This window comes from Platalea leucorodia, assembly GCF_965183815.1.
Source record: "Platalea leucorodia genome assembly, chromosome: 1".
Taxonomy (NCBI): domain Eukaryota; kingdom Metazoa; phylum Chordata; class Aves; order Pelecaniformes; family Threskiornithidae; genus Platalea; species Platalea leucorodia.
Genome location: NC_138823.1, coordinates 158,932,030 through 158,996,706, shown reverse-complemented (window position 1 = coordinate 158,996,706; position 64,677 = coordinate 158,932,030). Strand labels below are relative to the sequence as shown.

The window sequence follows — 64,677 nt, the reverse complement described above, 5'->3', positions numbered from 1 at the left end:
ATTCATTCTTCTTTGAAGCATATTTCCTACAAACTGGTTACTGATAAACTTGCAGAATCTAGTTTTTCTATTTTCAGTACTGATAAGGTTACAAAGATGTCATTTGTTTGAGATAGATGGTCTTTTGTTTCTAAATCATGTCACTCTGTGAGTAATCAGGGATAGTACAAAGTTAACAAGGTTTCATAGGATACATTTATATTGTTTTGCATCTTGTGTGTTGATACCTCAAAACTTATTTGCTTTTACAGAAACAATATTTTTTATATTGTTGGTTAATTCGCCAAAAGCTAAACACACATTAAAAGCCTACACTAAAAGTCACTATAAGGCACACTGGGAAACCTGGATACAAAGGGGTCACTTCATCCGGAGCAGTAAAAACAGCAAACCATAGGAAATAACTCTGCCGTTTGTGGTCACTGGTAAAGTATTGCACAGGATGTAATTTTCTTTGAAGTACTGGTAATGCTGCATAGCATATGACAGAGTTTTACTATTTATGTAGTCATGTCTGCGCTGAATGCTGTTTCTGTAGCCTGAGAGCCACCTCCCCATACCGCACTCTGTCCTGTTATCATTGTGGGTATCCAAGTGCCATTACTCTGGGCGTACGCTGACCTGATATCGCATTTTTTAAACCCTAGCCCACAGCATGCTTTGGTCCATTTAGAGTCACGTGCTCCCAGAATTAGCATAATTAGAATATAATTTCAGACCTGTTTGCTGTCTCATTGTGTATTAACACCTGGATATCATCAACAAAGTAAGAAAACAACCAGCCTCTCTCAGATGGGTCTTCTCCATGCTTCAACTCTGTTACCAAAGTGACATTTAGTCTTGAATGCATTCAGGCTGCCAGCAAATCTGTGAAGGAAATCATTATTGAACATTGCTCTTGTCCTAAATAACACTATATGCTATGGCATATGTTTGGATTTTCTGTTGTAGTGGCAGAGGTAGCACCTTAAACAGCAGTGAGGTCGTAACCTTTCCAAGTTCTCTTCACCCCACACGCCACAGTAAAACACTAGCAGCACCTTAGTGAGATACAATTTTTCAGTGGCTGAAATGGCAGCCATACTCCCTCCCTTCCTCTGTCTTACATCCCCACCACTGACTCCCGTCTTCAACACCATCACCACGCAGCAGGATCTGCTGGTACATCCTTCTACCCTTTGTATTTTCTGGTCATACCTTGAGTCATGACAGGTTTGAGGGGACAGCAGCTTTCCTGTCAAACAGCTCTGAAGGAAGCCTCAAATCGCTTCTCTGTGGCCTAAAGAACCTTACAGAATAACTGAATTAAAAACTATTTTGTCTGTTTGTGTTATAAAATTTATTATATAATTTGGCACTTGTAAAGTAATCCTACAGCAGACACTGTACAACTCCAAGTTCCCCACATCTAATTGATTTTTAGATTACTGCAGGCTAATAATCTCCATGGAGCTTCTGAAAAACCCAAGTGAGGATTTAATTTTAGCACTTCATAGACGTACCCACACAAGTACCTCTCAGGCTGTAGCACTGATCCTGTCCAGCTTTGTTCTTGTTCAATCTGTTCCCGCTAGCCCTTCAGCAGTATTGACACAGCAATACATGGCCAGACAGACCTGGGGAAAATAACCTAGCAAAAATAAAAAAATTAATCAGAATGAGTTCTCTGAGCCAGTTCATTCTGCGTTTACACAGCAGCAGGAATGATATAACTGAGCAGAGGGAGCTACTCCAGCCACCACTGTTACAGAGAAAAATGCTTGTGAGCTACACTGTACGCTCAAAGCAGTCACAAATACGTTCTTCTGTCTGTCTGATGCCGGTTTTAGTACTGAGAATAATAGAAAATGTGAGAAACTATATTGTCCTTTTGCTCTGCACATGCATGGTCCTCATAAAGGATTCATGAGTCAACAAATAACTAGAGACCATAATTTTCAGATACTTCTTCCTGCCCTATGCTATGGAAATACTTATGCACAATGTCAGCAGGACAGGTTTATTGCATTTTTTTTGGAAGCATTTGTTTAAAGATTCACTTGTACAATAGATTTTAAAGTGTACTTTTTCAAATCATTAGATTAATTTATATATTGTATGCATATTTATACATAATGTGTGTCTGTGTATTTATATATATATATATTTATATGTATGTGTGCTTATTTTTATTTATATTTGAAGTTCTCTGAAATGTAGTTACCCTGTCATAGTATTAAAATAAGCTGGTGTGGAAGACAGCATTGCATAGTGTCCTCTATAGAATTTCCTTACAAGAGCCAAAATATACTAATTTGTATGCTGAGTTAATTTGAATCAAGGTACTGCTATTACCTTTTTGTTTTGACAAAATCAATATCTATTGACTTTTCTGCAAATGGCATTTTCGCCTTTATAAAGAAGCAGCAGCTTATAGAATTCTTTCATATGAGTTTGTGTGAGTATGTATATGAAAGAAAGAAAAATATAGTTTAATTGCTGTTGGAGTGTCTCTTCAGTTTATCATTTTATTATGCAGTTTATATTTTATTTACTTAAGAAGAGCATTGAAGCCTGTGCCCCACATCACAGAATCACAGAATGGTTTGGGTTGGAAGGGACCTTAAAGATCACCTGATTCCAACCCCCCTGCCATGGGCAGGACACCTTCCACCAGACCAGGTTGCTCAAAGCCCCATCCAGCCTGGCCTTGAACACTGCCAGGCATCCACAGGTGCTCTGGGCAACCTGCTCCAGTGCCTCACCATCCTCATAGTGAAGAATTTCTTCCATACATCTAATCTAAATCTACCCTCTTTCAGTCTAAAGCCATTACCCCTCGTCCTTGTAAAGTCCCTCTCCAGCTTTCTTGTAGGCCCCCTTCAGGTACTGGAAGGCTGCTATAAGGTCTTCCTGCAGCCTTCTCTTCTCCAGGCTGAACAAGCCCAACTTTCTCAGCCTGCCTTCACAGGAGAGGTGCTCCAGCCCTCTGATCGTCTTCATGGCCCTCCTTGGGACTCGCTCCAACAGGTCCATGTCCTTCTTATGTTGGGGGCCCCAGAGCTGAACACAATACTCCAGGTGGCGTCTCACAAGACCAGAGCAGAGGGGCAGAATCACCTCCCTCGACCTGCTGGTCACGCTTCTTTTGGTGCAGCCCAGGATATGGCTGGCTTTCTGGGCTGCAAGTGCACATTGCCAGGTCATGTTGAGCTTCTCATCAACCAACACCCCCAAGTCCTTCTCCTCAGGGCTGCTCTCAATCCATTCTCCTCCCAGCCTGTATTTGTGCTTGGGATTGCCCTGACCCATGTGCAGGACCTTGCACTTGGCCTTGTTGAACTTCATGAGGTTTGCATGGGCCCACCTCTCCAGCCTGTCAGGGTCCCTCTGGATGGCACCCCGTCCCTCCAGTGTGTCAACTGCACCACACAGCTTGGTGTTGTCAGCACACTTGCTGAGGGTGCACTCAATCCCATTGTCCATGTCCCCACAAAGATGTTAAACAGCACCGGTCCCAATACCAACCCCTGAGGAACGCCACTCATCACTGGTTTCCACTTGGACATCGAGCCATTGACTGCAGCTCTGTGAGTGCGACCATCCAGCCAATTCCTTATCCGCTGAGTGGTCTATTCCCCAAATCCATGTCTCTCCAATTTAGAGACAAGGATGTTGTGCGGGACAGTGTCAAATGCTTTGCACAAGTCCAGGCAGATGACGTCAGTTGCTCTTCCCTTATCCACCAATGCTATAACCCTGTCGTAGAAGGACACCAAATTTGTCAGGCACGATTTGCCCTTAGTGAAGCCATGTCGGCTGTCACCAATCACCTCCTTATTTTCCATGTGCCTTAGCATAGTTTCCAGGAGGATCTCTCCATGATCTTGCCAGGCACAGAGGTGAGACTGACTGGCCTGTAGTTCCCCGGATCTTCCTTTTTTCCCTTTTTAAAAATGGGGGTTATGTTTCCCCAGTTTTGTTTTCCAGTCAGCAGGAACTTCACCAGACTGCCACAACTTCTCAAATATGATGGAGAGTGGCTCAGCAACTTGATCTGCCAGTTCCCTCAGATGCATCTCATCGGGTCCCATGGACTTGTGCACCTTCAGGTTCCTTAGATGGTCTTGAACCTGATCTTCCCCTACAGTGGGCAGTTCTTCATTCTCCCAGTCCCTGTCTTTGCCTTCTGCAACTTGAGCGGTGTGGCTTGAGCACTTGCCAGTGAAGACTGAGGCAAAAAAGTTGTTGAGTACCTCAGCCTTCTCCATATCCCGGGTAACCAGGTCTCCCATTTCCCTCTGGAGAGGGCCCACATTTTCCCTAGTCTTCCTTTTATCACCAACGTACCTATAGAAGCTTTTCTTGTTGCCCTTGACATCCCTGGTCAGATTTAACTCTATGAGGGCTTTGGCTTTCCTAACCTGATCCCTGGCTGCTAGGACAATTTCTCTGTATTCCTCCCAGGCTACCTGTCCTTGCTTCCACCCTCTGCAGGCTTCCTTTTTGAGTCTGAGTTTGTCCAGAAGCTCCTTGTTCATCCATGCAGGCCTCCTGGCTTTTTTGCCTGACTTCCTCTTTGTTGGGATGCATCACTCCTGAGCTTGGAGGAGGTGATCCTTGAATATTACCCAGCTTTCTTGGGCCCCTCTTCCCTCCAGGGCTCTATCCCATGGTACTCTACCAAGCAGATCTCTGAAGAGGCCAAAGTCTGCTCTCCTGAAGTCCAGGGCAGTGAGCTTGCTGTGCGCCCTCCTTGGTGCCCCAAGGATCTTGAACTCCACCATTTCACGGTCACTGCAGCCAAGGCTGCCCTTGAACTTCACATTCCCCACCAGCCCCTCCTTGTTGGTGAGAACAAGGTCCAGCATAGCACCTCTCCTCGTCGGCTCCTCTATCACATTTTATTTTAAATAAATTTTGAATACACGCTGTATTTTAACATGGAGGAAATATTTAAATGGCTGCTTGAATTAAATAAAAGAATGAATAAGTTTAAGTATTATAAACTGAAAAAATATGGTTATATACAAATCTGAAACACGCATAAACGAAAGCATTATCTTTTTTACCTTTCTCTGTTAGATGCATCACTGCATGCACAAAGCCGTGTACCCCAAATCAATGTCTTCACTGAAGCTACACTCTGGAGAAAAAAATAAATCGGAGTTTTGACTACATGGAAATATAATAAGAACTTCACAATGTGACCTATAGTTTTTACTGAAATAAATTAATGGATGGCATGCAGATGCCAAGATTAAACAGAGTAATAACAAAACATTAGTAAGCACTTTTAATGTAATTAAATTTTTGATGTATTACAATTTTTAGTGTGTAATTATTTTTGAAGGAACCGGAGAGTAGTACTGGATCGCACCCTTATTCAACCTAGTTACTAAAGAATAAAATGTGACAATGTTTTTAAATTCTATTGCAGAATAATAGTGTATTGTCCATCACAGATAATGATGGCAAGATTTTTCTCATCTGATAATCACTCACAGTGATTACCTAATAAAAGGACAAATCCTTAGTACTATAAGAACCTATGGTCAGTCCAGAATGTAAGCAAGCATTGAAATGTGCTATATAAAGCATCTCAGCTTGCAAGTGACCTTGAATCTGTTTCCTTATTGCTGGAGGTTGGGATTGTTCCATGGCTACATTCCCAGTCTGCATCAAGGGGCTGCTGGTAACATCAATCTTAAACACTGGTCTTTAAAACAATTTTTGATGTTGGCCTTGAACAGGTCTAATAATTTCACTTAATCACCTCTGTTTCTACACAAAAACTGGAATCTAGGCTGACTTCTAATTTTTCATTCTTGTGAAATCCAGCCACAGGCTTTTTGTCTGCCATCAAATATCTGGAATCACAATTAGATAAAATATGTCAGATGCCCTGTGACACCCAATCATCTTTATTGTATAGAAGTTCACTTTCAGCTTAGAGTAGAATAAATTCCACTTGACTCAGAGGTCAGTACTTGGGAAGAAAAATGAGAAGTGTGTTCATTTCCATATTCGAGTATGCAAATTGGATGCATCCAATTTGCATTATTTGTCTCCTAATGAGAATGACCTTTTCTGCTGATGGGAAAAAGCAATTGAACTTGGGCATGTGGAAATTATGGAAGAATAAGAAATTCCGAATCTCTAACATAACAGGTCAACTGCTTGCTTCTGTGAATAAAAAAAAATAAGCGAGGTCATACTGGATCCTAAATCCCAGTGCTCTTTCATCTTTAGGGACACCCAGGTTAGCTTCAGTATCTGAATTTTACTGCTCGGATGTATCTCTTATAACACTTCTTGCCTAGCACCCTTCCTCTTCACCATCCTTTACAAAGAACATCTAAACAGTTCTCCCACCACTAATGTGGCTCAGGTTAACACCATAACATTTTTGTAATTATTTTACATAACAAAATTAGAAGCTTCAAAATTCAAAGATTAAGTGACTTGCCCAAGGCTACAAAGAGGATGTTATTGCGTCAGGATTGGAATGCAGTTGCATCTGGTCTTTAGTCCTGTGTTCAAACACATTAGATCAAGCTTCTTTCAATATTGAAACGGAAAGAAGCTGTTATCAATTTACAAAGCAATATTAGGATCACATAGCCTGTGTTGTTCTACTTCTGTGAATGCCAAAGGAGGAAATGAGTCCTGCACATAGGCAGCTCAGCTGTAGACAGGTAACATCATCATTATTGCCATGTATTACTACACATTTAATTATCCTCTCTACTGAAAAAAAAAATATAGTCAAATTGCCGGTATGCTTCTCTGCCTTTCAAACTTACTCTTTCACCTGCAGACCTCAAAACCAGGCAGTAATATCACCACATAGGTAATAGGTCTTAGAACTGGATCCACTCACATGCAGGACTCAGGATTAATTAAAGAGCTAGGAATTCAAACAAACATCTTGGCATAGCTTATAAGCAAGGGCACAGTTATTTATTCTTGTTGTTGTTTCTTTTTCATTATGGTGCTGCAGGAGTCCCCCATCAGGGATCAGAGCCCCACATTGTGAGGATTTATTTAAACATGTAATGAAAATATGGCACCTGCAGTTAAGAATTTACAACTGCAATTATAAGATGAAGAATAAAACTGTCTCTTCAGTTGATTTCTGTAATCGTAATATTCTAAATGATCCTAACACATACCTCATTTTAAGTGTGTGTTTTCCCATGATTATGTACAGGAATGGGCTGCAGTAAGCTTAACACTGCCACTCTGGAAGTGCATCCAGACAAACATGTGTTGTTCTAAAAATAGATATCTTACATTTGCCACCAGTAAGCAAGGAGGAAATTTCAACTGAGAAAAAGAAAATGCAAGCTGTACAGAACCAGCCAGCTCCCTAGGCATACACATACATAGCCAGTTGTGTAGAGCTGTGTTCTTAATGTTACCTTACTTGTTAGTATGCTATTTTTTGCAAAATTATTCAGCAGAGCAAAAAAGACAAACCCTTTCATGGTAAACAATGTAATTACACAAAAAGGGTTTTTGTAATTGTTCCTGTTTTCACCTGTGTTTCAAAACCCATTTCATATTGGGCACAGGTGCAAATGCTTACAGATTGGGCAACAGAAGGACCAGCTGTAGTTGTTAGAGTAATGAATTCTCCTTTAAAGCAGCATGGGAAATAAGTGTCCTACTAGCAGGCTACCCTGACACAGTAATTTTTGTAATCTGCTAATGGTGTACTTTCATAACAGATTTAGGGTGATCTTAATCTGTGCTGCCATTGGAAGGAGCAGTTCTCTTCCCTTTCCCATTGCTAACTACCTCTTTCTGTAGCTGAATCAGAGAATTAATCCAGCCCAATTGAAAGGCTTATTAGTTTCATTTAGATCAAATCTTGGATTTGGTGGATTATGCCGCAAGTCCTGGTGTTAATGTGAAGAAGGATGAGGAAATGCATTACCTGGGCAAATGTGTGGCAGGTTGAGGTTGTCCTAAAGTAGCTGAAAAACTGCAATGTTGGAAGAGATGTTAGCAGGTGTAGGAGTAGGTTAGGGTGGTTTCTAGTGTCAGGTATGTGCCAGACACAAACTGTGGGAACATGAGGTTATTCAAGCTCATGCGCATATGGTTTTGTTTCGCTGCCTTCTCCTTTGCATACGAGTCACCAAGCTATGTATCTACAATGCAGCTGCCTGAATCTAAGCCAGTCATGCAAGGCTCCCTTTTAAATTGGCGGAGATCTAACTATCAGGTTAATGGAGTCTAAGGCACTGTGCATCTCGTCCTGAAGCATAAGTCTAAGATGGATTAGATGAGATATTTCTCTAAAAGTGACTATTTATCTCCATTTGACTATAAACAGAGAACAGGGTGACTGGCTTTGCTGTAGATGTCTGTCTAAACTGAGGGAGAAGAACTCTATTTTGTCTGTCAGGGTTAAATCAGTGTTGCTATTTCAAAGTATGTTGAGAGAATGTTTTTTAACTAGAGATGTGGTATGCACAGTCCACTGCTGCACTCTGCTTATGGTCAGGTAAGTAGAGTTCCTGAACAGGAACTGTACATTAAATTAATACTATATTACAAACAATATCATAATGCATTATAGGAATTGAGATTAGGATGTAGAATGGCAACCAACACATATACATTGATGTCATTGTTACAGTACAAGTTACGAGATCGAAAGTTTGCTGTCATCCCAGAAAGACCTCCAAATTCACTGCATTTGGCTCAGACACATATATTTTGCATGTTTAACAAAGCCTCAGGAACAATGCAGCAAGAGTTTTGTTAATAGCTAGGAGCACCCCACTGAGCTAGAAAAAGCTGCTGGAAATTAATTGTCCCTGAAAACAATTACCTTACGCTGTGTACGAAAAAGACAATGTTAGCAATGGGATGAACAGTAACGCTGCACGCTACTGCTGGTGCAATTGCTCCTGTGTCAGTGGCACCATACTTATTCTTGCCAGTGTTTCCACTTTTATAGATAAACAAACAGGTAAAAGATGATTTTAACTAAGTAACAGTAACTGTTAATTTTAGGGGATTTGTTTGTTGAATTCAAGCATTTGTAGGTGTTTATTCCGGAGTGTCACTCCTACTTCCAAGTATTCTTTTTTTAAAGTTGCCTTGTCAGAATTAAACAAATAGCTAAAAAAATAAAGACTGATCTTCAGGGAATAGAATTACAATTGATATGTTAAAGCTAAGCAATTAACAACAAAGGAGAAAGAACAGAGGGAAAAGGAAATGCCCCTTGCTAAATATTTGCATTTTTTTGATGAAAACTGCCTTATAAATGACAATATAACACAAGTGTTCCTTAGATAAGGTCAGCATTCAGCACTGAGTTAAGTCTCCCATAGAGACTTACATTTCTTGGCACAGAAACTTTGATTATATAAATTTCATATGGGAAATGCAAAGTGCCATAATGTGGGACTTTGATCAATGATGCTATCCTGATTTAAAATTGTTTTTTTTTTAACTGTGATGTGCACAAATCACTAATTTAAAAGCTCATTTTAGTTGCAACCTACCTCTTCCTTTTAATAACAAGAAAGTAATCTGATTACATTTTTTCAGTCATCCTGGTGTCACGTATTAGATAATCTCCTTATAGTTTAAAACTAAAAATGCTAATGGATTGGGGAAATGGGTTTCTGCTTTCACTCAGCATATCTGTCTTTTTTATGCTTGTCTTTTGGATCATTTATCTAAATAATAACCTTTAGTACCTACTCCTTCCTTCCAATGAACTAAAAGATATTAATGATTAAAGTCAGTGAATAGACATCTTCTCCCTACTCTAGTTTTGCCAGCTGAAGTTACTGCTTTCAGCTGCTTCTTTTTTTTTGGGAGGGGGGGAGCTACAGACATTGCCTTGCAGAGCTACTCATATGGTTACTTCCTAATTTGTCTCAATCAAAACAGCCTAAGTTAGCTTAAACTAACTGTAGACCTCTTTTAACGAGTATCACCAGTCAGCACTGACTGAAAGGACATTGATCTCAGTGACTAAAAGAAAGCAATTATATGAAAAACTCAGCAAACAACTTTCAGTCAGCAAATCTGTTGGGGCAGCCCCGGAAAAGAGGTAGTAATAGGTAGTAATAAGTAAGAGGTAGTAATAAGCCCCCTCAAGAGAAGGTGCTGTGGGTGGTAACTTCTTCAGCAGGCAAACCTGGAGATACAGGAGGATATATTTGCATAGCCTTGCTCTCAGAATGAGGGAAGATAACTCATTTTGTACAAAAGCAGCATGGAGAAGAAAAATGACCAGCCCAAGGTCAGGTACAAAGATTGTGGAAACTGTGGGAGTAAGTGCCAGGACAGAGATTTTTCTGGAGTATTTGTGTAGTTCGTTTTCATCATGCCTGACTTAAGCTGTATAAAGACACAGCATTCAGAAATTGCTTAGCACGTACCCTCTGGGGAAAAAAAAAAAACCCACACAAAAAACCCCAAACAACAAGATTCTGAGCAACAGGGATGTATCTTTAAAACACTAAGGAAATCACTTTCCTCACCTACCAATACCTTCTGAAACAGATGGAACTGAAGCACATTTGAAGAGCCAACAACTTTGTACTGCCTTGAGACTTTGGAAAACGTTTTCCAGAGAAAAAGAATCCTTCCACAGACAATCTCTCCCAGCAGACCAAATTTCAGTTCTGCTGATCCCAGTGGTGACAGTACGACATGGGGGGAAACAATACCTCAAGTAGATGGATGCCGTGCTAGAGACTCACAGCAGAGTCTTCAAGTAACTTGCGCTGTTCTGAGGCTCTCGCTGCTTAGAATAAATTCATTCTGGCACAGAGCTTTCAGTCTCCATAGTCAAAAAAGGCTTTGGCTGTAAAGCAATATTCTTACATGAATCAGGCTGTTTTCTCCATTGATAAGAACAACGAATGACCCTATGAGCTCAGTCTGAAAGTCTTTCTGGTGCTGCTCTGATATTTCCTGTGGTGATAAATAGCACAATATTCTCAATAGTTGCAAATTACAAAAGAGCCAGAATCTACCTATGTGTATTATGTAGTCACTGAATCACATTTTCATGGCATGTGGGAGGTGACCAGGAGACAATAGCAGACAGACAGCTAAAGGAATTGTATTCCACTCATTCTGCACAGGGGGGGAAAACAACCCATGAATATAATTTAATAGGAAAGGAAACCTGTTAACAAAGATTATCTCAGCAGGAAGCAAAAATTTACTGAAGCAACAATTCTATATGAACTTTTATTTCCAGTGAATCATGCCATTATGTTCAATCTCATTCTAAATGTGAAACCTGCCCCTGTGGCTTGTTCTCTGCTGTGGGATCACTGTCAAAACAAAGAACAATTACAAAATGTTCCCTCAACTCAGAATTCCTATTTGGTAAGTGACGCGCATATGATGCAGAGATCTAAATATGAAAATCGTAAAATGGAAAGTGGTTTTCTCCCCTTTTCTGGTATTTAGACGACACAGGAAAGTCGGAAGAGTAGTTGACAGGAGTTTCTAATTATTCACTTTTTAGGTTTTAAGAAGGCTGTATTTACCAGGTACTTGAAGCCAAACTGGTAAATGTAAAATAATAAACCACAATATTCTAGGATAGTATCTGAAATATTTGTTGTAATGTATTTATTTAGATATGGCATCGCTAGATTTGAATGCTGAATTAGTCTATTAAGCAGATTGATATTTCAGTCTTACATTTTCTTGATGAGTCTATTTCTATTTTTTCTGAAATATTGCTTTAATTCTTAGAAAGTATTTTTACTTCACAAACAGGTGATAATAATTCTATTTGTATATTTTTTGCAAAAGTAGCATGCCCATTTTTACCCAAATTTGGGATTATGGGGTTCAGCAAAATGCATGCTTTCCACATTTTCCTTTGTGATATGAAGTACTGAAGAAGGCAAATATTGACATTTTCTCTCTTTGAAGATACATGAAATTTCCTATTATTGGAAAGGTCTGTTGCCCTGAATGACAAATTACACAATGAGACAGAAGGAAGATGCAAATCTTGGAGTTTTAAAAGCATCTGGTATTTTCTCAAAATATATTCCGCTGTATTTATCTAGCATTCTGGCATGTTGCTGGATTACTATTATCAGTAAATCTATAAATAGCATGCAAAATGCATGTGAGCTGTCTGTGCATGAATAAAGAGTGGCCCAGCAATAAATTATAGTATAATATATAGTTTAAAATGTAGCAAAAGGAATGCCTTGACAAATCAATGCAACATATTTTGTCACTGAGGGTGAAAGATTCATTATGATCACCCTTGAGAAAGCTGGATTTCTGAAGCATGGGTCATCTAGGACATATGATGTAATGAGAGAATATGGAAACATGTATAGAAAGACAAAAATAATCTTCTGAATAATAAAGCCGTATTAAATTTTCAAGTGAAATATAAGTCCTGTGCAGTACTTCATTGTTCAAGAGAGGTCAGGAGTGCAACGCCAAAGAGCAAAATAATGAAGCCTGACATCCTATGGATTTGGTACCCACAGGAGATTCAAGACCAACCCTTCTTCTGAAACTGGCTCATGTGCGCCGGCTTTCATTTGTGTTTTCTGGTGTCTGCTAAGGTCTAAGCTCACCTTGTAGCACTTTGTTCAGCTGAGAAATTCTTTTGGGTACCCAGCCACCTATTTTGATGAAACTTGGGGAAATTCAGTGTTTCAGGGAACTCCAGGCATCTGCTAGACTTGATGGAAACTGGCACTAGATTTCAGAGTTGGTGGGAGCAGAGGACGCAGACACAGACACAGGGCCAGACGCACAAACCCAGCGGGTTGTGTAAGCCTAGAGCACAGCAGAGACTAAAAATAAGACCAACCAATTGGTTTTCCTGCTGACAGCAGCAAGCTGCCATGGGACATTTAATTCCCTCTGATCACGTAAATGACAGACGAGTTGTCACCTGCTGTGTGCGCCAGGCCAGGCAGAGTGGTGAGCATCCCGTCCCTGCGGCGGCGGCCACCGGTCCCAGCAGCTCCATCACCTTGTCCCGCACACCGCTGTGGATGGAAACGCCCCAAGTTAGCACCGGACAGAGGCCGTGGACGTGGACGTCATCTCTGGCATGGTCAGGAGGAGACACCTGAGCTTGGCAGGGTTGGAAGGAGCTTAAAATGGAGGACTGGGAAGGTGGAGGAGAGGCCAGGGGCGTTGACGTCCCTCAGCTCCTGCGGCCTCGTGAGGCGTCAGGAAGAGCCTCGTACCCAGTGGGCGTTAGGGCCTTGCGACTGCAGCTGTGAGGGATGAATTGTCCCAGTCCCTTCTGTAAGAAGAGGGACAAGCCTTACATTTTCTTAAATATAAAAAAAAGAGGGGATCTTTACGGATTTAGCGGCTTCGGTACGGGTTTCAAGCGAGCTCCAGCCCGCCGCGGACCATCTCCTCAGAGCTGGGGCCGCCCCGCCGCCGGCGCCCAGCAGGGGGCGCTGCTGCCCGAAGTGGCGGCGGCGCGGCGGAAGAGGAAGGTCGGCTCTTCCCCAAGATGGCGGCGCCCAGGCGCGGCGTGGCTGAGGGGAAGATGAAGCGGCCGGCGGCCGCCCGCGCTCGCCGCGGCGGGAAGCTGGACAGGCTGCGGCAGGCGGTGCAGGGCTTCGTGCAGGCAGCCGGCGACCAACCACAGCTGACCTTGCTGAAAGACTCGCAGAGGCAGAACCACAGGAGCCGTCGGGAGGCGAGGAAGGAGAAGCGCAAGCTTAAGCGGAGCCGCCGCCGCCGCCTCCAACGCGGGGAGCCGGTGGAGGTCCCCGCCGCCCCAGCCAAACCGGCCCCAGCCAAGCCGGCCCCAGCCAAGCCGGCCCCAGCCAAGCCGGCTTCTGCCGCCCGCCCCAGAGCCCCGGCCTCGCCCGCCGCCGCCGTGGGAAAGCAGCGGCCGGGGCCGGCACCGACACCCCGCACGCCGCCCTCTGCCGCCGCAACCGCCTCGGCGCGGAAGCGGGCCCTGCTGGAGGCCAACGAGGAGGAGGAGAAGGAGATCCGGCGCCTGGAGCGGCGGCTGGGGCTCGGCAAGCGCCGCAAAAAGCAGGAGGGGGCCGCGGCGGAGAAGGTGCCGCAGAGCTTCCTGCGGGACGGGCTGGGCTACGTGCTGGGCGCCCTGGGCTGCCGGGCCGGCCTCAGCAGCCTGTGCGAGAGCAGCGACGAGGAGGAGGCCGCGGCGCCGCGGGAGGGCCGGCCCGGGCCGCGGGAGCAGGGCGAGGAGGAGCCGGAGCCCTCGGACGCCTCGGAGCCCTCGGACGCCTCGGAGCCCTCCGAGGGGGATGATGTGGAAGGACAGTGGGAGAGCGAGAGCTCGTCCTCGTCCCCCGAGGACGGCGGGGTGCCTGAGGCCAGCGAGACCCCGGGCGAGGAGGAGGAGGAGGAGGTAAGGTGTTCGCCTCAGATAAGGCAAACCTGCTTCTCAATATACATGCCACAACCTGGACATAAAGCAGAGTTTACCTTATCTCTGAAGCACAGGTGTTTGCTGTCTAGTCAGGCCTTGCAGAGCGTTGTGGGTCACAGCGGCGCCGGGCCCAGCAACAGCGGGCTGCCCGGTCCGAGGGGCGGCTGTCAGGCCTGCAGGGCAGAGCTCCCCCAGGTCAGGTAATACCCTAAAGCGCAAGGCATGTGGCCTTGTCTCTATGTACGAGATCAGCGAATAAAAGGAACTGCCCCAGCTTTAGAGTTTAAGGACATGATTAAGCACTTCTGCTAAGAGCAAAGAGAGCTTACGTTAATTATTATCTGTCACAAACTGAAGTGTTACCATTTCTGAATGATCCCAGAGGTTCTGCCTGTGTTAGGTCTTGTAGCACAGGTGGAGGAGAAGCAGCCAAACAGGTCGTTTGGCCCGCATGGCACTAACTTAAACTGGTAGTACATCTGCAGCTAATAAAACCAAGACCTAAGATGTCAGGTTTTAATAACAATAACTTGAAGAAAATGTCCTGTAAAGGGAAGAGGGGGTTTGATGCCATCAAGTCGATTTTAAGCGGTAACTTGTTGCGTGCTTATTTTCTGTATGAAGTTGTTTCTTTGGCCTTAGTTACTAGATGGCAAAATACTTAACTAAAAGTTTGGTATATTAATCTTAAATAATCTTAAATAGCAACGTTTGGTATATTAATCTTAAATAGCAATGTGTATTTGTGTTCAAATATTTAAGATACTAGTCTCATTTGGTATCTTATTTTATTGTTTTCCTGGCAAGAGTCATAATCACAGTGCTACAAAGTACGTTCCCCCTCAAGTAAGGAAAGCTCAAGAGACACTAGATGACAAGAAAAGAGAACAATTGGGAAGACTGAAGAAAATGGTGAATGGTCTCATTAATAGGTAATGTAATAAGGAAAGTCATTAATCTTTCTGGTTCGATGTGACAGTGCTCATCATTCAAAGAAAAGTGGCAAGGATGTGACTTTTCTTTTCACAAACTGATTTTAAGTTGGCAATCATGTCTGCTATCCTTAGCAATAATTATCTTTGTTGACATAAATTCTTCAAAGTTGGTCGTTATAGAAGTTGAAAAATCTAGAAAATAAATTTAAGATTGGGCTGAATTCCACACAGCAGTTGTCTGCAAGTGCTAGGTGTAATTCACAAAGTGTCAGCTGGAGTATGCCTATTAAAAAACCTTGTAGTGTCAGTTATAACTCCCTCCAAAAAGCATTATTTTCTTTTTTTAATTAAATAAAATTTAATTTCTCCAACACAACAACTGAGGAAGAGTAACACTTCATAGCTTAAAGTACTGAAGAACAGAAGAAGTGATTAACACTTTCACGTGTTTTAATTTTAGAGTATTTTTAAAATAAGACATCTATTGACATTTTCTTTTATCTGTTATCTGTAAAATGCAGACTACAGTATGCAGTTTGTTCAGTTGTTTAGAATTTGATATACCTTGTATGTTAGAAAAGCATGAGGTATTTTCATACTTTTCTCCAAAGACTGGGATGTGCCACAGTTACAACTGCTAAGAACAAAGTCTGTTTTCTTAGTAAGTCTGTTCAGTGTGATGGTAAGCACATTGACAGTGCTTTGTAAATACTGCTGCTAATCTGTTTTTACATATAAATATTTTCCCAAAAAACCCCTAGAATTAAACATCTGTTGTATTTTTTTTAGTTTAGTGAACACAGCAAAATACAAAAGGTCCCTTCCAGTCATCTTTTCAATCTTTCTTCTTAAGCCAAGCTGATTTCTCTAAAAAGAATAGGTTGTTTGTTGGGTAAATTGAAAATTGTGAAACCATGTAAAGGGAAGAAAAAGTGAGCATTGGATTTTGTTTCTCAATAGGTTGAGTGAACCGAATTTGTCCTCCATTAGTGGACAGATGGAAGAGCTCTACATGGCCAACAGCAGAAAGGACATGAATGAAACTCTGACAGATATTCTCATGAATGCTTGTGTTACTGCAGTTGCCATGCCTGCAAGATTGATGAGGGAGCATGTCCTTTTGGTCAGCATTCTTCATCATAATGTAGGAATTGAGGTAATTCTTGTGCTTGGAACTAATTTTGTTTAATGATACGTATTGTTGAGTGTTTTCCTTGATATTTTGTTTGAATTGTCTTTTAATTTTTGATTGTGTGTCACTGAAAAGCATCTCTAGTTGAATTTAATCCGTATTTGTAGCTTATTTGCTAGGTGTCCCCAGGTGAAAGGGACCAAGTCTGTTGCTCTATCTGATTAATTTATTTTCTCCATGAGTTACCACTGATCACTTATAAAAAAATAGTTTTTTTCATCAAAATCTTTCTGCCTCGATAAAACTGAATTTTTTAAGCTTCAAGTTTTCTTCTCTTTGACTACACTAATCCATTTCTGTTCTCTTGGGTATATGAGGGTATTGTTCTTGAAAGATGTGTATCCAGGTAAGGAAGGTGCTGCAGTTACAGAAATCCTTTTACATCAGTGGAAAAAGTCCTTTTTTAAGCCAAATCATGCAAATCATCAGTGGAATTAACTAGGTATATCAGTGACTCCAGAATATAAAAAACTTCAAAAAGCATGGCAAACTTTTTGGAGGGTATTTTTGTGGTTTTAAGCCTGATGAATGATTGAGATAAATATCTCTTGCTTACTGTTAAGAAGCAGCTGAAACTGCTGATGTCAAAGGGAAGATTTTAGCTAATTTCAGTGAAATTTGTCTGAGGAAACTGAGGTGTTCCAGCACCATGTTCCCATCGAGTAACACTTTCTTTCTACATTTCAATGCAAAAGATGTATTGATGCAAATTCTTCAGTTTGTCCTATAGTGACCTGAATGCTGTCTCTGAAACAATATTAAATATCAGATGGATGCAATTACAGCAGGTTTCTCCATGCAGCCTTGCCATTAAACTTCTTTTTGTTTCTCTTTGCTGCTGTTTTAAGAAGAGAAACACAATCTTTTTAAAGTTGAAACTTTGCAAAATACCCAGTAATATAGTAAATATAGATATAATACTAGGTATTAGAAATAGATGATATCTAGACTGTCTTCTGTACTATTGACTCTGTTACACAGCATCGTTGAATCTAAGACTGTAGTATTTAGTATACTATAAAGTCCCATTATTTTTTCTGTGAAATAAATGTAGAATATGCATTACACGAAGGTGGTAGCACAGCTGCATTTAAGATTAGTTTGAGCAATGCAGAAGTTGGGATTCCAATAGCTGTGTTTATACATTTGTGCAATATGATCATTGGATAATTAACACCTAAGCTGGTGAAGGCTTGTAATGCAAGTCAGTACTGCTACTGGGACTTCTGGTTTTCATAAGAACAATCAGCAAATATTAGCACTATAATAATGGGGGCGGGCATTGTTTAGCAGTAATGTGTTCGCTACCTACCTGTATTTTGGTATGCTTTCTAATTCCAGTCTTTAGCATCAGTTCTCTCTTCATAAATACAGATTCCAAAATTTCTTTTCCCAACTGTACCACTGACAAATGGCTAAGACTTATCCCCACTTCAAAATCAGCCTAAGCTCATGCTCAGCAACTGTGAAAACTTCGTATGTTGGGGGTTGTTTTACAATATTATTTTTTTACCCTCCCGTTAAGGATATTGTTCTGGAATGCTGAACTCTGTGATGCATTTGGTTTTTGACATGCAGCTTTCACTGGATGGATGACTAGCAGTAACAGCATGCTAGCCTGACAGCTGGGAAGATGCTAATATGTGCCCATGAAAATTATGTAAAGAAATTCTGATGTATGTGTACTCTAAGTTCATAACGCTCGCTTTTCTTGCACAGGCTTTAAAAGGCAACTGGATGGCATATAAGAGGTGTAAATAACATATACTCTAAGAAAATGTCACACCACTTAGATATTTGTATATGTAAATGTAGAACATCCATATTGGTTCAGAGGAGCAACAGTATTTCTTTAAAATTAATAGTGGCAGTGCCCCAAAAATGAATGCATTACAGATGTCTGTAAAATCGACTTACGGTTAACTGCTGGATATTTTTTTTCCCCCCCCTTTAATGGAACTGTTGCCAGGTCGGTGCTCACTTTTTGGAAGCAGTGGTGAAGAAATTTGATGAACTCTGTAAAAGTGATGCTGAAGGGAAAGAATGTGAAAATCTGCTTGCCTTGATTGCTCATCTGTATAACTTCCATGTGGTTCATTCCCTGCTGATCTTTGATATTCTGAAAAAACTTGTTAGCATTTTCACTGAAAAAGAGATTGAGTTGATTTTGTTTCTTCTGAAAAACGTGGGCTTTTCCTTAAGAAAAGATGATGCGTTGGCTTTGAAGGAACTGATCACTGAAGCCCAGAGGAAAGCAAACACAGCAGAGAAGAAACTCCAGGATCAGACTAGGGTATGTGTGTGTGTGTTTTAAAAGATCTTCTGTTCTGAGTAGACTTTAATAAGCACTTGGGTACATGCGTTAATTTACCAAAATGTTTTCTGCTACACTCTATTTAGATTCTAAGTTACCATTAGTGTTCAGTTGTTGCATTCAGTTATTTGTATTCTTCTTCTGTCTTTCTCCATTAGTTCTCAGGACACAGGCACCAAAATGCTTGTAATGGTTGAGACTAGGACTGCAATGGACAGTGCTTCTGTTTCATGATACTTTGTACACCTCAAAAAATGGTCACTGAGGTGTGGTGTTTAGCAGATTAAGCTTTGAATTGATGCTTGAACACGAATATAATAGGAGTTGAAGTAAACATCCTTCTCTGTATTTGTATTCATGTAATCTAAATTTTGATGTATATTGCCAGCTGAGCTGCTTATTCTCACAGAATAGTAATTTCAAAGTACACTCTCTGCTTTAATAAAGAAGCTCACAGCACATAATCCACAGAAATATTTCTTTTCCCAATAGGTTCGTTTTATGCTAGAGACTATGTTGGCACTAAGGAATAATGACATGCGTAAGATTCCCGGTTATGATCCGGAACCAGTTGAAAAACTCCGCAAATTACAAAGAACACTGGTGAGAACTTCTTGACACCTGTAGTATGGCTGTTCTTAAACCAGAAGTAATTATTCATATTGTACGTTGGTTTGATGGGCTATAGTATATTTTAATTCATTTAACAGTCTGAAACTCTTGTGGACTAAAATCACTCCTTAGATCATTAAGTATTATCTCCTGTGTCCAGGTTTAGTCAGCAGTCAACCAGCCTTCTGCAGAACAGTTTGAGACAGGACATAATACTCGGCCAAAGACTTTGCCTCAAAGTCCTATACTTGAAAAAGAGATTGTGGGATGTTTAATGATTGTGCAGAAGAAATGAGTCAAGTTATGACAAGTTCTTCTTTCCATAGATTTTTGGATGCAGGCACCCACTCCTAACTTCACCAGAATTATTGTGGAAGTCTAGCACTTTTGAAAACCTGGATGTTTTTTCTTCTCCCTCCCCCCCCCCCCCCTTTTTTTTTTTTTTGCGGAGAGAGGGCAGTTTGTCTAGAACAACCCAGTATAAGATGCATGAAAGTAATAGTCTCTTTGGATTGAGAACTAATTCATTTTCACAAGACTCAACTCTGGTTTTAAAGTCCCTATATCTCCAACCTGAAAATTACACTACTGGTCTACAACACCTAGAGCATCGTATTTTTCAGAAATTTGTAAGTGCAGGATGTGCACATCAGTGATAATAGGCCAGGCAAAAATAAGCTAGGTAACCTAATCCTGTAGAATTTCCTGTCTTAAGTTTTCGCAGTCCTCTTACTACGCTTCTAGCGTCTTTTGTTGAAAATTCTTATTTTGTTCGAAGAGTTTAAACTTTGTTGTTTGAGTTGTACAAAACTTAAGGCAGTTTGTCATGTCATTTTATTTGATCACAAGTGTTCAAAAGGAAAATCATGACCAAATTGTAAGATGCTGCAACTGATTTTCAATGTCAGCATCAAGTCTGAATTCTAATCAAGTTTTATGTTTGGAAGGTCGTTACTTTTTATTTGATTGTCTCTTCTTTAAAATAAAAAAAAAGGCAAGAGCTTCTAAATGTAGATTGAAGCAACTTCTTCTATTTGAGAAATTGGAGCATATGGGAAAATTGTAAATTCTTTTCAGGCTGCTGACTGAAACTAAAGGTTGTGGGGGGAAATGTGAAGACCTTTATGGGGATTAAGTTATTTGTTTTAAAGTAATTTTAAGTAATTAAAGTATTTGTTGTTTTCTTTTCTTTAAAAAAAAAAGAAAGCTTCCAACAAAAGTTTTTTGGGGTTTTTGTATTTTGTTATTCAAGGTTCACAGCAGTGGTTCTGGAAAAGAAACTCAGCTCCGTGTCTCCCTGGAATCTCTCCTCAGTGCTGATCAGGCTGGTCGCTGGTGGATCGTAGGGTCATCCTGGAGTGGAGCACCAATGATCAATGATACGAACAGCAAGGCACAGCAAAAACCGCATATAGGAAAGGTAAATCCAAGCACTGCTAGTTATAAGTCTAAGTGTTTGTGATCTTTTGAATATTCTTCATACCGGTGAATAAGTTCATTTCAGAGCCCACCAAAAAAACCTTCACAGACTCTTGTAAGACTAAGCTTTTGGACTGTAAATTCTGCTCTGACATTTTTCAAAATGTTGTATGCCTGTGCTTCATAAGAGCTGTTACTACAAATGTTACGGTGTAGCTTGTTTGTCTTATCCTGTGGAATTGTAAAAGTAACTTGTTACGTAAGTGGAAGAAGAGGCTTGCCCTCAAGTAGATTTGCAGGTATGAATTCTGGCAGGTAGTCGTGTCTGTCCATGGATGGCATATATCTAAGCTGATTCTAAAAGTAGTGTGGTAGAGATGGTCATGGTGACTTATGTTAGAGAAGCAGGTCTTAAAAATAATTGGCACAATTAAAATACGTTAAAATATATTTCCCTAGTTGGAAAAGCTCCTGATGATGCCTATGCTTCTGGACAAAAGCTCAGGACCTTTGGATTGATGTTTCGTAGTTTACTGGAGATCTTCATTAATGGTCTTGTTAGAGGCTGCACAGAAATATGCCTCTTAAAGCAAGCATAAATAAAATAGCATTTAATATTTTTTTAGGTGAGTTCAAAGATAATGGAGCTTGCTCGTAAGCAGAGAATGAACACCGATATCCGGAGAAGTATTTTTTGTGTCTTGATGACAAGTGAAGACTTCCTGGATGCCTTTGAGAAGCTTCTCAAGTAAGTACAGACTAGCACGGGAGACAGCCCAGAACTAAAAATATAGCATTAGCTGGATAGGAAAAAATAACATTGCTGGTCTGGGCTTAAGAGCATGTAATTGATAATACAATTAAAGAAGTGCATAGCAAGGGATCCACATAGGGTAAAAGGGTAGGAGAGGGACCAAAACCCTGGTGTAAGGACTAGTAGGGGGCAGGCAGAACTGATTGGCAGTCAGAGGAAAGGAGTGGCCCCTATTATTGTCAGTCATGTCTATAACTGTGATTTACAGCATCTTTTGTCTTAAGAAGCCCGTATCTTTTTGCATTGAAGATGTGCATCCCAGTCTAGCGGATGGAAGTCTGTTGCAGGCTTGCTTCCTTACAGAGGCAGACCAGAAGCCCCTTCAGAGCATCTCTTGGTTTTGTCGCTGGGTTTCCATACTACTGCCACTTCCTTTACTTCTTGCTGTCTCGTTAAGCCATCTTGTAGGTCACTGTCCATACTTGCATGACCTGGTAGTGTCCTAGCACCTCCACTTCCCTCTTGCAGAATTCATTAGCTTTGGATTTGCTCCAGGGTCACATTTCACGTCAAGACCAGTTTCCTTACCACTTGGCAAACAGCTCCTTAGAAGATGTGATCAGGGAAAACCTCAAACTAAGCTATTCTTTGTGTTTGTCAGAATATTAATTGTAAGTCTATAGTAACTGGGAGGGGAGAGATCAGGTCTGAACTTTTCTATTGCAACCTTGTAATTCAAGGGAATTGTCTTACCGGGATGGCATGCAATTATTTAATTTGCTAACCAAACCAAAACAGAGTTTGTAATAAAGTCAACTAATATTTGATTAAATGCCACTTCTGCAAAACACAGCTTGGATTTAAGACTGTGATGGAGTCATTCCAATATCTTAATATGGCCTATTCAATTAAAAGAAATTAGCTGCTGCTGCTGCAGTTCTTGCCAAGACCTGGTAGTTCAATTTGCAAATTGATCCTTGACTCTCATCCATGCTATTTAAACTAGTATACAAATCTGTATACATACAGGCTTGGCAGGAAAACTCTGTCTGCAGATTGCCTGGTATGTGTTGATACTGATTTTTATACAGCAGACTCAGAGAGGAATTCTCAAATCTGCCCACATCTGGCAGAGTATAATGGAAAGTACACAGAATTTTCAGGGAAGGAATTAACTTTAATGTGAACATGCGTTCCAGAGTGTATGGGAATTTATATTCATATGTTTGATGTCAGTCTCATGAGGAAGAGCCTGAGAAATACATAAAGAAATACTTTAACTGTGCTTGTTGATTCATCTCCTGCTAGATCTCTGGCAGAGTTGAGGTGTGGTTAAATGGTTATTTAAATAATTTTAAGTCCATACTGCTATAGTTCTACTTGTCTTTCTTCTCCTTGCATCAAAAGAAAGTAATGAGTTTGAAGCCAGAACAGCTCCTGAAGTGGCTCAGTTTGTGATTGCAGAAGTGTCAGTATAAAGGGAGGACTGGGAACATCACTGGAGACAGAGAGAGTGAGCCTTGATCTGTTTCATCAGCTGAAAGGCCGCACCTCCTTCACGAACCACAGATTCACACGTGAGGGGGAATGAATGCTGCTTAAGTTTGATGAAGAGGCAATTTTTTAAGCTATTTCATAGAGATGAAGAATTTGAGAAACTTTTACATCTCACAAAAATTGAAACTTGTGAAACTCTTAGATATCCTGTTGTAGTGTGGTGTGTAATTTATGATAGCGAGTATGTGACTGTATCTACTAAAATCGTTTGAACTGACTTTTAAAAGGTGGGTTTGAGTATTGCTATTTTTGATCTAAAGGCAATGATAGTCTCGGGCTTCAGCTGATGATAACTAAGCTACTTAGAGGCAGGCTTCTGCTGGTCATAAATATTCTACTTCAGAGGCAGTTATCCCATATACAGAGGGAAATTCTTAAAGTGATCAAGACACACAAGTCCATGGGAATCTTGTAACTCATGAATGATTTAATAAGTGAGGTGGTTGCATATTCTTTTATCTAAGATTATCAGGCTTATGAAATCTGTATGGGTTTATGGTGAAGCTCAGCAGTAAAAGACAATCCTGACTCTTATATTTAGATGTTTAGGAATGCTAGGTCTGAAAAGAGAAAATACTGCTAGGTCTGTGAAGAAGTGAAGGTAAGAACAAATTCGAGCATCAAAGTGCTGATTTGCTTTGTTACAACCATCTGGCAACATGAATATTTCCTAAATAAGCAAGTCGTGATAGAAGTGATGATGAACAAGGAAAAGGAGTGTGTGCCAAATTAGTGATTGCAATGTAACTTCACAAGTCATCTATTAAATGCATGTCCGGTGGCTGAAAACCTGTGTATAAAAAAAAAAAACAAACAACTTTTTGTTGCTCTGTAATAAAATCAGATAGAACTTTAGCTAATGGGAGAACAAGTGAATTATATCACAGACACGCAGTGCTGGTCTCTTTTGGAGAAGCAGACTTCTAAGTTTTCACTGCTCATTAGCAGTCAGCCTAGAAATCATCCCAGATTTTCATATTGTAAAACCTTAAATTCTGGGGGGGGGGGTTGGCTGAAAGACAATATTTTCTCTGTTAATCTGGTATGTGTCTGTGATCAAATGCAATGGCAGATGTCTGGAGGTGTATACAAAGGAGGGATACTAGACTGAAGCAATGACGAGCTATACTCTACAGAATGCAGAGCAAGTTCCAGTGGAGTCAGACTTAGTTAGAAAATACACTTGAGTTATACTAATGCCATATGAAACTTGAGCTTGAAGCAATGAAAAGAATTTTGTTTGACATTTTTCAGATTATAATACGAAGCATTTTTCATTTTAATTGGTTTTAAGGCTGCCAAGCATTTGGCAGCCCTGGAAGCTAAATCATATTATTCACAGAACAGGTGCTTTGCGAGTTAGTTACCATTCCCTGCCCAAGTGTCGCAGCCCTCTTTTAGACCGGTCAGCTGTTCAAGTGGGGAGGCTGTTCAGTCCTTGGCCTTTATGCTGGGGCAGCCAACATAAGTACTCATTGATACTGACTGTTTTCTTCAGGCTTTTTTTCTTTTTCTTTTAAGGTGGTTTGAAGTCACTGACTGCATCCTCTTAGGTTACTGTCAAACAATAATGAATTTCCAGTATTATGTAGCATGGAGTTGACTTAGAGATGAAAAGATTCATATCACCAAGTAGGAAAAACATCTTAACATATTTTCTTATCCCTAGTAAGTACCACAGAAGTGACAGGCCCTGGACGTGTTTCTCTAGATACGCTTATACTGATCCAAAGCCTCCTTTTCCTCCTATGGCCATAGGTACAAGTGTGAGATAACTGCAACAGGGTCCTACAGTTCTTGTTTCGCTATTTAACCTTTGCGTTGGCACACCATGCAGCACTGCTTGCTGCAGTGCTACGTTCAAAGGCACAAGACTCCATGATGACAGGGCCCTCTCCTCTGGTTTTCTTCATGGAGAGCTACAAACATGGAGTGGGCTACCTTTCCTTCCCCAGAGGGTAATTATATGTGTATCATTCCACTTCTGTCTGTTGAGGTCTTGCTTTTTTGCAGCCGCTCTTCTAACACCAATAATACTGTAGCATTTCCATATTGCCATACCAGGATACTGATGTAGCCCGCAATCTTAAGGATTTGAGTCCATTCAGTGTTTTAAAGATGTCGTAAGAGCTTTCTAACAAGTAAACTTTAATCTGGTGTTTGGAGGGGTTTTTTTTAAGTATTACTCTCTTATCTTGACTGTAGCTCTTACTTTGTGGCAGTAATTTTTTCCTTACTAAACTATTCTCATTCTCTTGCTAAATTTTAGGCTTGGACTGAAGGATCAGCAGGAGAGAGAAATTGTTCATGTTATCCTTTACTGCTGCTTACAGGAGAAGACATATAACCCCTTCTATGCATTTTTGGCTAACAAGTTTTGTGAATGTGAAAGACGATTTCAGGTGAAGAAAAATCTGTTTCTACTTTGTTTTAGTGTCATTATTGTGGGTAGGAAGACAGTTATTAAATACCTGAGAATGGATGCATGCCTGTTAAGATCTTGATCCTGAGGAAAAATTCTGCTGATATAGCTAGGCCTTCAGTAAGGCATACTCATGGTCAGATCTGAATAGGAAATAAAATAACTGCTGCAGAAGGTTTGCTTTCCTCTTTTTTATGCATTTTAAAAGAATTGAACAGTCTGATCAAGCATCTCTGTTAATTAACAGAGGGCTCATAAAGAATGGAAGGTCGAAAGGTTTTGTTATGTTGTTACTCATTTAAACAGTCACTTGATTTGTAGGATTTTTTTTTTCCTTTGACACCTAGGTGACGTTTCAGTTTAGTATTTGGGACAAAATCAGAGACTTAGAAAACCTGTCAGCCGCTGCCATCTCCAACTTGGTTTCACTGTTGGCTCACTTATTAAGGACAAAATCATTGCCACTTTCAGTTCTCAAGGTTGGTGTTTTTTCTTTTCAAAACACTTCCGTGTTTTCCTTGCATTTGCTAGTTCTATGGAAAATGTATTTTCTCTGTTACCTAACTGGTACTTCAGCTGTTCGTGGTCATAAGCTAAGACAAAACTTGTTCTAAAATTACCAGATAAATCCCATTGATTACGGTAATGCTATCATTTGGGGAAAAGGGAACCTGTGGTGACCCAGGCATACAGAAAGTCTACGATTCTGTATCTAGAGCAGTTGTAAGATTATTTTCTTTAGAGTATCCAGAGGTGGAACTGAGGCACCTTCATTAACAGGCTTTGTCAGTGGATTCTGTCCTATGCTTTTTAGCTGATGTTGCTTTTTAGTAAGACCAGAAAGAAATCTACTGAGAATGGGGAGTCCATAGAATTTTATTAGAAGAATAATTGAAATAGTTAAACAAGCGATTAGATGGGTTGTCCTAGGCACTTCTGAAGTATTTATCGAATTGAGAAATTAGATCCGGTATTCTGGTACTAGTAGACAGGTTATTCCTTAGAAACTTCTGTGCTTCCTTATTGATTGGCTTTTGGAGGCAGCATTCTCAGATAATTCTTCTGTGCCAGACTTAAGGCTCAGTATATATGGGAGGCCAGTTGGAGTGCTAAAAGCTGTTCACTTAGAAGAGAATCCAGCTGTTTGAATACTTGAATTAATCTAATTCTCCCTCTCCCTCTCTCTCCACTAGGTAATTGAATTCAGCGAACTAGATAAACCCAAAGTCCGTTTCTTGCGACAAGTATTAAGCATGCTGTTAATCAAAACAGATGCTGAAGAACTTAGTGACATTTTTGTGAGGTAAGTGATCAGAGATCTCTCCAGGGAACCCTTGGTGAGTAGTAATTAAGAAGATAAGAAGTTTGCTTATTTTGTTTGGAATTACACAGTGCCTTTTCCAAAGAACAGCCATCCATCCCTTAAAAAGTAAGCTCTTTGGGTAAGTGGGGGGAATCGTATCATTTGTGTGTTAGTACAGGCTCTGATATAGATACAACTGTGAGACATGTTACACGAAATAAGGCTTTCAGGTATTCAGTATATCATTTTGGTCATAGGATTTTCATGAGCAGAGCTCTGTAATTACCTGCTTTCCTTATTGCTTTACCATCTGTGTGCAGTGGGATTCACTCTCCCAGCAGTCTTTGCTAGAAGGTATCTTTAGTGTAAGAAGGAAAAATAAATAAATACTAATGAGGGAAAGGTTTGGCGGATTGGTTTTTAATCAACATTGTCTGGAAAATCTTATTTTTATATATGGGACAGGGTTGCCTGGAGAGGCTGGGAAATCTCCATCCTTGGAGATGCTTAGGACTTGAGTGGATAAGACTCTGAGCAACCTGACCACACCTGGGTGTTGGTCCGGCTTTAAACAGGAGGTCAGACAAGATGACCTGCCAGCATCCTTTCTGACTGGAATTATTCCGTGATGCCATGATTTTGTTGTATGAAACTTGCAGTGTCACATAAAGTTAGCAGAAATTAGGTGATGACGTTTCAACTGTTACACTGCAACACAAGGAAGCTCAAACATGGTGTTTGCCTCATTTGTTGCTGTAATGTAATTGTTCACATAAAGCAAGCCTAAGGCTCCAATATTCCATTTTGTTGCTGAGGATCAATTGTGTGTTGAGTGTGTTTGGGCTGTTTGCCAAACCAACGTAGACTTGCTGGGAATTTGAAAGCCTCTTCAGAAAAGCTCCTTTTGTAGGTTTTCTACGTCTCTATTTGAAGAAGATAAAGAAAAAAAAAATAAGAAACTTCTGATAAATACTATTTTTGATCTGTATCTTTACAGGGTATCTGACAACCCCAAATTGGGAATGCTGCGGGAAGGCTTGAAACTCTTCCTTACCCACTTCTTACTGAAAAATGTAGAAGCCCAAAAAAGTGCTGAAGAAGCTAGCTTATTAAAAGAAAGAGTTGAACTAGCAACCAAGGCTTTGCAAGCAAAAGAATACAAATTGAAGCTATAGTTCTGTTTTTCTAATAAAACATACAGAAAAACTGAGTCTGCATGAAGATGCAAAGCTTTGTTAGTCTTTCAGACCCAAATAATGGAGAATGAGGAGAGCTGTGTTACTCTAAAGGATTGGGTTTTTAATGTAAACAGTTACTTTGCTCTACACACTAGTTCCAGGTTTAATTGAAGGTGATACAAGGCATTGTTGAAGAAAGGGAAAGTGTATTTTTTTGTCACGTCCCTTTTTAGAATGAGTGCTTTGTGGTGATGGGTACTGTCTGGAGCAGAGGATGAATTTCTCTTCTGTTATACTCCCAGTCAGCAGTAGCGTTCTGCATTGCATATTCTAACCTTTCGTTTAAAATTATGGCATAATACTGACCGCTGTATGCTAAAGAAGCAGCCTTAACCAAAGGCTTTTAGTAATTAATCATTGAACTTGCCTGAAGAAGCAGGCCGCTAGATGGCATAAGTACTGGTGAGTCAGTTTTGGAAGAAATCAACTTTTTTCTTAAAGTGTTGAAGTTATCCGCTAATTCTGTGAATTGTTTACCTGACTGTGGGTCAGGAAAAGATCTTCAGTTGGATTCAAAGCTGTAGTAAAACGACTTGAAGATCTGACTTTGCCCAATTATATTGGGTGTAGAAATCACGGCATAGTTTTATTGCTCTTTTAGCCTGTTTTTCACAGCTTTAAAATTGGAGTTGCCTAATCACTTGTGTTAATCAGGTTTTTCTAGGCATAAAGAATAATATCAGTATGAGTCTTTTAATAAGAGAATACCTTCCTTAAGAATTTGCTTGTATTTTTTTTTTAACTATCTGAATGGGAAAAATCATGTATGTTTGTTTCTGTAACACACAGTGTTAATGGTTTGTTTCTTTTGTCACCTTACCACTACACATTAAACTGCAGTTTTTCTAAAGGCTCTGCTGTTTGTGTTAGCTTTACTTTAGCTGGCTTGCCAGGAAGGGAATGCCCTTAAAGTGGGGGGGAACAGGGGAAGCACTTGTTTGTCCGCAATATGCGCTGCGTCTGCATCATCTACCTGTGCTAGGGCTGCCGGCCCTGTTTCTATAACCAGGCTTGCCCTCTGCTCTTCAGTGCTCCACTCGCTTACGGTGCCTCCTGATTGCATTCGGCACCAGCTGATCTGTTCAGCTGCTTTGGCTCTGTCCCTGTTGGGAAGATTTGCTCCCAGTAGGCATCCTCCAGAAAATTTTCAGTTCTGCAGCAAGAGAGGTGGACAAGAATTTTAATTTTTTGTTTGTTTGTTTTTTAATCAAAGAGTTGAATGTAGAATACTCTGCTTGCTCAGTTGTATGAGTAATGTTTTCAGGCGGAGGAGTGCTTCCCCCAGCAGCCAGAGAGCTGGGTTTTTTCAACTTTCCTCTGTTGGAGAGGGCAAGTTGTAGGGAACAAGATGTCCTGGGAGCAGAGAGACCCAATTTCCAAATCCCAGGTTACGGTAGCACAGTAACAACTGACAGAGTAGAAATGAGTATCAAAAGAACAAAGTGAGATGCTTTCTTCAGCCTGTTTCATACCACTGGCAGCTTTTAAGCATACAAAACTGGTGATTTCCCCTCGGTTGTATCTTGCGCGCAACTGACAGAAGAGGAAAAAAGTTTAGTTAAAGTACTTCTAAAATTCATGCCAATTAATAGAAATACAGGCAGCAGAAGAATTGGTGCTGTATTTTGATGGATACAAAAGTCACAACTTTGAAGAGTGCGTGTAAGCAGCTCCCTTGCAAACAACCATGCCAAACCTCCTGTTTTGGAGGCTGGGCTCGGGAGAAAATCTGTGCAAGCCCCTAGAAACCGGCTGCTGTGGAATGCATGGGACCCCGGTGAGTAAAAATTGCTCCCCCTAGACTGCAGCAGCCGCCTAATTAATTACCTTTTTTGCAGGAGTTCAGGTAGGCCCAGCATTTCAATGTGTTTGTGGTTTAATAAGGTGTAAATGGAAACACATTGCTCTAGCTGGGAGGTTGAGGCAACTTTGCTCCTCGAGATGATAAATCTTGAAACATCTTCCTTAAATTAAATGCGACAGCCTGCCAGTTCCTTCTTTGAATGCTTTGCTTGGTGATGGGAGCTGGCCACCCTCTGCTGCCTGTGGAAGGATTGCCTAGTGTTTTATGGGCCCGAGCCTGCTCGCTTGCTGCAGCTGCCCGAGGCAGTGTGATGCAGGTGTCGCTGTGCAATTAGAGGAGATGGTTTTAACCTTGCAGTCTAAAATTACAATTGCTATTTTTTTAAAAACTGAGACTTGCATTAGTTATTATTTATCCCAAACAGCTAGTGTGTTTTCTTCAAACTTACAGTTATTAGCCATTGCTTTGTTTCTGAAGAAAACAGATTTTACCTGCCTGCAGCTTTTACGTTTGTCACATTTACGTATAAACATAAATCTTTCTGAAAAACTGAATTTTCAAGGAAAGCAGCCAAAACACACTGCCAGCGCACAGGGCCGCAGCCAGGTACAAGGCCAGTTGCTGTGGGTGATTCTGCCTAAGTTCTGTCCTCTCGCTGAGACTGTCAAACAGAAATTTGACAGTTCTAAGATAAATGTGAATTCCTCAGTCTTGGATCTCGTCATGTTCAACAGTTTTTTCCGTGGTCCTACTGGCCAATCTGCCACAGCTTGGTGGAGGCGGACGGCCCGTCAGAGCGTGCTACTGATGTACGTACGCACCTGCAAGCTCTCGCTTCTGTGGTCCAGTCGCATCCCAAGGATGTAAGGCACATGTGAAAAGGAAAGCTGAGATGATTTTCTATTTATTTTTATATATTTATATTAAAATGTCTATTATATTTATGCATAATACATTTTCTAGATGTATGTATAAATATATATTATATATAATATATATTTTATATATATAATATTTTTAACCCTGGAGAAAAAACTTGTCACCAGCAAAGCTAGCCCTGCCAAAGCGTCTCCTCCTTGTAGCAGTGTTGGTGGTGCTGTAAGGTCCCTCCATAACAGCAGCAAGTCCCAGTGCTGGCAAGCGGCTCCTCGCAAAACCGCATGCTAAGCACTGGCTGCCAGCAGAGGCTGCTGGAGAAGTTACACCGGCCTGGGACGTGTTTTGCTTTGTCTGAGGCGGAATAAATGTTCGATAACACACACAAAACCCAGAAAGTCAAGATTTCTTGCTGTTGAGTATTAGACTGTTAGCCGACATCAAACCTCCATGAGAAATGTTCCTGGATCATTCCAATAAGAGAGATGCCACTTAAAATGTCCAAAAGTCTTCCATAAAGGAGGTTTGGGGGAATTACTACGTCACAAGCAGAAAATAGCTTTGAACTGGTAAAAACACACTACGCTGGAAAGCCAAGCAGCTATGGTTGCAACACTAATCCATACGCCTGACGAGGCAGTGGAAAATACGGCATGATTTGCTTTAGATGCATTTAACTAAAAGGCAGATGTTTGATTTTTTAGCTGTAGAGCAGAAGATCTCAATTCCCCTTTAAACAGCACTATCCACTCACAGCTATTATCACGGTTTCAATTTTTGTTTTCTTTCAAGCTGGACAGTGATGTTTTAAACTTTCTCTGTTTTCTGTATCAAAATTAACAGGGCAGTAAAGTCTGGTTTTTAGCTTTGGCCAGGGTGTTACGCTGATAAATCATACGCAAGTCCTTTTGGCAGGGTTTTAACACCGCACCTGAATGGGCCAAGTATCTGCAGGGCTTTTTTAACTTGACGTTTTTCCATTGTCCCGCACACCGGGGATGACGGGTTGATATCAGTCGTGCTCCGAAAGCGCAGACGCGAGCAGGTCTGCCCTGCCTCGCGCTAGCGAAGGTGTGCAACCCAATACTGTACTTAAAGCACATCTGGGATCGTTTGATTCGCGTTGTTCGCCGGGTGAACTTTGCAACGTGAAAAGTTACAGCCCGGGAGCAGCACGGTGCCAAATGTGCGTGACAGTGCTTTCGGCTTAATAAATACGCAAGTGGCAACATTAATACTCACGTTTGTTGCATTGAGCGTAATAGCGGCTTAGTGCCTGGCTATGTCCCGTGTGTGCGAGAATCAATACGTGATTTTTTCCTGCAGTAGATGAAGCACTTTTGTTTTCAGGAGACCATTTGATCCGTAGGGTCGCTTTTCCAAAGGCAGGGTGTAAGTTTTACCCAAGACTTTTTGGGTTGGACTGATTTCAGGAAATTGTAGGTAGAGATAAGACTCTTACCATATGCCACTTTTCGGTATTTCATCTCCTGGAGAAGCTTTCCTTCGCTCTCCCGTAAAGATTAGTTCGCCGTGAGGCCTGCAGGCATGGACATCACAGCTGCCCGTATAAGAGCTGTGCTATCCTCAAATTCCAGCGTGACCTGCAGCCTCGCTTTAAAACTAATTACAGTAGCCTTCCACTAATTGAAATGCATGCACAATTCAGAATGGGATATCATGTGGTTTCCCTAATAACGCTTTAAGGAAATGATACGAGCATCAATCAAGAATAAGTATAGGAAGAGCCAGCTGGCACCAAATATTCCTTAAAACTTGTGTCCGAGGACAAAATGGTTCACGCACCAAAACGAGCTCTCTTTGCGCGAATGGAGGACTTCAAAGCGAATACATTAAAAAATGACCAAGCAATGTAACTAGAAAGGGAGGTACACAGCAAGATGACAAATAGAGACCTTTTCTGAATAGTTCCTTTAAAGGCTTTTGTCAGTAACAGCGGAACGGTTGTTTCATGACATTTTCCATTAAAAACTCCATGATGGACCTTTTACCGTTCAGTCGGTAAGAGTACCCTCAAATCTCTCTTGCGTATGCCGGCACACACAGCCCTGGCGTGAAATACCAGGGAATACTGTTAGGAGGCGGTGAAGCCCGCTGCGGGAACAGCCTTCAGTTACAGCCAGGGGACGGAGCAACGCGTTTTTCTAGTATAGAGACAATAAGTCAAGGTAAGCTCAGTGTCACCTCGGGGAAAAATAAGTCATCTTGATTGCATTTTCTAGGCTTGCATCTTATTCACAACATCATCTCTCCTCCTCAGCCAAGGCTGTTAATTCTGGATGGAATTTTTTTTCCTTACTCTGTAATTCAATTCACCCTTAAAACATTGACTAGATGGTGTTTACTTTCCAAATTCCCTACCTAAATGGTTCGTATGAAGATGAAACTAAGCCTGTTGGTCTCTTGAACCAGATTTTTATTACACCAAGGATTAAGGAGGTACTGTGCAGCAGGGATTAAGAAGCAGTGCAGAAAGGCAGGGACGGCAATTGCGAATCATAAGCGTTTCCTACGATGGCAAAAGCTGTCGAGGAGGGCTCTAGGGAGCTCTTCACCAGCGCTTCAGAGCTTGAGCAGCAGGCAGTAGGTCGGCTCCAAAGCTGCTGTGGGTTTTGAATCAGTTTGGTTTTCTTATCTGTGGTCTGAAAGCAATGTGAGAATCAGATCCGGAGACACACTATAGACCCATCGATATTTCTTGGGCTGCCCTATTCTTGTGAAACCTTACACCAGGTCTGTGAGTGTAAAGGAGCCTTCAGCCTGCTAAGGGCTGGAGAAGCAAATCTTTATTCCTGGCCAGGTTTTTGACACCCTCACGGATGCTGAGTAACACTTTCCCTGCGATGGCCTCCTCCGGGGAGGAGCCAGGGCTACCCAAAGGCTGACATGGAGCTGTCGGAGGCACGGGATTAACAGGTTTTGCAGAAGAGGACATTAAGTTTTTCAACATTATCCCATATTCCTCTGCTGCTAAAATCCACCCTCAAATGTAACCTCTAGATGTATTTATCAGTCCTAAAGGTGAAGATCTGGAAGAATAAAGGAGTGGGGGTTTCAGCTGTCTTGCCATCCTTAGCTGATGAAGGAGCTTTCTTCCTCCCATCCCCAAAGCAAAGAGTAGTAACTATCTGTAGTAACGAGAGAGGTGTCCTCTCGCGGCAGCTTCGGGGACAACAGAACAGGAAGATCTGCCTGCACGCTGCCCAGAGCGCCTGCTCCCTGGGGGTGATTCAGCCTCAGACACCTAGGCTGGCCTTCCCATCTCAAGGTGACCCCGTGGTCCCTCGGGTGAACAGGTCACACGCTCGTCTCCTCGCTGCCCTACAGCCAGGGAACCGGCACGCAGACAGGCAGACTCATTTACCCGGGAAATCGGCAGGAGAAGCATGAGATGAACACGCACCCCAGCCCACCCACCCGCACGTTTCAGTGGCACAGACGGGGTCTCTCTCCTCCGCTGAAACCTCCATCGTGGGCTTTGCATCACCTGAAACCTGCGTTACACTGAACAGCATCTGATCACAGGCTGAAGGGTGAAAATGTGGGTAAAATGTATAAGTCTTATAACAACAAACCATATACTTACGTAGCTGTTATTCCAGCTCCTCCTTAGTCATTAATAGTGGCGATGATCCTTTCATCAGAGGTTTCTAAGGCACACAAAAAGGCAAAAAAGGTGGGAAGACCAGCTGTTTCATGAGGTGGAGGCCAAAGAAAGGTGCACAAATTGTCTAAGCAAATTACCTGCAGAACGGCACTGAGTGCTGTGATGCTCTGGGCAGGAGCAGGGAGGCAGCAGCTCACTGCCTGGCATCACCCAAATCTGCTTCTCCCGGCACCCTCAGCTCACCCTCACAAGACCATGCGAAATGCTCATCTGTGTCTTAAAGACCCTCAGACCACAGTCTATCAGGCCCTGCAGAAAAGTTGGGGGGCTAAGAGCATGGGAGGGGTGAAGGTGGTCAAGAAGATCCCTGAAGGAGGGTGAGAGCGGTGGCTGGAGCTGGGAAGGGAGACGGAGGCAGCAGAGACAGCAGGAACCACTGGCTGACGCTGCTGAAGTGTCATCTTAATTATCCCTGGCAAAAGAACAGTGATTAACATCAATGACTGTGGACAACCTTTATGTAATTACTCATTAACATTTCTAAAATTGCACCTAGCTGCTACAGCAATACATGCTTTATAGATTCATCATGTTGAAGTCCAGAAAGAATCATTAGATCGCCTATGCAGACCTCTGCGCATCGCCAGCCGCTATTACACTGCAGAAATTAGCACTGGAGGCGGCTCAGCGGCTTGCGCTTGGCTTTCACGTACTTCCCAGAAAGGGCATCCGGGGATAGCAGGCGATGGACGATCTGCCCCATCCCCTGAGATGTTGTTCTGCCCCATCCCCGGGTTAAAATCTGTGCTGGCTGCCTTTCGTTCGTGTTTATGGAAATGGTACCCACAGCCCGGCAGGGCTGGATGGGGACAGGAATTCTCCGTCCCCGCCTCCTCTGAGCGGGAAGAGGGGAGGCAGCCGAATTCGAGGCTCCTGCATTGTCCGTCCGTGCTCCCTCCTCAGACACGAGTCCAACCTGCCAAAAGCTGCCACCGGCCAAGAACATTAACAGAAGTCCTGTGAATAATAATTTCAAATAATGGATTAATTAGAGGAAACTGTGATCTGCTTGCAAATATCCTGCAAGCAGTGAAATGGAGCTAAGCCTCCCAGCTACACAATTCATTGCAAGCCACTGGCTCTGCTGGGTTTCACAAGAAGGACAGGACGTCGTTCTTCTCATCTACTGGTTTGAGAGACCAGTCCCAGTTAGATTTAACCCAGTAAAATCTGTTTCTTTTCTAAAAGGAAGCTGAATGCCAAATTTTGATAGTAGCTTGTGATCAGAGAAAGACAACTAGATGACCACTCTGACCTCCTACACGGCACGGGTGATCCCATTTCCGTGCAGGCACTTCCATTTCCACACAGGGAGAGCCCCAGGACTTCAGTGAAACTGAAGATTTTCAGCCCTCAGGGTAGGGAGAACAAGACAGTAAATACTTCCCTGGGCCTCTGTCCTTGCAGAGGGCTCTTTGGAGGAGACCTTACACAGCCCCTCACTCCTCAAGGTAAGAAAAATAAAGCAAAAACTCCCAGAAAAGACAAAACTGCCAAACCTATTAATCAGGGACAACTCCAACCTACCGTAGCTGGGATCCCGATTGCATGAGCATTAGTGCAAAACAAGAACTCAAACCACGGCATCACAGTCACTGAGTAACTGCCAGAGTAACGTGCAGGTGGCGTTTAACTCCGGCCAGACGTGCACCAGCATTTTGGGGGCAGAAGGACTGCAATTTGGTCACTGCACACAATGCCCCAGAGAGACTAAGGTGCCCTGGGAGCTTCATCCCTTCCACTATTTGTCTTCATCGCTGTTCGCTGGGATTAAACAGGCAAGCGAGAAGCACCCTGCATGTCACAGGAATGATGTATGGTTGAAGAATTAAAAAATAACGTTTCTGCTTTCACAGCTGAAGCACTGCGCGGTTATCCCCGCACCCGCAGCATGCAAAGGGAAAGCTGGGAACGAAAGAAGGGGATCTACGCTGAGATTCACGGCCCTGAGGGATCTCTGGTGCCTGAGGTGGCACCTGGGGAGCCAACTCTTAGTGTAGGCCCCGGCAGGGAAATCAGAGCTGGGAAGAGAAGTCAGACCCGGGAAGGCTTCATGGGACCAAAGCAGGCGCTCGCAGTCGCGCAGGAGCGGTGGGCACGCAGGCATAAAGGGAAGGGGCATAAGAAGAGGAGGAGGGAGCGCGGGATGGGATCTTACTGAGAACTAGAGAAAAAGCTGACATTAATCCCTTAGTTTCGGATGAGCGTCACAGTTTGGACTTCAGAAATAATCAATAGTCTTTCTGCTAGTGAAGTATTCCATTCCCAGCAGTTTCACGGAGAGTTTGAGGGGGATTATATATTTATGGTTTCCCATTTGAAAGACTTTTAGCAGGTTTACCTTGAACATATGGATTCTATTTTGGTTCTTTTGTTTTAGCACTTAATGCTTATGAAATTGCCAGTTAATGACATCCATGCCTAAACCATGTTGCTTTTTAAAGTAAAATGTCTACCAAAGGTCCATGTTCATACTTACCACTTCTCAAGTACAGCAATGAAAGTTTTAAGAGCCTTGTTACCTACTGTGTCTGGGGGAGGGAACCGACCGAATACCGAAATTACAGACGGGGGCTGGATTAAAGCCCCGCTAGCCCTGCCTCCGCCGGGTCTCACGGCAAAGCCACCCCCCACCACCAGCGGGGCTCCCCGGGGCCGGGTGCGGGGGGACCCCGGGGGGGTGCTCAGCCGGAGAGCGGGTCCCCTCCGTCCCCTGCCCGGCTGGGGGCACCGCGGGGCCGGGCCGGGCGGGGCGCGGAGCGGCGCGGAGCGGGCGCGGAGCCTCTCCCGCACGGTACCGGGCTCCGCTAATCACCCGGGGCCTTTGATTGCGCTGCACGTGGGGACGAGCCTCCTCACTTCAAAAGAGCGTGGGAAATCCTGATTAAAAGGCTTTTCTCCCCCGTTGGGATCGACACCTTCTTTGAAGCCCTTCCAAGCGACAGCGCAAAGGCACCCACCGCCGAAGGACCCTATCTATATTTTAAGTGACTTTAATTTCTCTTCCCCCCCCTCTTGCTCTCTTCCCCCCTCCTCTCCTTTCAGTTTTGGAAACACCTGGTAAGTTGTAAAATGATTTACGAAGTGAAAGTGTTAAATGAGGCCACCAGCTGTAAGACTGACAGAGCTTTATGAGTTTTATTAGGTGCCCTATTATGGAAAATAAACTTTAATCCGTCCATAAAAACAGAATCTGAAAAACATATTTGCCCTTGTAGTCTGGAACACTGAAGGTATTCTTGTGAGACGCTGGGCTTTAAAGAGATTAATTTTATTGAGACAGCCACAATGCACCGGCAGGACTTTGATGGAGAGCCGGCGGATGGTTGCCTGTACCCCGAAGGCTGGTTTTCACGGGGCTGAGGCACGTTTGGGCACACAGCAGATTTCTGGCCCGGTGGCGCACGTCTGCCAGTTTAATTAGCGGGGATTTAATCGAAAATTAACGGCTGAGGGAAGATCTTTTTTGGGGGGTGACCTCAGGCAGCTCTCAATTTTTTATTAGTATTTTATTTCTTGTGATTTTTTTTTTTTTTTTGTTAAGAGAACGGTGTGGAAGACTGATGCGGTTTAGGTATTTTAAGGTGTAAGCAAGAGGTAGATCCTGCTGGAAGTGAGGAGCTCGGGCGCGCCGCCGGGTTTAGGGGGGAGGAGGCGCCGCGGCTCTGCGCGGCCGTTCCGCGGGTGTTGCGCGGGCGTTGCGCGGGCGTTCACCCACGAAGGTGCAGCCGCAGCCATCGGCGTGAAAAATCGCCGAGCAACTAATGCTTTTATTTTTCTGTCGCCTTAAATTCTCTCCAACCCGTGGCCGAAAGGAAACCGTTTACAACTCTCAACCCGAGCCTCAGCCGTGCTGCTTTCCCTGCAAGGCGGGAGGTATCGATCAAGCCCAAATCAAGTTTATCCCCATCAAGTTTTTTGACATATGGGATCCATCCAGATTTATGATTTACCCCGTGAAGGTGTGTGGTTTACGGCGTATCCCCCCGGCACGCTGGTAACTGAGGGCACTGTCGCTAAATGCCACCCCCAGCCGCCACCGGCCGAAGCTCTCCGTGATGGACAACTCTTTTCCTTCGTGGAATCTCATGCCATAGTCTCAGGTATCCGCCAGCCTGTGCTGTAGGGGACGGGTTGCTATGGAAGGCGTTTAGAGGGGCCGTGCTGCTCTCATGTGAAAGGTTAACGCGGGTTTGTAAAAATTCCCTTTTTTTTTTTTTTTGTTTTTAAAGGCGTACGGGAGGGGGAACGCTCCATATTTCGGAGCTCTTCATCCTCCGGGGCTCTATGGGGGAGCGGCGGCACCCGGGGTGCGGGGGGCCGGGGACCCCCAGGCTCCGGCGGGGCCCTGCGCGGGAGCGGGAGCCGAGCCGCCCCGCAATTCATTAGCGGGGATGAATTGCCAGACGTGGCCCCGAGCTGGTGGGGATGAGCCAGTGATTATATTTAAATTCGCTATAATTGATTTGGGGAAGAGCTGCGGTGACAAGGATGAACTGATCTGCGAATTTATCGGCGAGATAAATCCCGCCGTTATCGAAAAGCCGGCGCTTGGCTGCCGGGGGGCCGTCGGGGGGTCCCGTCCTCGGCCCCTTCCACCCCCCGGAGCTCCTCGCTCCTTTGCGAGCTGGAAACCAGCGCTGCCCCCCCCCCCCCATTCCTGACGCCCTGGCTCCGGCTTTGCAGCCCCGAGGTGGGGGGAGAGGGGCCCCGTTGCCGCTCGGGGTCCCCCCCCCCAGCCCCGGGTCACCGGGAGCGCGGCACAGCGGAGGACCCCGCCGGTACCCGGGGGGCACAGGCAGCTGGAAAGGGCCTGGAAAGCAGCAAAACAAAACCCCGGGGGGAGCCGTCTCGATTCCTGCCCTGTCCCGGGGCGCTCACCTCGGAAGGACCCGCGCCAATGTCAGATATTGCACGACGGCCGCGGCACCGAATTAAATTCGGGTTAGAAACCGGTTCCCCGCTCCTTCCCGGGCGCTTCGGCCCCACTCGGAGCACCGGGACCCCAGCATCCCCCCGCACAGAGCGCTCATACATCTCAAGTACAAAACGCCGTTTATTTTTCCCCCCCATCGCGCAGGTGGGAGGGCTTGGGAATAATTTAGCATGCATAAGTAGAGGTATTTTTTTTTTTTTATAAATACAATATACAAAAATAAAGACAGTATTGAGATTTCCAGCAGTTTTAACGTTCATGACATAAACAGTTTTCCCGATATGTAGTAAGAACAAAACATTTCCAATATTCAGTGAAAGGGACACGCTTCCAGGGGGCAGGGGGGGAAGGGGGGGGGGCTCAAGTTTTGTCTGATTTTCAGTCAATAATAACACTGTATTCACCGTAAATCCTCTTCCCCGCCCGGCATGCGGGGGATCCTCTTCTCCATCCCCCTCCAAGCAGGGAGAAATGGGAACGAGGGGGGGGGAGCGGGGCCGGTGCCGAGGCGGGGCGGCGGGGCTCCCCCCCGGCCGGAGGGAGCGGGCGGGCGGAGGGGGGCTCACTGGGGCTGCGCCGGGGCTCCCTGCCGGCCCCGGGGCTGCGTGTCCTCCTCCTCTGCCTCGGAGCAGTCGGAGGAGTGGTAAGGGCAGCATCGCCCAGCCACTGCCTCCTCTTCCTCCTCCTCCTCCTCCTCCTCCTCGGGCTCGCTGTCGGGCAGCTCCCGCATCCTCCTCCCGCCGCTCTTCTCCGGGGCGGGCAGCAGCAGGTCCTCATCCCCCTTCTCCTCCCCGCCGCCCCCCTTCTGCTTCTCGGCCTCCTGCGCCGCCTGCTCCTTCGCCTTCTTGCTGCGTTTCCACTTCATGCGCCGGTTCTGGAACCAAATCTTCACCTGGGGGGGGACACACAGACACCTCCTCATCCACCGCCCCCCTCCCCACGGCAGCATCCCCCACCTGCCCCTCGCCCCCGGGACTCACCTGCGTCTCGGTGAGCATCAGCGACGTGGCCACCTCGAAGCGTTTGGGCCGGGAGAGATACTTGTTGAGCTTGAACTGGTGCTCCAGCTCCAGCAGCTGCTGGCTGGTGAAGGCGGTGCGGGGCCGGCGGCATTTCCCCAGCAGGTTGGACTGGGCCTGGGCTGCGAAAGGAGAGGGCGAGCGCGGAGGTGAGCGTGGAGCCGCCCCGCCGCGGCCGGGGGACCTGGGTGGGAAGGGGGGAGGCAGGGAAGACGGTGGGAGGACGGACGGTTGTCCACCGGAGCACGGACCGAGGGAGGGATCTCCTCCAGCAGCCAGACCCTCCGGCTCCGGGGTTTCTCGGTTTGCACAGCGTCAGGGGATCCCCCACAGGGACCCGGACAAAAAATTAAATTAAATCTTTTAAATAAAGGAAAATGCCTCTTGATTTCCCAAGAGTCTGGCAAGTGCCAGACAATAAAAGGGAGCCAGGGATGGCGGCTAAGGGGTACCGGGCTCCCCGGGGAGCAGCAATTTGCTCTATTTAATGCTTTAGTTAAGCCTGCCGCACTCCCGGCCCGCCCATAGCCGGTTAATTACCGGGATTGCAGGCGGGCACGGCTCCGGCGGCCGGGCCCGGGGCCCGCTCCGCGCCACCCCGCCGGCCGGCAGCGCCGGGACCGGCCGCCCGTCGGAGCCGGGGCTGGGAAACGGTCGTTGAACGAAAAAGAAAAAAAAAAAAAATATCGGCGTGTTCTCCGTGTTCAGAAATAATAATTAAAATCGGGGGCTGCATTAAAAAAAACAAACAAACAAACAAACAGCAAAAACAAAACAAAAAAGCCCGGCGATGGGTCAGGGGGAGGGCACCGGGGGACTGAGCCCCTCGGCGGGGCCCGGACACCCCCGGGGATGCGACGCGGCCGCGCTACCGCTCGTTTCTCGGAGCATTTTGGCCCTTTGGTTTATTGGGTTTGGAAAAATCGGAGCACGACGCAGGGGCGGCTCTCGCTCCCCGGAGGCCGCTCGCCAGCGCGGGCAGGGGGAGAGGGGAGAGGGGCGAGGGGGCCGGCGGCCGCAGCGCCCGGCGGATTTTCTCACTGCCGTGCGACTTGCCGAGGCTCCGTTCTCCTGCCTCTCCGGTTATTTATTCCCCCCCTGCACCTTGTTTGAGAGGCAGGGCTGTGACAGCTCTCCTAATTATTTTTTTTCTTCCTGAATGTTCCACTCTAAACAGCCCCAATTCGAGAGAAAACAATGGACTTTTTTGTCTGCGAATGTGTGTGCAGAGTATGAGAAGGGGGAAAAAAAAAAAAAAAAATCGCAATTCTTTTCCTGGCATGATTTTCGTAAAACTACACCTCCGGCATTGTTAAATCGGCCATTCCCACAGAGAGCTCACACCTCCGAAAATGATCTTTGCTTAAAACAGATGCAGGCAAAGTCCCCATCGCCGTGAGGCCTAGTGCTCGGCACGGCGCCTTCGCTGGGACTCGGGATCGCCTGCTTCGGCGCAGCGGTTCCAGCCTGGTCCCGAACCTAAACCCTTCCCACCGCAATTATTTCGTGTCTGTTCGTTATCCCCAGGGAAAGTGGAACCCCACATTTTTGGCTAACTCCAAATCCTCCCTACGCCCGTTTGCTTAGAGGAGCCTGCCGTAACGATTAGAAACCCGTTTCCGATAAAAGAGAAATAAGACTAAGAACGGTGGCTGGGTGATGGGACCCGCCGCCCCGTATTTTGGGGGGGATACATCAAGACCGGGTTTTGGGGGGAGACCGCGGGAGCCCCTGCCCCGTCCCCCCTCCGCGGTGGCCCCCGCACCCCGTGGCCGGCGGGGAAGGGCGTCCGCACCGGCAGGAAGGGATTTGCCACCTTCCTATTGAACCTGCCACGAACAACCGGGCCGTTCGGGGCTCCTCAGGGGCCGGGGACGGTGAGGCGACCCACACGTCCCCGCTTCCCATTGCGGACCGCTGCTAATTTTTAAATAAAAATTAAAAAAAAAAAATCGAAGTCACCGCCTGTTTAAATCTGCAGCTCATGGACGCTGTGGTAGGGAGGGGGGGTTCTTCCCCCTAGGAAGGAGACGGCTGCCGGTAGGCCCCTGCAGCGGGATGGGGAGCGGAGGGGACGCGGCTGAGGGAGGCAAATACTCACAGTTGAAGTCGGGCATTTTGGGCAGGATCATGCCGGCGGTGGAGGCCCGCAGCCACTGGTCCAGCTGGAAGGTGCCGGCGCTGAGCTTGATGGGGTCGGCGGCGGGGTGGGAGGGGTGCGCTCCCTGCACTTGCGAGTAGGAGTAGGAGAGGGCCGGGTGCTGCCCGCCCAGCGCCGAGTAGCCGTACACCGGGTGCCCGTAGAGAGCCGCCTGCGCCGGCATGCCCGGCCCGCCGGGCGCCGCGGGGTGCAGTCCCAGGGCCATGCCGGCCGCCGAGGCGTGGTGGTGCGGGTGGGCGCCGGTGGCGGGCAAGAAGCCGGGTTTGGGGACCAGGGCGCAGTGGGCGGCCAGGAGGCGCGGAGGAGAGGGGCTGTCGGTGCGCAGGCAGTCGGCGGGGCCGCCGGCGGGATGCTCGGAGGAGGACGAAGAGGATGAGGAGGAGGAAGAGGAGGACGGGGGGCTGCCGCTCCCGCTGCTGCTACTGCCGCTGCCGCCCAGCGAGGTGACCAGGGCCAGCGGCGCGCTCTGCCCCGCCGCCGCCGCCGCCTTGGGGGGGTCGACAGCCAGCAGCGCGTCGATGCGGAAATTTTTGGATTTTTCCATGGGAGCGCCGGCGGGCCGGGGCGAGGGAGGGGGGAGCGGCGGCGGCGGCGCGTCGGGCGGCCCCGGGCCGGCCGCGTCTCCCGGCGGCGGCGGGCGGCAGTGCGGCCGCGCTGCGCGGCGCGCCCCTTCAAGGGCCGCAGGCGGCTCCCATTGGGCCGGCGGCGCTGCGGCCTCGCCCGCCATTGGCCCCGCCGCCCACCTGTCACGGCGGAGCGGGGGACGGCCCGCCCCCCGCCGCCGCCACCCCGCCCCGCCCACCCCGGGGGCGCCGGCAGCGGCGGGGAGGCTCCGGGGCACCGGGGGGGCCGGCTCCTCGCCGCGGGGAGAGCGCTCCCGGCCGCGGGACCGGCCCGGCTCTGCCGGCCCAGGGGGCTCCCGCCCTGCGTTCGGCGACTGTTTCCCACCGTGCCCGCACACGGCAAATATTTGCCGTAAACGCGCCGCCGGCCGCTTTTTAACGAGTCGGAAAGAATAAACACCTGCGGGTCAGGGAGTCACGCCTGCCACCGAACCCCGGGCTCGTCGACAGCGTTATTAGACCCGCTTATCTAACACAAACAGGCCCGAACAGAAAAGGGAAAGAGCGGGGCGAGGGTTCGCCCCTTCGCCGGGGTCCCGTTTCCCCGGGGGGACGGGGCGAAGGCGGTGTGAGCGGCGGGTCAGGCTGCGGCACGGAGCGCTGCCGGGCTAAACGCGCTCTGCCTCCAGACAGGCTTTGCCAGCCCTCGGGAGAAGGCGCTCGGCTGCGGGGCTGCGGCCCCGCCGCCCTCAGCCCCCCCCCGCCCCCGCCGGCGGGGCCGCTCCGCACCCGGGGGGCGGCGGGGCTGCGGCCCCGGGGCTGCCGGTGGCACCGCGACGAGGGTGCGCTGCCCCCCGGCCCGTGGCCCTGGGGTGGGAAAAGTAAAAGCAATGAAAAGAGGCGAGGAAAAGGGTAAAAGAAAGGCGGGGAGGGGGGGAAATCGGAGAGAAGAACGGAGTCCAACAGGACCGACAAAATATCCGACAACTTTGCTCCCGGTCGCCTTCCCGCCGCTGCTCCGCGGGCAGAAGGCCCAGCGCGCCTCTGCACACACGGACGGACACACGCACGGACGGACACACAGACACGCACAGACCCGCACAGACCCGCACACACAGGCACCCTTCCTTCGCTCTGTGTCCCGATACTCCCCTTCTCCTCTGCACTGACTTTTTTTTTCTTTGACCCCGACTGGAGCCTCCGCACACGCTCACACACAGCAGACAGACAGACAGACACAGGCAGGGACAGACATAAGCAAGCAGAGACAGACACAAGCCGGACAGACGCTCAGACACAAGCAGGGCAGAGACACAGACACAAACAAGCACGGCAGACACTCGGACACAAGCAGTGCAGACACACGGACGCACCTGTACAGCCCAGCCACCACCGCACACACGCACAGCCGAGCCGCAGGCACACCCGCAACTCCCGCACCCAGGTGTGCCCTGGTGCACCGAGCAGCTGCACCCCGACCCGAGGAGCCGCCGCTCCCGCACGGGGAGCCCCGGCACCCACCCCGGCACCCACCCGTACCCCCCGCTCCCCCGGGCCCCGCGGGGAGGAGAGGGGGAAACCGAGTCGCAGGGCGGTTTTCATGAACCGCCGGGCTCCGAGGGGCCGGGGAGGCCCCAGGGAAGGAGCCCGGTGGCCGCCCCGGGGATGGCTGCCCTCCGCCGGGGCTCCCCAGCTGGCCCCACGCTTCCCCTTGATCGCCACTTTGGGCCCCACGCGTGGGGCAGTCCCACGGCAGCGAGTGGGCGTGGGGCTTGTCCCCAGCGACCGGCTCCGTTGCAGAGGTGCCCGGTTGCCCACGCCCGGGCCGGCGCTGCCGGGGCTGCGGGTTGTTCCGCACGCACGGAGGCCGCTCTGCGGTACCGCTTTGGGCCCCTTCCCGCCGCCGTTTCGCGGGAGGCGGGAGCGGAGCCGCAGGGGAACTCACCCCGGCTGAGGGGGTGAGGGCCGGGGCCGCATCGCCCCCCCCGCCCCAGTCCATCGCCGCCCCCCGGGGCGGGCTCGGCGGGTCGCCCCGTCCGGGCACCCCGCGCCTCCGGGCCCGGGGCCGCAGGCAGGCACCGTTTGGCTGATGGACGTGCGGAGAAGCCCCCCCCCGCCCCCGCCACCCGCAGGTTCAGCTCAGCAGCGCCCGGCCCCCAGCGGCGCTGCCGCGGCCGCGCTCCTCCGTCCGCCCCCCGCAGCGCTTCGGGCGCTGCCCAGCGGGGCCGGCCCGGGCCCCGCCCGCCGGGGCCGCCCGCCTCGACCCTCCGCATCGCTCCCCAGGCTGCCCTCCCGCCCGGGGGCGAATATTTAGTGCTTAGAGAAGGATTTCGATTTTCAGACTTTTTTTTTTTTAATCGAGTACCAATATTTTTTCTCTTTTCCCCTCTTTTTTCCTTTTTACTTTTTCTTTTTTATTCTTATTTTTTCCTTTTTTATTTTTATTTTTTTCCTTTTTTCTTCTTTGTTCTTTTTTCCTTTCCCCTCTTTTTTTTTTCTTCTTTTTTATTTTTATTTTTTTTTTTCCCTCTCCGTTCCGCCTGTTTGCCCCCCTCCCAGGTGCCGCAGGGCGTCCGGGCCGGCTGAACTCCCCGCGGTCCCGCACCTGTGTTGATCCAGTATATTGCCCGGCAGCCAACAATGCGCGGTTATCTCGGCGGAGATAGCGCAAGGAGCGGGCTCCCCCGACACCTCCGGGTGGTCCCCTTTCAGCGGAGCCCCCGCTCCCCCGGCCGTGGGCAAACAGATGCCTATCTCGCCTTTTGAAAAGCCGGGCCGGGGGATGCAGGGGGCGGCGTGGGGCCGTGGGGTGAAGCCCGGGCGGGCGCGGGCTGCCCGGTGGGAACGGCGGAGCGCCCGGAGCCCTGCGACGGCGGGTGGGGGGGGTCTCAGTCCTCTAAATTACCCCCCCCGCCCCGGTCTCTCCGGGCAGGCCGGGCTCTCCAAAGCCGTTACAAACCTCAGGCGCGGGGCCAGCGTTATTGCCAAAAACACGTATTACACTGCGACATTCTGTAAATGAGATAATGATACATAAACCTCCCTGATAAATGTGACATCCTCGGGATGTCTCCTCTAAATTAGCCGCTCGCATTGACTGCTAATAATGGTGAGTTTATGAAAGCAATTTCAGTGCAAAAAGCACAGGGTCTTCTCGGTCTAATCAGCCTGCCTCCCTTAATGGATGAGGGGGTCAGGCGGAGAATTATTGACACTCTGCTGCCCTTAACCTGTTTCCCAATAAAGCTGATTAGTTTTTGTCAATTCATCAGCTAACCACTCTCGCCGGGACTGCATCAAAGCCTTATTTGCTCAGGGGAAATCAACAAGTCACAGATCAGATCCATTACGGAGCGGCTCCGGCTGCGGGCGGGTCCCGAGCCGGGGCCGCGTCCCGGGCGGCCGCTGCCGGGCCTGGGGGGCTGGCCCCGGCCGTGGGGGTTGCCGGCTCTTCTGGGGAGAAAACGGCCCCCCCCGGGTACTCGGGCTGGTATAACCAGCCTCAGGTACTTGGAAAATGCCTGTGCCTTGTCAAAGTGTTTGTTTTCGGCCGGGGAAGGGAGGCGGGGATCCCGGGAGGGCTCCGGGTCACGGAGGCGGCGGGGTCCCCGCCAGCGCCCGGTCCTCCCCGGGTGCTCAGGGGCGATCGCCTCTGCGCGTCCCCCCAGGGAAAGGGGGCATTTAATGCACTCCAAGAGGTCAGTCCTGCAGAGAAGGGCCTGTCTGCACCCGGACTGCCAAAACCCTTTCTTCACCCCAAACCCCCGCGTTCGGGGAAAAAGCTCTCCCTTGCGTTAGGAGGCCGGGATATTTTTTTCCTTTATTTTTAATTTTTTTCCCCCTACAAACCATCTTCCAAAGTTTTGCCTCTGGTTAGACTTTCTCTCTCTTCAGATAACGTCAAGCAAAAAAAATTAAAATTTATTTCCACTACCGCTGCCATCCCCGCCTCAGGCGCGGGTTTGTCCGGAATAACGAAAGCCTGGCAGTTTTTGCTCATCCGCAAGAAAACAACAAAAAGCCCACCAAATGTGCGCTGCCCCTTTAAGCCCCGACCGACAGCCTCTCAGTCCACCCCCCTTCAATTTAATTTCATTAAAACAGAGCATGAATATTTCTATTAAACCTAAAATGAAATATGAAGCCATTTAGACTCTGCCTGCACCAATCACCCAGATTTATGACTTTTATTCATCACATCAAGAGCTGGGAAAAATGAATTTTCTTCACCCAGGAAGGAAATAAAAACCCTGCCTTGGTCATTTCCAGAAAGCTGTTAATTTGCCCATGTGGTAATTACTTTCACAATTAACTAAAATACAAATCAACCTGACAAATTGGGTTAGTTTATATATTAATTAGCCAGTTTAAATTTATTCATTATGAAAAGACAATTTAAGAGGACCTCGGGTGTCTGTTTTATCGCAATAAATTATTGTTAGGAAATGGGGGCTAATAAACCACCGCAATATTTGAGGGCACGGCGCAGGCGGGGAGCTGCCGCTCCGCCGCTGCCCTGCGCGGGCTTTGCGCGGGCCGGGGCGCGGCTCTGCGCGGGGGCCGCGGTGGGAAGGGGGTCCCGCAGGAGGGGGCCGGGGCCGGGGCCGTGCCCCCCTCCAGCTGCGCTGATTTAACACTCCGTCGATAGGATCATTCGATGCCTTTTAGCTTGTGATCTTTATAAATGTCCCGCTATTAAATTAGAAAATGATTCTCTCCTCGTTTAATTGTATTCTTTCGTTTCTTATTTCCAATTAATTAGTCCTATCGACGTTGCAATATTTTAAATGACTGGAGTCCGTTTACAGTTTAAAATATATGGGTCAGCGCATGCAATTTTAGACTAGGCAGAACTATATAATGTGGGTTTTAACTACTCTTCTCTCATACGTCTTAAACATCTGGCTAAATGCATCGTTTGGAAACACCGCGGGTATTTTACGCGCTCGGGACCGGCCGCGCCGCTGCCCCTCCGCGCCCCGCGGAAACCCGGCTGCGCCCAGCGCAGGTTTCTGAAAATCGCTTGCGCCGCTCCTGCCGCCGGCGCTGCAAAGAAACGGCGGGTTCAGGGCGAACCGCGCGGTTTTGGGGAAAAACTGCGGATTTGTTTGTTTGGTTTTTTTTTTTTTCCTCTCAGCACAGCCCCGGGGTGCTGCGGGGGCTGCCAAAGGCCTTTGGGGCTCCCCTGTGCCGCAGCGGAAGGGGCGAGGGGCTGCGCAGGGACCCCCCCCCCCCCCCCTGCTGCCTGTCCCGGGCAGGAGCCTGTGCTGGGGACTGGAGAGGGAATAACGGGGTATTAAATATAGATTAAATACATACAAGGGGTATTAAATAACCAGCCCCCTCCTGGCTGGGGTGGTCTGCGGGCCCCCCGAGCACCGCCCCAGGGGTGTGCGGGATGGAGGGTACATGCCTGTCCCCCCTGTATCAGAAGCAGACGGGGGGCCCAGTGCTCTTTCACCTTCGCTGCTCCCCTCTTCCCTGCAGGAAAGACCCCCGAGAGCTGCCCAAAAGCCAGGGTGGCCAGCGTGGGTCATCCTGCCCCCAGTGTAGTCCCCTTCCCAGAGCATCCAAAGGCTCTACACAGTCCCACCTTCTCCGTGAGACATGGGGGGGACCCCACAAGCCCATGGGGGGGTACCTGAACATGCACAAGGCTGAGGGAGCAGCCCCCCGCGAGCAGGCTGGCTCCAGGGAGGGGGCCAGCAGAAGCACCGGGGGGGTCAGGCGAGCGCGGCTGAGCTGTGACAGTGTGGGGATGCGGGGGACGTGCTCACGCTCTGTGCAGATGGACACAAGCTCCCCAGGTCTCCTGGTTCATCATCCCTCAGCTGGTGCCTCAAGCTTGGTCCAGCCCACCCCATCCTACCCCCCAGCACGTGCGGGCCACTGTGGGGGCTGCGTGTCTCAGGTACGTAGGCACCTGGGACATCCTTCATGCCGGTGGCCTTTCAGGGTGGCCCTTCACTGACTTGTGCTTAACACCGGGGACGGAGAAGTCACCTCCCAGCCACATCAGGCGTGATGCTGAACCTCTCCCTGATAGCTGTGGGCTTGGGCAGAGAGAAGCCAGGCTGCGAGTCACCCCTGCAGCAGGCAGAGCTGCTCTTTGCTGTCCCCAGCTCACCTCAGGTCACCGGTTCCTCCAAAGGGGAGTGTCCCAGGAGGATCTTGGCTCTGCAGATCTTGCAGGCTGCCTTGAGCTTTCGAGATTCAGCTTCAGTCTCCAGCCCTGCCTCCATGGGACCCCCTCTCCAACCAGGCAAGGCTTCTTCCAACTGATTTTAGAGGAATTATTTGGAGAAATAACAGATGCATGTGGATGGAGAGTGGGATGCCTGCCGCCTCTCCAGGAGACACATGAAGGCTCCCTTCACCTTCATGCTGTTCAGCTTGGGGACTGTTTGGGCCTCCAGTGTGCATGTCAGAGGAACAACATAAATGTCAGGAAGGATAAAAGATGAATCATAAGGGCAGATTAATAATGTGACAAATACTATTGTTTCTTGGCCTGGGCTCCAAAGGTCCCTCCCATCCACAGTGGGCTCAGAAAAAGCACCTAATGCGGTAAAACCTAAACGTGAACCGCTCCCACTATTAATTGTATCAAATGTCGTTGTAGTACCATTAATCACAGCAAGTCCTCGTGCGATTTAGGAGATTGTAATATGTGATTCCATAAGACTCTCATTGTGATTTAGCATTGATTAATGTCCGTTCATAAAATGATATAAAACTTACTTCTCTTCCATTGTAGAGCCCCAAACCGCATTCCAGCCAATATTTCAAAACCTTGTTAATGTAACTGCTAATTTCAGAGGGTGATGGTGATGGTTATGGCGTACATAGGCTTGTGCGGAGGGGTCTGCAGTGGGGGCAGGAAGAGGTTAGAGAAATTATTTCCAAAGCAGAAAATTGCTGTCCGGTTTAAACTACTTCAAGTGTTACACGGTTATTCTGCTGTGACTTCAGATGCACGTCAGAGCTTCTGAGGATTTAACTGGGACTTTGAAGTGCCTGACACTAAATGCTCAAAGAATCAAATTATTTTGGTGCTAAAACCCACAGGATTTGTACCTGGGGCTTCTTCGTCTCTTTGTAGCATTTAGCCACCTTCCCCTCCCAGTGAACTGGCTGCTCTGAAGATATTCATAGCTACAGTTTGCTTTCACTGTATTTTCTGGAGGCAGGAGGCTCTGCTTGGCACAGGGCCTAGTACAAAATAGCTCATGCTTTTTATTTCCTTTTTTCCTTCTTTTTTTAAGACACATACCAGGGATTGCAATGTGCATGCATAATGTTATGTGAGCCAGGAATCATGCTCTTGCAAAAAAATATCAAATTAGCGAAGCAGGGAGGAGACTGTGTGACTAGCGAAATGTTTAGAGAATTAAAAAGAAAAAAGGCTGAAAGTTGACATCTGGATAAAAGAAATATATAATAGGAAGTTCAACATTTGGTGCTTTCATATATATAATTTAGCTATAGATAATAGATAATAGAGAGTTCACAGGATCACTTGATGGGAAATATATTGATAATACAATTTTTCTTTGCAAAATGTACGCAATGATTGCAGTTTTGGTTTAATAATAAATTTAACTTTGAAAAATCATTTGATTCAAACCTCTGCTTTTTCTAATGGCATTCAGAATTATTAATATCTGTCTAGCCAGCTAAAGAGGTTTTTAAAAGAGTATGCTGGGTGTTCTGCAATTAGAGTGGCCACCTGCCCTTTATTAAAACTCCATTAACCTTTACATTAAAATACATTTAAAATGCAGACACACTGAAAATATCAAACACAAATAAAATAGATAAATCTAAGTGGTTTCTTTGCTTTACTGGCTTATTTGTGCAGAACGTGGCAACTTGTTGTGGCACCTATAATTTTCTGGGGACAGATAACACTTTGTAGCATTAATTTTCCTGTGTTAAGGATAGGAAATAATTACAAGAAGGTAATGGAATTAATAACACTTCTGATGAAAATTTCTAGAACATGATCTTGTTTATAGAAGGCTAGAAAATTGTTTAAAGTTCATATTATTAACTTCAGAATAAAACTCATAATTTTACGAGCAGAAGTAATCTGCTTTGCTCAGGCAGCTCTGCTGATTACAGTGGAGACATTTACACGGTAGAATGATTCATGCAAATAAAATGATTGAAAAATATAACCCAATATAAAATCCAACACAATTCCTGTAGATGCTGCTGCATTGTTCCCTTGATATACTACGATATCTCTCGAAGGAGTGAGAGCGATACTGTATTTACCCTGCCTGAATTATTGCTGCTTCTGGCAGAGCTGCTGATTTTGTCTGTAAATAAATATGCCTAAAATACCCCTTCTAAGACCTGCTTTTACTTACTTCTAATTTCACCACATTTGATCAATGTGGGCTGAAATTCCTCAGCTAAAATATCTGCCTGCTTTTTTTTTTTTTTAAGTCAGCAAAAATGGCTCAGACATTTCCAAGACGCAGGTTAAGAAATAATGTCATTGTCGCCCAGCTTAAAGTCTTCCCAGTGAGGGTGTTTGCATACCCATTGAGCCGTGATTTACGGCCGCAGCTGGTGCGGATCAGGCCCCCCTGGCATGGGGCACACCTCCTGTCATCGATCCCACAAACCCAGCCTTTGGCCAAATCATAAAACTTTCGAAAGCAGCTCCTCTGTGAGCTCCGCAGCCTCCTTTGTATTTCCCAGGGACTGCTTCTGCTCCGGAGATAACCCTGGTCGGGACCTGAGCAGGATTGCCCTCCCTGTCATTGCTTTTTCTGCCTCCCGTGGGCTGCAGCAGCCGGTACGGGAGGAGCGAGGTGTCAGACCTGACCACGGCTAGGGAAACGGGCTCAGGAAGGGGCCGGTGGCGGTGTGGAGCTGGGTGAGTGATGCTCACTGAGAATCGTGGGTACCGCACCTGCAACGAGGGCTCGCAGGGAAATTCAGGGCAGGACGTGATGGAGGCAGGTGGGGGGATGCCAGAGATAAAGCCACAGCTGGCTAGGGAGAGAGGGTGGTGGGAGGTGAGGAGGGATGGAGAGGATGAGGAGGATGAGGATGGGCAAGGGGTCCAGGTCTGCGATGTGGGGTTGGGGAGGGGTAGCCGGGAAGTGAGAGGCAGCGTCTGGAGAGCGCCACGCAAAGAGGACGTCAGTGTCGAGAGGGAGAGGTCAGCAGTGGTCGATACCCTGCGTGATCGGCTGCCGCTGCGCTCAGCAATTGCCCAGAGAGGAATTTCTGGCAGTCCTGGCATTAAATACTCTCACTTTCATTGCAGAATTGACTTTGTAAAAATTTTACATGGCAAAGCATTTCAATCCAAACTGCAAGAAAATGCTTTTACTTGACTTGATAGTGTATTTTCAAAGCTGTAGTTTCTCAGAAAGTTTTACAACATTTGCAATTTATTTTTATTCAGAAGAAACCCAAATATCAAAATTGTAGAATTTCCCAAGAACTACAAATTCTGCTTCCTTTAGGGCTCTGGTCTCAGTGATCCCTGTGTATCAAACAGTACAATTTAAGTTCAGGTCCCAGTAAAGCGCTGCTGATAAGGAAATGGTTTAGGGAATTAAATCATGTATTTCCACAGACCATCTTGCTATTTTCTTAATTGCATTTTTGATAGCAGAATCCACATTTCCCTAGAGTGAAGGATCATCTTGGAAAAAAAGAGCTTAGCTTTCAAACAGGTTTGTAGTTTTCTTTCCTGGGTTTATATATGGTCCTCATATTGACAGTACTTTTTGATTAATATTGTGTATAACATTCCTTAATGCATCAGTTGAATTAATTATGCAGAAACATTTCACCACCTGGATGTACTATTGATGAAATGACATTTTATTGACAAAATGACAATTTAATACTGAGCTCTCCTAAAGCTCTCTGCTGAATAGATTGTTTGGTTCAGTAAGGAGAACGGGGGGTGTGGGCCACTCCAGAAATCCCTTTGTTTTCCCCAAAATTTCTCAGTTGGCTATGAGTACATCAGGTTTGCTACTGGAAGTCAGTACTGGGCTACTCTGGCTCTTCTGCTAATGGACAACCTACAGAGGAGCATCCATACCTTCTGCTGGCTGAGCTTGGAGGAACCTTCTCAATGAAGTTTACTAAAATGCACCTGTGGGGAATGGTCCCAACATCTTTTGGCAGGGGGCCTCCCATGGCTTCAGGCATTTCAAATTATTTTGGTAAATGAGCTGAACTGTGGCCAGGTGACATATATGGCTCTTAAGGGGAAGAAAGAGCTGCCTCCACCAGTGTGGCTTGCAAAGAGCCTGGATTTGCTGTCCTACCTGCACCTTGGCCAGAAGAGCGTTCAAAACTTTCTTTTCTCATCACCGTGTGGACAGTATGATCTTGCTGTGTGGTCTCGAATAAGCTCTTGTTTAGCTTTCGCTGTGTTTTTTAACCCCAGACTTTAAAAATCAAACAGACTTCAAAATGATAGATTCAGGGTGGGATTTTCGAAAGCTTACAAGTGACTTTGGAACAGGCGTCCTATGAAATTGCTGGCGTCTTCAATCATTCGGGCACTTTTGAAAAAAATCATATCCTTTATGGGGACCTTAGTTTCTCTTTCTTAAAAAATTGGAGTGTAGATGCGGTCCCGATGATGGAGAATAATATTGACTTTCTGTAGCTGATAGCAGAGATGTGAGTGGGCTGGGAGGTTTCCAACCAGATGTTTTTTTCTTGGAAAACGCTGATTTATTGAAACTGAAACTTTTCATGGGAACATATCAGTACTGATTAAATTTTGTTGAGAGAGATTGCTAGGGTCTGAGCCAGAATTTCTGGCTGTAACAAAAAATGAGATCCTTGAATGGGGGATGGCCAACAGGTCAGGGCAGCCATCTGGAGCCTGTCTGGGTCAGGTAGAGCAGTGGATGGACTGTGGGTCTCGCACATAACTGACATAGCCCTTGGGCTACGGCTTACTTCAAGGACCCTCTACTGGTTTTTCATAAAGCAAACTTAAAAAAAACTCTCCAGCTTATTCTTATGTAGAATGGGAAGTTTATTTCTTGCCTAGGTTGTTGTGAGAATTAAATATTTGCTTGCAAAGGTCTTTGAAGATCCAATCTGTCAAATTATCAGTATTGCAGTTATTATTACTCATTTAGGTAGAAAGTTACATTGCTGGGTATGATCAACAGAAACGCTTTGGAGAGGATGTCTGGATGTCAGGTCCAAAGACTGAATCCTCTTGAAGCAAATTACTGGTAACTGCATTATGGTGAGTTATCATCAGTAAACATTATTAGCATGAGGATTTGTTCCCATGTCGGGATGATGTTAATACAATATTAGTGGTGCAGGTCTTTGGTGTCAACATGGGAATACCAAATGCAAGTGGAGGAAAATTGTATTGGATTGTGGAGATGATGGCAAATCAATGACACATAAAATCTATGGAGAGCAGCTCACAGTGACACAAGAAAGCAGTGTCCACATAAATCAGTGCAGACCAATGGACACTGAAAGGAAATTTCCATCCAAGATTAAGTGGACGTTGTTATCATGTCAAGACTACGTGAAATAAGTGCTGCAAAATGAGGATGATACTGTGATACTGACATTTAGACCAAACAATGTCAACAGAAATTACTCTCCCATTAAAAGAAACCAACAGCCTTCTCTGTTACAAACTCTTGTCAGCGGCATGAGCAGCTACTGTGCTCCATCAGGCCTGGGAGCTCCCATGGTGGATCAAGCCCTGCAGTGTTTGGTGCTGGGCAAACACACACCTACACAATCTCTCCTGGCCCAGAAAGCTGCCAAGGATGGGGAACAGCAGATGTTTCTGCAGGGGACACGACAGCGTCTGAAGAGACGAAAGGACAACATGGTCAGCGTGGCGGCAGCTGCCTCTCCTTCGCTGAATTTTCTGTAGGCAAAGGAGAGAGGTGAAGAACGAGGAGGGTGATGCTCTGGGGACTGTATGGGGACACGGGGCAGAAGGGGAGGGTGGCTGGAGAACCAGAGTGGGAGTTGGCAAGATGATGCTGATGGGAAGGAAAAGCTGATGGTGACGTCACTCAACACCTTTTCTAAGTAACCCCTTGTTTAAGAAGATAAGTAATATGTTTGAGGGGGGTGAGTTGATATGTCCCATCCTCTTACCTCCTCATAGTGTGAAGTTCATGAAATGTTCTTGCCTGTGTCCCAATCCACCTGTCCGTCCAACACTGCCCATGCAGCGCCGCTGAGTAGCGCTGTCAGATATCCATTTAGTCCATCCTGAAGCCTAGAATATGTATACATATACACAACATGTATAACTGGATGGCAGGACGCATCTCACCTAATTTTAAGTATCTCTGAGGCAGCTCACACATGGCACAGGTATGGTGGGGAGGAATAAATCCTGCTCCAAACGCTGCTGGTCTGCAAACACCTCCTCAACACCACAGGCTCTCAGCCCAGCCCGGCACGGTCCCGGCTCCCAACAGGTAGCTTGTGTATCTTGCGCTCGGGGAGTTCTCCGCTGTAGGTGGGAAGCGTTTCTACATTTTTTCTACATTTATAGCACATTTATTTTACATGTGTTTAGTTAAGGCACAGTGAGCTGGGTCTCAGGGAAGTCAGTGGGAATTTTGCCACCAGTTTGACGGCGAATAGGACTAGGCCTTGTGTCTGCAGAGCAGTGTAAGTGTCCTAATGTGTTTAAAGTGTTTATAAAATTACTTAAGTCAGACACATTTTTCAGTTCAGCCCATTAGCCTTTCACATGTGTTTGCGTGGAGCGCAGCGCCTAGGCAGACTGGCGGCTTGTAAATGTTAAATCAGCATAAATATCACAGCCTCCACGAAGACCGTTAGTGCGGCAACTTACAGCATGATTAACATAATGCAGGGAAAGAAAATATTGACATTTTATACATCCGTATCTCCATAATGCTGCATGAAAAGTAATATCTGCAATACTAATGGACACCTAATTGATGTTATGACAATGCTTACAGCCCACTGGGAAGCTGGTGAGAGAGCCTGTAAAAGAGATAAGATTAAAAGAGCGAACAGTTGTAGTAATTCCAGCCACATTTCTGGCAGCAAACTCTAGCACAGCACTTGCTTTAACTCCCGCTGCAGTCGCTGCTGGCATTTGTTGCTTTGTAGCTTCAGGGCTTGCTCCTGCGAGGCTGCTGAGCGCTGGGCAGTAAAGAGGAGCAGAGCGTGTTGAGCAGGAGAAGTCAGATTTGGGAATGAATCAGGGAGATTTTGTCACTCTGTTTGGTGCGGTGCAACCTTGTGGCTGCTGCTCAGAGCTGCCTTGACAAAACAGGGGGAGATGGAGAGGAGCTCAGCCAGAGCGCGTGCCTGCGGCAGTGATACAGGGAGATGCTTGAGGAGGAAAAGGCAGAGCTCCTTCCTGGTGTGGTCTGTGGCCGTTGTGAGGTTCACAAGTTTTTGTGGGGTGTTTTCTAGTTACGTTTCAATCCTGGCTTCCCAGGCCTCACCACTAAACCGGCAAATTTGCTTTAATCCCAGTTATGGCAAATAGTTATTGGCTTAGCCTCATGCTGATCAGGGTGAGGAATCCCCGAATAACATTTTCAGAAGCATCCCTGTAACTGGGAAACCAGTGTCGCTCCCCGACAGCCCGCGGCGCCGAGCGCGGGCGGCTCGGCGGGGCGAGGGAGGGCCCAGCTGGGCGAGCGCGGGCCCGGGCAGGCGGGGGGAGCCGCGGCTGCGCCCTCCACCCGGCGCAGCGGTGCCGGGGGCGTGCAAGCATCGCAGAGCGTTGTAGTGTGGTGAACCGGGAACTCTGGAAAACCAGTATTAAACCCCATCCTTGGCCTAAACCTCTGGCAGTGAACAGAAAGTGAAAGCTCGGGGTAATGCTTTTCTGTAACAGGGCTCCGGGATTTGCAGTGACATTGATTTGTCTCTGGGACATATAAACTTGCCTTTTTTTCTCTGCTATTCAAAGGACACAAGTATCTCCTGGAAGCACAGTAGGTACATTGATATTGGCTCTATTCAAAAGAGGGTCTGTTCCTCCAGCCTCTGGAGATCTGGGGCACAGGTTGAAATCCCAACCTTGCTGGAAATCTCTGTCCTCCTTCGGCAAGGCCTTCATGCTGGGTGCTTTTCTGCCAGCACATACCAACCGGTGTGCCACTGTCAAAAAGGACTCTGCCAGGCTATTGCACGTGAATACAAATGGCTAGAATTGCGTCATGTCATTAAAGGCAAATCCTCAAGCAAAGTTACCTTGAATGCACCAGGAATTCTTGCGTTAAGATTTCAGGATTGATATGTGATTTGCAAGACACCGATATGCCTACAGACACTGTGGTCCCTCACTGCTTGCTTGTCTCCAGCTCCAGTGGTGTTGATTTTGCTTCCACCACATTTGAGCAATTGGTTTTAGTGCCTAGAACATCATTCATATGTTGAATAACCTAAACTCTTTAATCCAAGATTGTTTGCCCCCAGAGGGATTTAGATAACTTTCCTAAAAGATGGCAAAGAGCCAGTATGTTATCTTGAATCAGTCTAGTTCCAGAACAATCAAGTCTAAGTTGTTTAAGAAGACTGTGTACATTAAAGTGGCTGTAAATCAGCATAATGAAAACAACAGCACATGCAGAAATTCATTACGAATCTGATACGATGGGGTGTTATTTTATTATTTGGTGCATTTATGCTTTATGATTGTTTTGCAGCACAAAATTCAGCTGATGGATGTGAAATTACAAACTGCTGCCACTTCTCTCGCAGTAAACAGAATGCATTTTGAAAAATAAATAAATAAAATAAACACCTAAATGTTTTATTATAATAAAGTTACTTGAGGCCAAGAGTTCAATAAGGAGAATTTATAAACATATCATTTCAGATCTTGGAAGGATTTCAACATAATTTGCTTGTGGTATGGTAAGTGAGGTGAAATCCATCTACAAGTCTCTCTGGAGTAATAAATGTATGGAAGTGTCTATTTATATTTGCTATGAATTTACTGTAGCACAAAAATGCTCTAGACTATCCAAATCAAATATACATGACTTTTGGGCAAGGAAGGAATTCTTTAAGCACTTTATTCTTAAACAAGATCAGTTTTATTTCTCTGCAAAACAAAAGCCCTATTCTCTCTTTACTCACTTGACTCAAATGCTGCCACTCGGAGGGTAAGAACTACTGGTGCCGTTAAGGCTTTGAAGAATCAGGCCCCAGGGCCCCAGCTTTCAGCAATATTTTTGAATATGCTTTCATCTAAGTTGACAGTGTAAATAAATTATAATAATTGAGACTTCATTTTATGTCCATTTGTAAATGAACATAGATTTTTCAATTTGTCTAAGTAATTAACCTTTATCAGAACTGCTGGCTGTAATGCAATGACAATTTTATACACAAATAGACGCCAGTGATTATCTGGAGGTATTTTGGGCTTGCTAACCAAGTTTACTCTTGAGCAAATTCTCTGTTGTGCGGGTGGATAGGGCTGAAGAGTCCCCTACCGCAAAGTCCCCCATCGCGTTGTCAGCAGCCGCCCCTGTGGGACAGTGAGAGATGAGGGTGCTGAAGGGAACAACTTTGCTGGAGCAGGACAGCTTCACTTAATGGCACTGCTGAGATTTTCACCTTTGGTGCCATTCACCACTGGAATTAAATCAGCCTATTTAACTAAACACAGGACTTTGAAACCTTGTACAAGAAGCAGAAAAAAAGAATGGCTTCTAAGCTTCTAGTGAAGTTTTATTTAGGGGAGGTGTTAGTTAGTAGATGTTATAGATCACCTGTCCCACTCCAGCAGAAATACTGCCTCCTTTCTAAATAGGTGCTTTGGGGCTCAGTTTCTAGGGCTACATTGACCACTCTGAACAAATTTCCTCACTTAATTGGGACTGACAGCCCTTCTAGCCAACACATCTGCAGTCTCTGCTGTGTTTCTTCTTTCTATCCCACCCATGAGAAAGAAGGAGTCAAGAAAGGCAGGAATTACTAAGATCAGCCCTTTTATTAAACCCATAGTCAGAGCCTTTTTAGCTGCCCCCTAGGAAGTGGATCTGCTCGCAGGCACCCAGAACGGGAGCAAAGCAAGCCCCCTTTTCCATCTGCAGTTTTGCAGTGTCCTGGAGGCTTAGTCAGGAGTTCAGAAATCACGGCTTTGAAAACTTTTTTAATTTGTTGCCTGTGCAGACTTTCAGATTGTACAAAATCATCTGATTAAAAAAAAAATCCAACTGTTTAAGAAAAGTTTAAGATTAGCTCTAGTCTTTATACCTCCAGAACCCTCCAGTACCAAAACAGAACCATAGGGGGAACACAACTACGTAGCATCAAATATACATATTTTTGGGTATTTCACTTTCACTAAAGGAAACTAAAGTCTTAAGAATAAACCTGCAGGTATGCAGTAAAGTTGGAATTTAAGAAGGTGGCGGACAGAATCAAAATCTGATCACGGACTGGATTATACCAGGAAGGTCAGTCCTCTTGCATAAGCAGCCTGCAAAGCATGAGGGCATATATAAAGAAGCAGGAGGGGCCTGAAGTCTAATGCAGCAAAATCATTTTTAGTAGATTAGACTAGTGAAAGATCAATCAGAGATTACATGGATATTTTTGATCACACCCTGGGGCCGGATCAGGGGCTTCTCAAGGTCTCTGACAACCCTGTTTGCTAAGATCTGACAGCAGTTCCAGGCTGAACTGCTGAAAAGATGCTAAGTAATATAACTGATTTTAAAAAGTGCTAGGAGTTATTCTGGCCAATCCAAGAGAGAGAAAATGTCCCTTCTGTCCTCCTGGCGTACAAATCATAAGATGGATAATAAAATACAGATCGTGACAGAACTGCTTTCCCCTCCATTTTGGAACTGAATGACTTTTAAGCATTGGCAATCTCCTCTTGCCTGGGTTTTGAACTCCCAAACCCACGTTTTAGCATGCTAGGTTCTTTCCATTGTGAGAGGCAAGGCAAGCATTTAAATGTTTTGGGTTTTGGCAAGCAGGGCAAAAAAATCATCAAACCCTACAACTATTAAACTCTTGAGAAAGAAAGCAACAGTCAGCAAAAAGTTGCAGTGAAAAGGAGCCTCTCCTAATGAGGAAAAGCCGTGGCAGGAGGATCACTGAATTTACTCTGCGACCACAGGGATCAAGATGGTGACTGTCTGCCAACCCCTTAAAAAGTCAGAAGCTGAAAAAGCTCTGATGTCCCACCAGACCTTGAAATGGGAAGGGTGGAAAGAAAAAGAAGGAAATAGTTGTCAATGGCTGAAAGTATGCACGAAAGAAGAAATTGCAAGAATTTTGAAATCAAATCCCTGGAGAAGGGTGTTTGCACACCCCTACTTATCTAAAGGATGAGGTGGAAAAGCTCCAGTTCAGCCTGATTAAGAGTGGAAGTTGCTGCTGTGGATGAGGAAGGGGAACCAGAGTCCATCTCTCTGGATCCCTGACCTCAACACCCTAAGGAATCTTTTTTTTTTTTTTTTTCCCTTGGAAGAAGAATTTTTATTCTTTTCATGTTTAGAAAATCCTTCCCAAATACAGACCTTTTCATCACCACCTCCCTAACTCATCCCCCCCCAACAAGCAAATTACATGCAAACAAACAAAAATCTGCTGGTTTTCTTGACGGACAGCAGTTTTGGAGCACGGATGTAGGTTAAACCGATGCTATGGAAGTCTGAAAACCAGTCAAGGTTAGAAACAGAGCATCTAGGGATAGCTTAGGTTTGTTCGATCCCATCCCAGGCCCAGATCAGAGCCTCTCAATAACCCTATGCCTGGCCATAATGGAACCATGGTTACAAATCCCCCTTGAACCTGCTCAGTGGAAAAAGCTGTGGTTTCCCGGTGGACTTCAGGCAGTCCTAGGTTATGCTGCTGCTGAAGGAGGGGTCCCTCCTCATCCTCAGCCAGGGGTTCCTGCCATGTGTCAGCTCTAGCAATCATCGGATTGCAATCCATGTTGTTGATCTGTCTGCAGACTAACTATTTTTGGTTTTAGGTGAGTTTTTAATTTCATAGATGGGTTAACCCAACACACTGTGTCTTGCACATTCATTCATAATCTCCCACTCTGTCCTTTGCATCTCCCACCCATGTGGCTCCCATGCAGACTACCTGCAAGATGCCTGTAGATAACTTACCTGGACCTGCCTGAGAGCTCCGGTTGTGTGATGCTAAATGTTCAAGTCTTGGATATGAAGGATTCCTCATGCCCCCATAAGCCCCAATGCAACCAGTGCTTGAAAATCTTCTCTTTATATGGAGAGAATCTGGCCAGCATGGCTGCCTTTGGGTGGTCTTCAATGGGTGGTGTAGAAATGCCCGGTCTTTGGGTCTGTACAGGCCATCTCACAGGAGCTCACGTAGACTTCTGAGTCTTATGTGAAACAGAGAAACTCCTTTCACAGCTGTCCCCAGTCAAAAAGCAAAACTAAAAACCATCGCAGAAACCCTGAAGCTGCTTGGACACACCAGTCTATGGGAACCGCTGTGTAGATTTCCAGAAGCTGTTTGATTTAGGTGTGTCCTTGTTTCTTTCAATTTGCTCTTCAGGGCCAGGACGGTGTATGGTTTGTGTCTGTGGAGCAAGTGTGTTTGCTGCCCTTGTTCTGAGTCACCACACGACCATCAATTTTTCCCCATGGGAAACCTCATTTTCTTTACCAAGAACAGCCTTTACTGTGAATCATCACATTTCTCATGCTCAAAGTTTTCACCCTGCCAGTCAATCAGCAGGAAGGTCACCATGTGGCACATGTCAGAGAGCGCAAATATTCCATGAAAAACAGCTTCAAAATTTGTAAACGTGCTGGAACTGCTCACCCAACTACTTAGTGACTGCTTACAGGTCCCAGGTCATTTGTGAATGAACTTGCAAAAGCATAAACTAGAAGAGTTAAATTTGTTCAGCAAGGAACTGCCTTGAAGTTCTTATTTCCCTTGTGGGGAAATACTCTCTGTAAGCACGGTGGATGTTACCTGGGACCCGTGCTGTAACTGGCAAATCTCACAGCTGCTCTGTGTCTCACCTTCCCTATCTGTGGATTGACAGTAACTTCATGTTTGAAGTTACTTTGACTAGCGGAACCGTCTTACGTTTCAGTGGGTTTGGATGAGATCCCATGAACTTAACATGCCTGGTGGTCCTAATGCTACCTCGCGTGACATCACAATTGCCTTAGCAGTGGTTGCCTCTGCGTCCAAAGAAGGGCAACGAAGCTGGTGAAGGGTCTGGAGCACAAGTCTTATGAGGAGCGGCTGGGGGAGCTGGGGTTGTTTAGTCTGGAGAAGAAGAGGCTGAGGGGAGACCTTATTGCTCTCTACAACTGCCTGAAAGGAGGCTGTAGCGAGGTGGGGGTCGGTCTCTTCTCCCAAGTAACAAGCGATAGGATGAGAGGAAATGGCCTCAAGCTGCGCCAGGGGAAGTTTAGGCTGGATATTAGGAAAAACTTCTTCACCGAAAGAGTAGTCAGGCATTGGAACAGGCTGCCCAGGGAAGTGGTTGAGCCCCCATCCCTGGAGGTATTCAAAAGACAGGTAGATGTGGTGTTTAGGGTTTAGTGGTGGACTTGGAAGTGCTGGGTTAATGGTTGGACTTGATGATCTTAAGGGTCTTTTCCAACCTTAACAATTCTATGATTCTATGATTTTATGACATAGGGCATAAGGGAGCCCAAGAGTGTTGTGGGGCAGGAGGAGTGGAAAAGAGCGATGTCTGAGGCTGCATGCAACGATGGTTTCCCACATCCACAGGTCTCGGTCCCTGGGCTGCAGGTTCTTGTCACAAGAGCCTTCCCAAAACAAGATGGGGAATGGATGTGCCAAGGCTGGGCAATGTTTAATGCACTGTCAGAAAGTCCTCGCGCGAGCATGAACAAAAGAGAGCAGGCTGTACTCTCTGAGTAGAAAGCACTGAGTCTTCCCCACAGACCTTTTTAATGTATCAAACCGGTAGCTGTCAGCTCTTGCCAAAACTAGCAGTTCTGTTCATCTTTACTTGACGCTTCTCGTGCAGAACGAAGAGGAGACCCACGTAGACAAACACAATCCCATACACAAACCCGTGTGCAGACAGTCCCGTACATAAACGTGCACACACAAAACCAGAGTGCTGCATGATTCGGACATTTGTGTGGGGTGTAAGAGACCTGGTCCCTTTCCCCTTGAGGCAGGTGAGTCCTGAAATCCATCTTTTTGTTTCTCTCTGGCCAGAAATTCCAACCAGGAGTGAGGAAAGATTGTCTTCTAAACCAACTTATTTTTGTGAAACACTTTGTTAATTGGAAAGGGTTTTGTTGAAAAGTTTCTGTTCGATTCTGGTGCATCCAGACACCAAACTGCCAGCAAGCACGGTGGGATGCAAACAGACCCAAACCAGAAGGTTACAAACCGGTGCAGTCCTAACCAATATAATCAAGACTTCTGTATGTTTCCCTTATATGTTACAGCAGCTTAACTAGATATAGTTAAATCCAGTTAACTAAGTATAGCTTAATTAGAGTCATTAAGCGAAAGCAGCAACATACCCTGAGCAAGAGGCAGAGGTTGTTCTTTTGTTCTGCACACACTGCCTAGAGTAACGCAGCCCTGTAGGCTTACTTACAGTGTTAGAAATTAATATAAAGTGAAGACATATGGATTCATTCTCCTCCCAACTATCGTCAGGCAACCTGGGAGCAATTTCACTAAAATCAGTTGTTATAGTCTAAAGGTCAAAAGCACAGGATTTTTGTAAAATTTGTTCTGACAAAGAAAATCTACCTTCGTTTCTGGCCGCTTCTGATTTGCTGAGTTGTCTCTGTGGTGCCTACTCCAGTATCAGCGAATGGGTATCTCTCTAGACATTTTCTCCATAAATTTCAGAATATCCTTGCTGTTTTATATTTTTAATGTGAGCTGAATGTTTGGTAGCTGGAAAAGGGACAAGTGCAAGTCTCTGCTACAGAAGAACGGCAAACGGTTGCAATGGGAACATAAAAATGATACTTCATGATTAAGGAAGTACCTGTGTCGAATGCTGGGAAATACCATATCTGACTCTCACTGAGTTTTAATAAAAATCAGTCAGTCAAAAGTGGTGACATCTGCATGTGATTGGTGACTTCCATATCCCTGATGCAGTCGAGTTCATTATCTTTCTCCAGTAAAGAAGACGGGGGCAACCATTGGACTTGGGAGTGTATTTGTGGATCCTAAAAGTTACAGGAGAAGAGACAGGGCTATTCTCAAGCGGGTAGCAGGACGGTGTGTAATTGTGGTCACTGCTGCTTCTGAGAGAAGTTATCCGAGCTCTCCTGCATGAAGGACTTGATTCAAAGCCCACTGAGATGGAGTAGGAATATTTCTGTGGACTCCACTGGACTTGGCCCAGAGCTCAGAGCAGGCAGTATGTGCCCTTCCTTGGACTCCATTTCTGAAGTGCCCGTACATGGGAATTTCATGGCACAGAACTGAAATAGGCCTTTCCAAATGTTATCTCTTGCTTACTCCCTAGAGCCAAGCCTTCTGTTCATTATGGGC

The 64,677-nt window shown here is 46.1% G+C and overlaps 2 protein-coding genes across 4 annotated transcripts; one reads left to right on the top strand and one right to left on the bottom strand.

Annotated features, from left to right (window-relative positions):
• The first annotated feature begins 13,436 nt into the window (after positions 1–13,436).
• NOM1 (nucleolar protein with MIF4G domain 1) lies at positions 13,437–28,960 on the top strand. 3 transcript variants are annotated; one of them, XM_082326166.1, is made up of 11 exons: positions 13,437–14,359; positions 15,188–15,312; positions 16,276–16,471; positions 18,477–18,800; positions 19,314–19,424; positions 20,686–20,853; positions 21,479–21,600; positions 25,433–25,565; positions 25,933–26,064; positions 26,779–26,888; positions 27,886–28,960. In XM_082326166.1, exons 1-11 carry the CDS (start codon positions 13,484–13,486, stop codon positions 28,061–28,063), a joined length of 2,475 nt encoding a protein of 824 aa, XP_082182292.1. In that variant the 5' UTR covers positions 13,437–13,483; the 3' UTR covers positions 28,064–28,960. The 3 variants fall into 3 exon arrangements, with proteins under 3 accessions (XP_082182292.1, XP_082182291.1, XP_082182293.1); XM_082326165.1 differs by having other exon boundaries at positions 13,437–14,364; positions 15,190–15,312; XM_082326167.1 differs by lacking the exons at positions 25,433–25,565; positions 25,933–26,064; positions 26,779–26,888; positions 27,886–28,960 and adding an exon at positions 24,685–24,892 and having other exon boundaries at positions 13,437–14,364; positions 15,190–15,312.
• An 11,032-nt stretch (positions 28,961–39,992) lies between these two features.
• MNX1 (motor neuron and pancreas homeobox 1) lies at positions 39,993–43,154 on the bottom strand (the record flags this gene model as incomplete). Its single annotated transcript, XM_082306970.1, has 3 exons — positions 39,993–40,322; positions 40,411–40,571; positions 42,551–43,154. 3 exons carry the CDS (start codon positions 43,152–43,154, stop codon positions 39,993–39,995), a joined length of 1,095 nt encoding a protein of 364 aa, XP_082163096.1.
• Positions 43,155–64,677: the final 21,523 nt, after the last annotated feature.

What these genes read in the sequence shown, in the direction of transcription:
- NOM1 (XM_082326165.1), top strand. Translation starts at nt 13,484, where the DNA reads ATGGCGGCGCCCAGGCGCGGCGTGGCTGAGGGGAAGATGAAGCGGCCG. An exon ending in AAAAACCGCATATAGGAAAG is followed by an intron (nt 20,854 to 21,478) that starts GTAAATCCAAGC and finishes ATATTTTTTTAG; the next exon opens with GTGAGTTCAAAGATAATGGA. An exon ending in CTTAGTGACATTTTTGTGAG is followed by an intron (nt 26,889 to 27,885) that starts GTAAGTGATCAG and finishes GTATCTTTACAG; the next exon opens with GGTATCTGACAACCCCAAAT.